General features: G+C 41.4%; 1 protein-coding gene across 6 annotated transcripts; it reads left to right on the top strand.

Moving 5' to 3' along the window:
• The first annotated feature begins 1,499 nt into the window (after window positions 1–1,499).
• On the top strand, window positions 1,500–23,770 carry MAP9 (microtubule associated protein 9). 6 transcript variants are annotated; one of them, XM_088660216.1, is made up of 15 exons: window positions 1,500–1,648; window positions 4,045–4,176; window positions 5,065–5,149; window positions 6,387–6,944; window positions 9,490–9,719; window positions 10,615–10,726; window positions 11,153–11,430; window positions 12,072–12,127; window positions 13,225–13,390; window positions 14,123–14,212; window positions 14,992–15,156; window positions 17,169–17,314; window positions 18,157–18,289; window positions 18,929–19,006; window positions 22,048–23,770. In XM_088660216.1, the coding sequence occupies exons 2-15, from the start codon at window positions 4,105–4,107 to the stop codon at window positions 22,168–22,170; spliced, it is 2,292 nt and encodes a 763-aa protein (XP_088516342.1). In that variant the 5' UTR covers window positions 1,500–1,648; window positions 4,045–4,104; the 3' UTR covers window positions 22,171–23,770. The 6 variants fall into 6 exon arrangements, with proteins under 6 accessions (XP_088516342.1, XP_060134653.1, XP_060134654.1 ...); XM_060278670.2 differs by lacking the exon at window positions 18,929–19,006 and having other exon boundaries at window positions 6,387–6,602; window positions 6,702–6,944; XM_060278671.2 differs by lacking the exon at window positions 18,929–19,006 and having other exon boundaries at window positions 6,387–6,602; window positions 6,705–6,944.
• The last annotated feature ends 48,319 nt before the right edge of the window (window positions 23,771–72,089 follow it).

Raw genomic sequence — 72,089 nt, forward strand, 5'->3', positions numbered from 1 at the left:
ACTCTGTAAATTGTCACAAGTCTCTTTATTGTTTTCCCCAGTGAAATGTGCATTAGAACTGCAGCCTTTAATCATAACTTGTTTCCAGACAATCATTTGATTTCAGTTCCCTGCTCCAAATTCATTTTTGCTGTGAATGCTTTGTTCTAATTTGTGGTAAAGTCATTAAAAATGCCTCTTTTCCTAAGCTTGACTATAAATGGTGACATACTAAATTAAACAGCAAAAATGTCTCGCTCCATTTGCAGCAAAATCTTTTGCTGCCATCCTCTGGAGATGACAAGCATTTCTCTTTCTCTCTCTCTTTATCTCTCTAAATGGAACTACTGGTACTTTGAAATGCATTGCATTGTCAGTGTAATAGGGTTTGCATGATTGGAAAATAAAATGATTACCAGATATTTGGATGGTCACATGTTCTGGCATTTTATAGGTCATTCATATTTTAGAAGCTATGACCATAGCAATTAGAAAACTTACTATGAGCATACGTTGTTTGTCTGAATGGAGGGTAAAGAGGGACGTGGGCATGTGTGTTGAAACTAGCTTACTGTTCAAGAGAGAAATGTGCATTCATTGCTCTGTCCCTGCCCAGCACTGACATGTGGCCCTTCCAAGGTTGCCCAGAAGCGAATGTGGCCCTCAGGCTGAGAATGGCTACTCACCCATGGGTGAAAATCACAGCAGCTTCACTGCTCTCCTGCTGGGAGGCAAGTCATGGTTTGACCTAGCATTCTGTCTCTCTTCAAATTAATAAACTATAGTTTATACCACCTGGTTTGTCTGTATGTTGTGGGGGAACCACAAATGAAATCAAATCATGTAATGCTAAGCCGGGTCATGGGTAAGCTGTCACCAGTGCCACAACAGAGTGAAATTGCCACCATTTAAACCCTTTGCACAGTATGTATTCACCTTTAAACTACAGTTAAGCTTTACCATGGTTCAACTGAAAAGTGATGTGTGAACCTATCCAGTGCTGGTGATGCTTTTGCTCACAATCCCAACTTCACCTTTTTCATTGCTGCTGAACATCAAAGGAGAAAATACGGATTGGCTCTATGGTTTGTACTGCTTAGAGAAGCACACACAGAAAACAAAATTAATATCATGGAATCACCAGGGCCATCCCCCTACAATGCAGGAATCTAAGATGAAAAGTCTCCTGCGGCTCTACCAACTGAGCTATCTTCTCTGCCTCTGAACTTAAGCTTTGGGACAAAGCGAAACATACACTAACTCACAACCTGCACTCTTAGTAAGCACAAGAACTATTCCCCCCCACCCATAGCTTGCCCCTTCGCAGAGCTGGCTAGTGAAAGGGGGCGGGACGAGAAGAAAGAGTCTTTATTTCGTCACGCCTCGGCCCCTCCTCCAGCCCCTCCCCTCCATCTGCCGCAGATAAACCAGGCCGCGGGGGGGGGAGGAGGCGTGGCTCGTTTCCCGTGGCAACGCTCCTCGGGGTCTGTGCTGTCAGCGCCCGCGTGGCGGGCGTTGCTAGGTAACGCGCGCGGCTGAAAGGCCTACGTTGCCCTGAGGCCGCGCTTGGCGTTCAATAGACCTGTAGCCGGGGCAGGGGCAAGATCGGAGTGGGCCCTGCTCAGCCCTCTCGCCCGAGTGCAAAGAAAGAACCTTCCCGCGATGCGAGGTACCGGGCGGGCAGGGAGGGAGGCAGGCGGAGCCCGAGGCCACCTGGGAGGAAAGAGGCGGGAGGGCGGAGCGCCGCGGGGTCTCTTCCCCCAGGGAAATCCTTGCCAGGCCCGGCTAGGACCTTGGAAGGAGCTGGCCGTAATGGGTTCGTTTTCAATGCTCACGGCAGCTGCCCGGTGTCTGTTTTCTGGGGGATAAAACCCTGCGGATCTCAGTGGAGCTTCTGAGCATAGTAAGGGGCGCTGCATTTGCTGCGCGCCTAGGCTGGATGATTTTATTTATTTATTTGCCACCCACCCTATACCCGGGGGTCTCAGGGCGGTTCACAGAATAAAATCGAGATATAAAACCACAAAATACATAATAAAAATAAAAACGGCAACCCAATAACCCCACCCCAACCACCATCACCACCAAATACCCACATTTTTAAAGGGCACAGGATAATCCCCGCAAGATCACCCATTTATCAGGGTCAATCTATGGATGTGGCTTGAAGTTCCCCTTTTGTACAGCGTGCGGGGAAAAAAACGTGGTTCCACCGTTCAGAAATGTTCTAAAGACGCCAGTATCTCAGTTTGTTGAGAAATGGAGAGAGTGCTATTTTTTTTCTTCCCCTTTTTTCATTCCCCCAACCTCTACCCTAGTCCTTGATAAAACTGGAGAGTGTGCTTGAATATGCTTTTATTATTATTATTATTATTTAAAAATGAGTTTCTAGAGCTTTGAGGGGGGAAGCATCTACAGTTTTAAATGAGTGCTGTTTTTTAAAGAAGGGAGTAGCTTTTTAATATTTTGCCTCTCCTCAGTCTGCATGGAATATTCTTGGTCACACTTTACTCTATGAAACTTTTTTACACTTGAGTTCCAATCCCTGGTCCATATATTGTCTGCACTGACTGGCAGCAGCTGTCCAAAATTTCAAACGGGTCTTTTCCATTATTACCTGGCGGTGTCAGAGACTTAACCTGAAACCTTCATGCAAAGCATGTTATCTGCCAGGGATTGTGATCCCATCCCCACTGCCACCAACTCAATTGGCAATTCTTAGCTAGGCATGGGTATCTGGACTGAATGAGGAGGGGCAGGACCAAAAATAACCCATATTAGATACCTCTATAAAGTCCCTGTTCCTTATTTGTTAACTGGGACAATTGCGTCATTTCAAACACAGGTGCACAATTTATTCTCTAGTGTAAATAGATCCATTTTTCCTTTTATGCGACTCCTGAATGATGACTGCAACTCAGTTACTCTTTGGTTTCTACTCACCTGGTAATTTTGATGGAAACAAATTAGGTGCAGAGGATATAGTTTAGGAAGCTGTAAACACCAAAGTTCAAAGGTATAAATATTGAGCATTGAGCAAGTCACCTCAGCCTAATGTATCTTTACTTCATACTTCAGTTTTCTACACAAACAACTTGCAAGATACATTATGTGAAGCCCTAGAGCAGCCGTCACCAACCTGATGCCCTGTAGACATTTTGGACTCCGACTCCCATCAGCTGGCTGGGCTGATGGGAGTTGCAGTCCAAAATATCTGATTGGCACCAGGTAGCTTTCTAGGGCTTATTTTTAAAGGCATGCTTTACACTTGCATTGTTCACTCACATAGTTCATGCCCAGGAGTGTGTTCTCCATTATTATTCTCACTTGCATCTTGTTTAGTGAAATAATGTGAAGGTGTTTCAGACCTTTCCTCTGTCCTGCTTTCCAGAAAGGGAACAGTTTTTTTTTCTGTGGTGGACAGAGGCACACCTGGGAAGGTGACCTTAACATGAACAAACTCTGCAAGAATAGGACCTGTTTTTCTTTACTTTAACTCATCTCCCATCAGGAGTGCCAGCTTGGCTCCACGACTGTGGGTGCCTGGGGCCGTGGGTGCTGAAATTTGTGAGTGCCTAGCACCTTCATGGGGACTTTTGTGGGTGCTTGGGCACCCAGGGCCCCAGGGAGTTGGCACCTATGTCTCCCATCAAGAATAGAATTGGAATTGCTAAGCATTGAGGATTTGTTAAAATAGAGTCACTGTGTTTGAACATATTACTGTATCTGCTAGTGACTCTGCAAGTGTCATGTAGCAATTAAGAGTTTTTGATGGGTAATAAAATGTTGTCTTCCCATAGACACTTGGTTGGCCGCTGTGAAAACAGGATTCTGGACTAGATGGGCCTTTGATTTGATCCAACAAGGCTATGCTTACATTTCTGATGTATTTTCTATATACTGTAGCTGTAAGGAATATAAATACATTTATATGTGATCCATTCTATATTCAAGATTCAAAGTCTAAGGGGAGAGGGGAACTTCCCTTCAAGAGAATGTCAGTGTTGCCAAAAAGGGGTCACTTTTTCTCTCTCTCTCTCTTTCTTATTTAAATCCATAATGAAGATTTGCCTTCACTGGATCACAAGTTGAGCATATAAGATTAATTTCCTCAGATCAAGAAACATGTCTGATGAAGATATCAATACTTTAGCCTATACCAAAAGCCCAAAGTTCTCCAAAAGAACCACTTTTCAGGTAAAAGGTTTTGATCTGTAAATCATAACATTTTATTGCTGTACATTCTGTTACTTGCAAACTTAAAGTTGATGGTTGTGTCTTGGTGCTGCATTATGTTAATGAGTGTAATTGCCCAGAGCTTGCGCATATTTCATGTTCAGGAACTGGAAACAGTGAACATATAAATGAAAAAACTGGATATACCACATACATGCCTAAGGATGTATGGGTCTTTCAGAAATATAGGAGCTTTTCATTGTCGGTGAGCTGATCACAGAAGGGGAATCAGATTTAAAATTAATGAAAAAGATACCACACTCATTTGTATATCTTCAGTGTTGATGGTTTTATTTATGTAAACATTTGATACACTGCTTTATTCATTTAGGTTCAAAGCAGCTTACTTAAGCAATTTATAAAACAACTCACAATATCCCTAATAAAACCAGTTACTTTTTTTTTAAAAAAACCCACAACCCTACAACAAGCAGCCATGCAAAACCTATATTCAAGCCAATAGTTTCAGCTTCTTGAGAGAGCTCTTTCATATCCTCAGGCAAGCTATTGAAAAGATCTTGGAGATTCCAAACAGATCAAAAACATATATTTTTTTAACCACTTCAAGGCAGAACTCCTAAGGAACCCATGGAAAAATACATGAACCTGTTACTTAGACAAAACAAACAAATCCAGGTTTTATCACTTTATGGTAAAAAGATTAGGGATCATTAAATTGCCACATTTTTAGTTTGTTCTAGGTATATATATATATATATATATATATATATATATATATATAAGCAAAACAATTTGCAGTAAAATTGGAACTACTCTCTCTTTCCTTTGAAATAGTAATGCATTATCTTCCCACTCTCCTCCTGAGCAAGTATGTTTACAATTTTTTAGGATGAACTACAAGAAGCACTTCTTGCTCGCGCAGCAAAACAGCAATCTTCTGAATATTCGGAAGATTTTGAAAGTGATGAAGAAGGTAAGTTAAATAACATGACACCTTAAAATATTTACGTGTGCCCTTTCAATGGTTTTGTCGTATAAATAATTGATCAGTAACTACATGCAGAATGATCCTAGGCATGTTTAATTAGAAGTAAAGCAGCCATCCTAACCTTGATTTCTGTGCTGGTGGATTGGTTTAAGACTGGATGTCCCAGTCTTCTGGCTTCTATTGTAATGACTGCTCATATGCACCTTCTGCCCTGACCAGCTGGAGGCAGCAAGGCTAAAGATGCAGCAAAGAATGAATCACTTCACACCTCAGCCCCTTAGGATTGTTCTGTAAGTTTCAATGAGTTTCATGGGATATGTTCCTTAGAGTTCTTTTAGTAGCCAAAACACAGTGGCCCTGAAGCTTATTGCAGAGCTTTCTTTGAATCTAGGCTGATGTGGATCAAATCTTTTGCTTTACGCTAGCTCAGAAGCTATTATAATTTCATCCTCCCCCCCCCCCCGCTACACGGAGATATAATGGCCTATCTCTTTCTCTATAGGGATTTGACTCTTATGGAAAACAAATCAGACTGTAACAAAATGTTGCAATTGATATTTTCCTGTTTAGGTTTCTAGTCACACCACTCCCCCCACCCTGCCCAGGTTTTAAATTTGAGTCAACAGAGCACATTCACTCTTAAATGGGCTGGTTTTGGTGTTTCTATTTCCACCTGACCTTAAAAATGTATAATTATGCAAGACTTGGGGTTGCATGGTTAAAAATGTATAATTATGCAAGACTTGGGGTTGCATGGTTACTGCTTGCATGGTTACTGCTGTGTTGGCTACACAACCCACACTCAGAGAATTAAGCCCCCCCCCTCTCTCTATATATATGATGCTTGTTCTAAATGTACATTACAGTACACTGCAAATCTCTTTGGGAGGTTTTTCTCTGTGGATTTGGATGGCTGAAAACATCTGTTTTACTGTATTATTAATGTTCTTCATGTTCTGAATACTGAAGTGGGACAAGGTCTATAAAGGATATTCATTCATTCTCACTGATCAAACTATTTCAAATTCCATATTTGAAACCTGTTTCACTCTAACATGACATATGACTTTAGGGATTAGAAGGCGAAACATACAGTTTTGGGGTGGCACCATAAATTGATAAATATGTCAGGATCAAAATGCATGGCAGAATTATGCTTTTAACCAAAGCCAGCTTGATTCCCTTTTTTTATCCATGAAATGCCAATTGACTCTGTTTTCAGGTTCAGAGGAGGAGTTTCCTGAAACACTGGAAAACACCCCAAAGAAATCAATTTCCTTTGCAACATCCAAGTATAATCTTCGCAATATGAGCACTTTGAAAAGAGAAAGTGTAGATGACTTGTCTTCGTCAGATGAAGATGAGAGACCTCAATATGTGTCCAGGTTTGAGAGAGAGATTTTGAGTGACGAGAGGCAAGCTGAACATTCTGGGTCAGGTGAAGGGAGTGCAGCAAAAACATCCATTTCATTTAAAGTATCTCTGCCAGATCACTACTCTTTTGGAAAAAAACATGCTGATGACTTGATTTTGACAGAAGCTGAAGAGAAGAGACCTCAAGAAACAGCCATGCTGGAGAGTAAACATCGGATTGAAGAGAGGCAAGAAGATGACTCAGTTTCTGAAGAAGCGTCAGGTTTTGAAGAAGAAGGTGATCAGCAGGAAGAGGAACCAATATTTGATTTGCAGATAGAGAGGGAGGATACAGTTCAGTGCAAAACTGAAATCAAGCCAGTGCCAAGGCCAAGGGAATTTAAGACCAAGGCAGCATCAGCATCAGGTAAAGCAAGCATAATAAAATTCTGCTGCATGCATTATGATGCGCTTTTCGGGTTTTAAACAATATTATTAAGAAAAGTCCTTGTATAGATTATCCTTCTAGTGGAAGATTTTTTTTCCTTTTAATGTGTGCATTTTAAAGGGAAAAAATCTGCAGCATCAAGTTAATTTTTTCCTGTTGGCAGATTGTTTGTTGTTGTATTTCTTTATATTCCAAGATAATCTATATTTTATTACATTTTATACATAACAAAAAGTAGTCGTTCTGCTGTCTGTTACAACAAAGCTTATAATAGCTTAGAGCAATGCCCTGGTGACTCATCAATTTCAGGCTATTACACCTGTTGGATAAGAGAGTTACTGCCAGTTCCCATATGACGTATCATAACTAGTTCTGGATTTGTCAAAAGAGTGATCAGGATCTACAGAGCTAGTTAGATGTGTCCAAAACCTTGGATATTCACCAGGGACAGAAAAGAAAGATGACTCAGTTCACTTTTAAGGCAAACCGACCTAATTTGTACTTACTGGAACACAGCCATCCTTTGAATTTTACAATGTAGTTTTCAAGGCAAGTAATGTGTACAGAAATGCATATATCAAGGTAAAGTGTGCATTAAAATGTATATTGGGGAAAGTAGCATACAAAAATATATTGGGGGGATTGCTTTGAAAAATTGCATGTAGATGTGTGGATTGAGAGAAATTCACATTAAAATGTTGTTGGATTTTCATGAGGACTTTTTTAAATTAAAAAAAAATGCAAACTGATGTTGAAACGTGGAGAACTAAAAATATGAGAAACTGAAATTGAGATTCACTCATTCCTAAATGTGCCTAGTGCAAGGTTAAATTTTAAACTCATGACAAGTTTCTAGGTAGGTTTGGCTGCTGACATGAAAAACTGCTCGTTGAGAGGCACAACCCCAAGGCTACCTTAGGTGCTCAGAAGTCCAGCTGTTCTTTGGATTGCAGGCAATAGCAGAAAGGGAGCCCCAAGAGGCTATTGGTTTATGAGAATCTTGCCTTTAGCTCTGTTGTATCCCATGAGTTCTTAAAAGAGTTTCTGTTTATGGTCAAGTGTGTCTGGCAGTCAGGGAGCTGTGCTATTTGTATTTCTATCATTGATGGTGTGGTGAAGTACGAAGGTTACCACATTGTTTAACTTCTAAACCAAGATGATTTAGCACCAGTGCTAAAGTCTGAAGTCACACACTGTGCACCTTCATGATTACTATATTATTGTAAGTGGATACACACACTTTCAAGTGCTGACAGCAGCAGTGGCATAATGATGGTAATGTTAGGTTTGTGCTTGGCAGTAGTTATTACTACGTTGTGCTTGGTGATGTGGACATTCCAATTTGGATTGTGGCTGCTGTCTTAAATCGCCCTGGGTATGAGACCAGATTCTTAGGATTGAACCACATGTGACCCTTTAAGGACAGTCAGCACTTCCTGGCAATTTAAGATACTGAGAGAAGTCATGCCTTAAGCCACCAGTGTTTTACTCTTTAGAATTCTATGATCCATTTTTCATTTGGGAAATAATTGCACATTAAACATTTCAGGTTGCAATCTGACTAAATAGTTGGGGGGTTATTGTTTTGTTTGTTACTGTGTTGTGTATTGTTGTGTTTTTATATTGTAAACTGCCCTATGATCCTTTAATAAATAAATAAATAAATTCTCTCCACTTGGTGGCAGCATAGTCCATGTTTGGCTATGTCCAAATTCAAGTCTGGTTTGCATGCCATATTTAATCCGGGGTAGTGAATCAAGTGCCACAGAATCATAGAATTGTAAAGGACCACAAAGATCATCTAGTCCAATGCAGGAATATTTTGCCCCTCCAGGTATTTTGAACTACAACTCCCATTATCCCTGGATGTTGGCAATACTGACTGAAGCTGATAGGAGTCATGGTCCACAGCATCTCGAGGGCCCTTATTGGCTCACTCTGCATTAAACCACTCTGCATTAAACCAAAGTGGAACTTTTGAACATTATGCACCAGGGCAGTGCTCACTTGCATTAAACAAATAAAGCCAGTGCGAACGGAAAGTGCTTTGCTGTTTTTATGGAAGTCATAATCATACAGTAGCTCTATCAAGGCTTTACGAGAATTCCTGTAGGCTGGTTTTTAATGGCACAGGGAACTGCATTCCTTGTGCAAGTCCAGGGGCACAGCTCAGGAAAGCTCTTGAGCTTTTGGAGCAAGGCAGTTGTTTAATCCCTGAGCTCGCTTGTCTGATCAAATTAGGGGAAGCTCCCTGACCTGACTAAAATGAAGCTTAGATAGAGTCCCTTTATAGATATACCTGTAAGCTCATCGTGCCAGAGTTTGTCGCTGGTAAAAGCCTACCCCTTGCTTTGTCTGTACTTGCATGAGCTACAGGGACGACTTAAGAGAATGAGGGATTCTGGGGGTAACCTTAGTTGACTCAGTGGAAACTACAGTTCAGGGACTTCCATAGTTTGAATTTATCCTCCCCCCCCCCAGTTAAAATGCCAATTTACAATTTCTTTCTTTGTATTTTTCTCAGCTGAGAATATTAGCATTCCCGCGCGATATGATTATGCAAAGCCATCTTCTCAACCTAGGAGTGTTTTGAGAAAAAGCAGCCATGTGGAGGATTACGAAGGAACTAAGGCGGAGGATAGGACATCTCACAGCCACAGATTTTCACTGTCTGCACCATCTTCTGAAACAAGGCTAAATGATCAATTGAAGAAATCTGAAAATAGAGCACTTTCTGAAAGTCCTGGTCCTGAGGTCAGAAAATAAATCTGATCTGTTGTATATGAATAAAGGGTGGAAGGCATTCTGAGTGAAACTCTCACAAGTTGCATTGCTATCCATGGAGAGCTAAACACATATTTATTTAACTCTCTTCTTCTGAAATCACTGAGATAGATGGTTGGATCATGCCTAAAGTTACCAAGTTTATATTTTGTTCCAACATATGCGGATGCTTTTACCCTTCGTCTTCTACAATCATTCCATAGCTTTTCACCAGAGAGAAAATGTTAGCTTTGACAAAAAACAAGCTGGGAAAGGTTACATATATATTTTCAGGGTGGAAATGTGCTCCAGTGTGCAACAAAATGATGTTCTAATGTATATGATACTTCAGCACCCAAGAGGTTGGAATTCAGGATCTGAACACAGGGAAGTATTGTTAAAACCAGCTCTGAGAAAAGGCTCAGTTTACACATAGAGGCTGCATATACACCATACACTTAAAGCATATCCCCCGCTCCCAAATAATCCTGGGAACTGTAGTTTGTTAGGTGTGCTGGGAACTGTAGCTCTATGGGGGTAAATTACAGTTTGAAGAAGTTTTTGGCATGGGAGTGCTTTAAATGTATGGTGTGTGCAGGCAGTAACTCCACTTTCCCAACTCCCATTGAATTCAGTAGGAGAGCAGACATGGTTAGGATGGCAACCTAAGAAACAGATTGGGGGGGGGGGCGGATAAAGAAGCTTGTTTTTCAATTCTAGGAGCTGAATTTCTGTAGACCTGAGGTAGGCTAAACCTTAAATTGTTTTTAGTCTTTAATTTGGGAGATACATTTGGGGGATTTTCTTTTTTAGAAGTCTGTTTCATCTTATGTGGATTAATCACAAGTAATGATAGGATGGCCTCTACTTTCATTTTGCATCTTAGGGCCCCTGGATTGCAAGCTCCTCATCCCCATTCCCTATTCATTTTTCATCAGTGGATGAGAGAACTGGAGATTCCAATTTGGCAATATCTGCAGAAGAATCTTCTTCAAAAGGTAAATAATACGACTACACAATAATTTAAAAAAACAATTACAATTCAGAGAGTGTTATTTTGTAATGCTGAGCTCCTTATAACTTAAGTCACCTTCAAGAACTTAAATACAAGTTGCCCTGCAGTAATTTCTGGTTGTTAATGGACAAAGTTTGAAATACACAGTTAATAATGATCTACTTTTGTTGTCCCTTGATCTTCCATCACCATAAAAGGATTTTTTTTGGGGGGGAAATTGCTAACATGCTAAAATAGAGAAAGAACACTTTCTTTCAAGTTATTCTTTAAAATACATTTGTCTCATATAACATTAATTATGAAAAAAGCTTGCAAAACAGACACATTCTTTTATCTCCTTCCTTCCCTGGCCCTGTCCAGTGTCTGATCATTAACCCCTGTGAGGCTTCTTTTCTTTCCATGTTTGAAGATGAACAGAAAGAAACTGATAACTGCAATGATCTGAAATTGCTGGAAAGTGGCAGAGAATCCCCTTCTGTGATAGAACTAATGATGACAACAGTTTATGAGAAAAATAAAAAACTTCACAAGTCAACTGAGGATTATCTGGAAGGAAAGCTGCAGACATTAGAACACAGTGCCGTTGAGGATGGATCAAATGAGACAACAAAGGAGAATAAATTTGAACAAAAGGCAGCACTAAGTACTTCAAAGGCTGTGCTGGGTACTTCAAAGGATTCGTTAAAGGTGTGCTTGATGGACTATTGTCATATAGCCTTAAATTGATACGCATATGCACACTTATTCACGTTTAAAAAAACTCGTTTGGCTGCTACCCACTTATGACTAAAGAACGATGTTCTTCTACCAGTGGTAAACTAAACTGTGCTCTACTAGTATTAGACATTTGGTGTCTATTTCAGTCGTGGTTGACTTTTGTTTCCTCTTGCTCCATTCAAAAAAGACATTTGATAGAACAAAATCAATGCTCGTGGATAAAGACCCCATGGTAATATTGCCAGCAGACATAGCTTGGATTCAAAGATCCCACTGCACAAGTAGAAGACATTTTTGCTTGTTCAGAGGGTGGTCACTGATTGGCTGACACACAAACGTGGTTAGTAGTCCCTGAACCCTCTTCCCTCAAGTGCAAAAGATGCTCTGGAAGCTATAAATAGGAGGAAAATGTGGATCATGCAGGAATTCTTAGTCCTTGCTATTTGGTTTATATTTCATGAAGGCAGGATTCTGCAATTTTATATTGTGACCCTTCTGAGTATTCAGAGGCTTTTGATTTGGCACACCAAATATCTCAAAATAGGTGCTGCATAAGTAGTACTGTTACTTTCCAGGCTGTACAACCAGTTTTCTTTTTCTGGTTTTATTAGGAGGAAGGTGAAGAAAAAGAGACAGGTCCACAAAAAGCAAAATCTCCAATAAGCAGGTAGGAAATTTGGTGCATCGTTCAGAAGCCTGGTTGTTTTCTTCATTACTGGAAATATTGGACACAATCACTGTGGAAGGTGACATAAATGTTTCCAATTTTCTAAGTCACAAATGGCAGATTTCACCGGCTTAATTCTCTGTATGAGGTAGTATCAGTTCTCTGAGCCCACATTCTGAAATATTATTATTATTACTATAATTATTTTCCCGCCCTTCTCCCTAAGTTTCCAGGACAGGTTACAACAATTAAGACCCAATGGTAAAAACAATTTAAAACAATGTACCATTACAGAAATAGTGATGTTAAATATAGTGCATTTGCCCCAAACCACATTGTTCTTCTTACTTTATATATATATTTTAAAAAGGTCATGTGAATGGCTACAGTTTTTAATACGTTTCTCTGGCATGAATGTTTAAGTGCTGATTATTTTCCATTTAAATTCCTCCAGATTGATTTTTTTTTGGCCCTGAAGCATCATTCCAAATATCAGAGTCAATTTTTTCAAACTTCTGATTCTTTGTATAGCAAGCATAGTTTTCCTTAAAATGATTTAAAGCATCTAATGAAATTTTATATTTCACCTTTTCTGAAATTCTTGACTCATTAACAAATACGAAAGATCCAAACATCAAGAGTGGGTTTAAAGAACACCTACACTAATACTCATAAAAGACAAGGAGGAAACTTTGGGGATGACATTCCTGTAGATCAGCCCCAGACCAAAACCTTATTGGCTAAAAGACAACAAACATCATCATCTGTATAGACCAAGGGATTAAATAAAATAATGTATAGACCAGCTCACAGAGTTACAGTAACTCACAGTTCTTTGTACCTACAAACTTGAGGGCCATTTCTGTTATTCCAAATAATTTCATGAGCAAGTTTCTCTCTACAAGGTACAATTGGCTCTGCACATAAGGCTTTGAATATCTGAGTATTGCACTCAGACTTGACCCAGTCACTTGGAAGTGCTTTTTGAGACTATTACACACCTGAGAGAGAATGTGTATGGTTTCTCAGTAAGTGGGGACACCTATGTGCTTTTACATGTCGTATACAAAATTTGGTATGTCATTTTTATTTTACAGATCTTTCAGCTCTACCTACTTGAAGAAAACTGGGAAGCACTCCCCCATCCCAATAAGTACATCATCTCAGTATTTGGGAACATTAAAGGTCTTGGACAATAAGCATTTGCAAAAATTCAGTGCTGAACTTGACAAAGCAGATAGTTTAAGGGCAGCTGTCTACCAGGTAAGCCTTTAGAGTGTTTTAATGCTGTGTGAGGGTCTTCTGCCATTAAGAATATTTTTCAATTTGCTTTAAGGGAGGCATGAACCTTTGTAGATTTATGTGTCATTCAGCAAAGATGTGAATATAATAGTCTGCATTTCACCTTGCTGAAAATCAGTTATAGACATTTGTAGTTTTTAAAAAGGTTTTGCCCTTTTAAAAGTTGTTTGAAGAATAATTTCATACTGTATTTCAGATGGTCTAAGTTACAGAGGAGGGCTGCCTGCTAAGTTTTCTTGAAGCAGCCAGTTCAGATGATATATTATCCCTGGTATTCTACCTAGGATTGGGAGTGGCTCTGGAGCTTGTTCTCCTTTCCCCACCTCTCATTATAGATAAAAAGAGGCAAGATTAACATTTATTTGTATGTCAAAACTCAGACACCCCACTTCCTAACTTAAGCAGTCATTCCTGAAAGTTGGTGAAGCTTAAAGGAGCAGCCTTTAACACTGCATGAGAAGTTATGATTTGGAAAGGTAGGGGATTGCCTGATAAGAAAGACTTGTGCATGCTTAGGACATTCTTTTTAATCTCAGCACAAAAGTCCCGCTCTTGCATATATCAAATTATGAGAGCAGCTGGGATATCCTGTGTAAGAAAAGCAGATTATCCCTTCTGTTAAAAGGTAATTTCATCATGTTAGGTCTGAAAATTGCCTAATACAGCTTTCTGCTTTTTTCATTCCTTCCATAGGACTGGTTGGAAAAGAAAAGAATCTTTCTGTTGGAACTACAAAGAATAAAAAGAAACAAAGCTGAGAACTTGAGGGAAAAGAATGAGAAGGTTTGTTCTGAAAATAGTTCGTCTTAAAGGGACTTGCTATAGCATATAGTTTTCCGCATGCTAAATGCTAACATTGAGATTCAACATCGTGTGACCACGCATCCACTGATGCAATAGAGACTCTACTTTCTCTGTTCCTATCCACAGCCCCTCACACTCCCCTGTTGTTTCTAGCAGCAGCACTAATGTCTTTGTAGGATATGTTTAGTGAGCACCTCACTTACAGGGCTTTGAGAAGACTCCCTCCTCGGCTTAGTGCCCAGTGCATGCACCCTGCTCCCGCAGCCCTAAATCCACCCCTCTTGTAATCCAAAACATCTGCATCAGCATAGGCTGATCTGAAAGGACAATGAGATTGAACAAAGGTAGCATAACAGTGGTTGCTGCTTGCGAGAAACTAGAAGAACATTCCCTGGACACAGGACACATTCCCTGGACAGTTTTCTTCAAGGTGGACAGAAGCAAATTAAGAGGGACACAACAGCAACACATCTATGTAAACGCCTGCATATTTGAGGCAGATAGTTTTGAAATAACTTTAATTAACCTCAAGGTAGTTTTCTGTTTAAACAAAATCAAGGCATATCTAGTAGATATGATGCTAAGTAGTTAATTTCCAGCATTACGAGGCAGATGTAGTCTTATTCGAAGAGTAACTAGCAGGGGACACAAATTACTGCAGTACACATGTTTGCTTGACCTTTTCCCAATTAAGTCCAGACATCATAATACTGAGCTCTCTCTTTTTTTTAACAATGCCAATGTTGCCTCCCACATAGGAAGCAGCTGCTAAGAAAGAAGAAGCACTTGCATCCTTTGAAGCCTGGAAGGCCATGAAAGAAAAAGAAGCAAAAAAACTGGCGGAGAAGAAAAGGCTAGAAGAGGCCAAGAAAAAGATGGAAGCAGAACTGAATGAGAAGAAGAAGGAAGAGGCCCAAAAGGCAGTGAGACAATTTCATATTGCAAATATTAAATTGGGGAGAGAGGACTATGCAGACAAATGGACTCTGCAGCTAATGCTCATGATATTTCCACACATTTACAATTCATCTTAATAAGTGTTGAATTTTGTAAATGAATTGCATACATAAACCAATTACCCACAGTAGGATATCTTCCTTTTCTTTACTCTTGACAGCAACATGTTGTTGTTGTTGTTGTTGCTGCTGTTTAGTCATTTAGTCATGTCCAACTCTTCGTGACCCCATGGACCAGAGCACGCCAGGCACTCCTGTCTTCCACTGCCTCCCGCAGTTTGGTCAGACTCATGTTGGTAGCTTCGAGAACACTGTCCAACCATCTTGTCCTCTGTTGTCCCCTTCTCCTTGTGCCCTCAATCTTCCCCAACATCAGGGTCTTTTCCAGGGAGTCTTCTCTTCTCATGAGGTGGCCAAAGTATTGGAGCCTCAGCTTCAATACCTGGAGCAGGAACTGGCAAGCCACTCCAGTATCCCTGCCAAGAAAACTCTATGGACAACGACAGCAACGTATGCATGAACAAAACAATTTTGCAAGTGGATCTTGTAATCTGTGAGGCCTAGTAATGGGCAAAATCTATAAAACACGGCTGCAAGCTTTAATCAGTACACTAATCGATAAAGCTTCAGTGAGTTAATTGGCAAGGGCCAATTCTCATTGGTGATGCTGAGAGTTAAGGACTTGCTCGTTTCTAACCTGGTTTGATTCTGGTGCGTTACCATAATACAGAATAAAAGAAAACATTGAGGACATGGGATATAGCCTGAAAATTGTATGGGAGCAAGTTAATGCAGAATACAGCAGCCTGATCAATGGACAAATATATTTTGTGCCATTTTGGGACTACTACACTGGCTGTCAATATATTTCCAGGCATACTTAAAGTGCTTGTTTCAACCTATAAAACTCTAAACAAGGATGATGTGCCCCATGCACCCTTTTCTCAGATTCAGCCTCTCTTCAGCAACTGTCCAGCAGCGGGTCATTTTTTCTTTTCCCCACTGCATTCCTCCAACAACACCCCCATCCAGAAGTAGTCGTAAATAAAATCCATTCACCTTTGGTTGGGTGGCGGGGAGCATAGCAAAACCACTCTGGGTGGCTCCCAACAGAATATTAAAAACAAGAGAAAACATCAAACATTAAAAACTTCCCTAAACAGGGTTGCCTTCAGATGTCTTTTAAAAGTCAGATAGTTCTTTATCTCCCTGACATCTAATTGGAGGGTGTTTGACAAGGTGGGTGCCACTACCGAGAAGGCCCTGTCCTCCCCCTTTCCTTCACAGATGTTGTAGGGATTCTCAAGCTTCAGAAAACCTTTTTAATACTTTCTAAAACCCAGTCCCAGTTCTTTCGGCAGCTGATTCATTGCAGCCCATTTGCATATGATGATTCGGGAGCGCCTCTTGATTAATGCCAATTATCCAGATTGAGGAGGAACCTTCCACAAATCATGCCAGTAACAGAGGCTCGTCCGTGGCAGGGGCACACTCCCAGATCACTCCCGTTCTGCCTTCAAAATTGGCAGACCCGGGATTGTGTGGCACTGCGGGATTCAGTGAACTTCCGAGACCCCACTGGAAAGCATTGGGAGGCTTTATGCCTTGTTCTCTCCCTTTCCCCTTGCCTGAACTTTGCAGCCCCCGGAAGGCTATGAAGAACCACAGCCATTGACTCGTAGGCATGGCCAGAAACCGGTTTGGTGCAATTTGTTTAATTGTATTTTAATAATTTTATCTTGCAAACTGCTCTGGGAGCCATGCTGAAAAGCAGCTAATAAACTGTTCGGATTAAATACATAAAGCGCAGGTGCCTTTTCCTTCCTTTAATGTTAGGTTTGTTTGTTAACTAATTTTGCACTGTGCACATTTAAGCAATCAATTGACTGGTTTAGAGCAGATGAACTTATTAAATTGCTTGACAACCCTGATAAGATCTCCTCGGTGCACATCCCTGATGGACTTGTTGCTTTCTTTAGGCTTTTGAGAAATGGAAAGAAAAGAAAGCTGAATATTTAAAACAACAAATAGAAAGGAAGAAAAGAGTTGAAAGATTAAAGAAGAAGAAAGAAGAGGAGGTTGTTGCAGAGAAGAAGAAAGACAGCACATCCGCTGTTGAAAAATGGTACAGTTGTTATAATCATTGTTGGTAGCAGCAGCAGCAGCAGCAGCAGCAGTATTAAATACTTTAAAACAGGCATGTCAAACCTGCGGCCCTCCAGATGTTTTGGCCTACAACTCCCATGATCCCTAGCTAGCAGGACCAGTGGTTGGGGAAGATGGGAATTGTAGTCCAAAACATCTGGAGGGCCGCAGGTTTGACATGCCTGCTTTAAAAGTACCTGACATTTTCTAAACACTGCATATATTAAAAGATAAAACAGTCCTTTCCCACAGGCTCACAATCTAATAGACACGATACAAAAGGAAAAAGGAATGTGGAGGTAGAAAACAAGCATTGGAGTCATTTCTCCTTCTCTGACCAGTGGATGTATGGAGCCAGGTCACAGAATTGTAGAGTTGGAAGGGACCCTGAGGGTCATCTAGTCCAACCACCTGCAATGCAGGAATCTCAGCTAAAACATCCATGGTCTCCCTGGAAGGCATGAGGTGCAGCTTCCCCATGGCCCTTGATGCCTGGCTGGTGGCAGAGGCCTGCATATGCCTCCATTTGGTTTTCATACAACATTATAATGATGCAGACAAGCACCTGAATCTAACAATGCTAAGTATATGTCTCTGTGTTACAGTGCTGTTTTGTGTTATTTGAGTAGGACGCATACATTTCCTTTATGTATTAAAACAGGCATCCCCAAACTGCGGCCCTCCAGATGTTTGGGCCTACAACTCCCATGATCCTTAGCTAACAGGACCAGTGGTCGGGGAAGATGGGAATTGTAGTCCAAAACATCTGGAGGGCCGAAGTTTGGGGATGCCTGTATTAAAACATTTTCTCCTTATCTTTAGGAACGAGAAAAAAGAGGAATTCCTGAAGCAAAAGAAAAAAGAAAAAACCCAAGAAAGAAGAAAACAAATAGAACAAGAAGTTGAGAAGGAAGAAAAGGATAAAAGAGCAATAGAAGAATATGAAAAATGGCTGGTAAGTGTTTGCACTTTTGATAATATCCAAGATTTGACATACTGTATAGAAATTTTGGGGAGTGAACTTTCATTGTTTTAAAATTGCCAGATGGTGGCAGTATAATCTCTCTTCCTACGATTGTTGGATCTAGAACTTAGAAAACAACCCTCAGATGTATGTGCAATACCTAGCATTCTGCAGACATGTATTAAATTTCTGCCTTTAAAGTAAGATGCTGCATAGATGATGTAGAGGAAAAGTGTTATTTTGCACGCTTTGTGGGATTTCCTGGAAGTGTGTTTGAATTTCCCAGTAGACATGCTTTTGTTTGAGGGACTTGGAGAGTGGAGTGCAGAGAGCAGCTACTAAATTTAAGAGGGCACCTGCTAACCACTGTAGGGTCCGGTGACTCTTGACATTAAGAATCTGTAACAAGGTTTATTTTAGATATCTATGTATAAGCTAGATATGAATAATAATCACCCAAGGATGGCTGGGATGGCTAATTTGTGGCCCTCCAGATGTTTCTGTTTCTGTAGAACATGACGGCCGCCTCACAAAGATTTTGGTATGTATACCACTGCCTCACTAGCAGTTTCTTGTCCCAATGCTATAGTCAGTGACAGTAGAGTCTTTTCTTCTCCTGTTCACTGTCAGGAAGAGCCGCTGCTTCTGCAAAGCCATGTCAGCCCAGCAAAGATCCAGCAAAGTGTAGCAGCAGTAGCAGCTGCCCAAGTGAGTGAATGTAGATGCAAGGAAATGGTTTCATAGATGAGGATTTTCTTTATTCAGAGTTGATAGAATAGTGATGACTTATGCTTTATACTTATAAATAAATGTTGCAGCATAAAATGTATGTGGAAATGGGGGGGGTAGCTATTAGCTATTAGAAGTCGCTTCACTCTGAGCCAGCCTTCACCACCCTGGTGCCTCCAGTTGCTGGCTGGGCCTGAACATCTGGAGGGCACCAGATGCACAAAAACCACTCTAAGAAGTTTCACGGTGGACAAGAGCCAACACGTCCAATACTGGCATGCAAAGAGTAGCAGTGGCATATATACAGTGGTACCTCGCAAGACGAATGCCTTGCACAACAAGAAACTCGCTAGACGAAAGCGATTCTTTGTTGTCTTGCAAGACGAAGCCTTCTATGGCCACGTCTCGCAAGATGATTTTTTTTGGCCGTCTGCCGTTTGTTTCCGCAAGACGAAAATTTCGTAAGACGGCACGACCCGCGGAACAAATTATTTTCATCTTGCGAGGTACCACTGTAATGTGAGCCGCATTCTTGGAACAGGAAAAGAAAAGTATGGTTTATGTTACGCAGTGTGGTCGCATCACACGTGCGTTAACTTGTGTGAATTCAATTACATGTGCTTGGCTCTGGCAGTGGTCTTTCCAACGGCTGTTGCAGCAGAGAAGGGGTTGAGACTAAGGGAAGAGGCAGGCAGGCAGAGGAAGGAGACATCCCAGCTCCCTTGACTTCAGAAGGAAGGAAAGAGGCAGACAAAGATGCAGGCAGAAAAAGGCTGGAATGGAGCAGCAGCATCTGCCTAAATCTAAATCTAAACAAGCCTAGTTCTGCCTCTGCCAGATACAAGTTAGCCGAGTGACTAGCATGAGTAATCTGGATCGCGCAGTCAAGGGGAGTAACAGCTAGAATGTTAGGGTACAACTGCAAGTGCAACTCCCCATTCGGCCATGGTGCTCTCTGTGTTACCTTGTGCCAATCTCTCTCTCTGTGTGTGTGTGTGTCTAAACTTAAGAGTCTGCCTGGGCTTTGAGGTCTGCAGGGAAAGCCCTTTGTGTTCTCCCAATTGATGTAGCCCACAGGACAGGGCCTCCTCTGTCGTGGCACCTTGTTTGTGGAATTCTGAAGCAATGTCACTATCAGGCTTCCAACACCACTTAACAAAACATCTTCCCACCCAATGCCTGCTCTAAATGATGTAATCTCTTTGCTGTACTGTTACTGCTTGGGATTTCAATACGAGACACTGTATTTTATTGTTTTAATGTAATTGTAGTGAACCACTCTGGGATTATAATTGATGAAGGGTGGCTTGTAAATTGACAAATAAAACCAAATAAAATAAAATTCATTGGGTTGGCTGTGAGAATAAGAAGGAGGAGGGAACGACATATGCTGCCCTGATCTCATTTTAGGAGGGGTAGGATGATGGTGATGATACATACGAAGATCTCCTTTTCCCTCTTATGGCCTGTTTTGCCTGTTCATAGAAACCGAAAGAGAGAGATTAAAGAAACATAAAAGGACTTCCGGTTCTCCATCCTGCAGCTAAATATATTATTCACACATTAAAATCCAGCCATTCTGTAAACCAGAATTTTTCAATCTTCAAATCTCAATATTACAAGTTCATTTTTCTCTTTCATGCAAAAAGTCCATAAGAAGTTTCCAGTCCTGAATAAATGTCGATAATGAATTTTTTCCCTAATTAAGCACATTAACTTTGCCATCTCAGCCAAGTCCAATAGTTTTATCAGCCATTCCTCTATAGTGGGTAGGGCTTTATCTTTCCATCTTTGTGCAAACAGCAGTCTCGCCGCTGTAATAATATATTGACATAATCTTCCTTAATCCCTTTCCAGTTGTATGCCCATTAAGCCTAAAACAAAGACTTCCCTGGCTTCAATTGAATATTAACCTTTAGAATCTGTTGTATCAATATGCCGTACTTGTAGCCAATATTTTTTAGCCTTTTTACATGTCCACCAAGCATGATAAAATGTCCCTTCGTGTTCTTGGCATTTCCAGCAAACATTTGAGACTCCTTTATACATTCTCAGGAGAGAAGTACCAATGATACATCATTTTTAAAAAACATCTATTTAGTTTGTTCCATGCTATTTAAAGCTTGGTTTGTTAGTGCTGATCTTGTCCTACGCACAAACATCAGCTTGGTGATCTGAAAATACATGTATTAAGATTAACATATCTAGGGTCAGTAGGTCAACAGTACATCTGCTAAGTGTTATTTCAGCGTTCAGCATGGTTTAAATCTGTACATCATAGCTTTATATATAACTTTAAAGTTTAAGAAGGGCTCCTTGAGTCCTCTCAAGAGACTGATCATGCTCCTATTGTACAGGTATAAGAAAGTTGTGATTATGTACAACTAGCATATACCCAAAGAGTGAAATCGAAGAATAAGCTAAAATTGCCCTCCAAATTATATGCTTTGTGAGCATCTGTCATGCCACATTGAATAGATTATTGTGCTGGTTTTAAATGGATGTATTTGAAATATTTGTGATTGTGTTGTAAGGGTAGCTATCTTTATAAAGAGTGTCATAGCAACTGCTGGTGTTCATTAAGTTACAGAAATTTATAAATGTACTTTTTACTCCACAAACAGTACATTTGAAAATATTTATAACCAGAACAGACTAGATACTTTGTTTAAACTGTTGGGAAAAAGGTTAATTGTTTTAGCTGCCTGGTGCTATATTGGAAGCTAAAACAAAGCCACTAAGACTTTATGGAACTGTTAGCATGAAATAGAGATGACTGATTTATTTTAACTAAATTATTGAAGTCCACTTTCATAACAATATATGCCACTGTAAATAAACATACAGCTCTGCTAAGCTAAATAATAATTAAGAAATAAGTACATAAAATTGGCATCTGATGCATCTGTAATTTTGTAAAGGAAGCTAACATTGTCTTGTGGAGAACAAATTGCAAACTAATCTAGCATTTATCCAGGCAGCTTGCTACTAACTATCTCAATGCACTTGATTGTAAACAGGAGAAGAAAGAAATTAACCAGATGATACAGACAAAGCAAAAGAAACTCCAGGTTATCCTTGAAGATGAAACTCCACCTCCATGGAGCCCACCTGGCAAAGTTGTTTCTTCAAGAAGCTACTGAGATGCCCAGCACCATGAGGAAAAGTTCCAACCTTCTGCCATCGTCTAATCACCGTTATTGCACAACATCTGATTTTAACATGAATTGAAATTGGCTCTTTCATTCTTTCAGTGTAGGTGGTGATTTGGCTCTTTGGTATGGGAATGCCATCTGTCCTAAAGACGTGGTGCTCAGTGTGTAGCACACCATTCCCCAGAATGCAAGCTGCACGTTTTATAGCACTACGCTAAGTAGGTCAGGGTGGGTTTTTTCATCAACGTGATCAGCAGATTAAAAAATACTGAGTGCAGTAGTAAACAGAAGCGGCTGTAGCACACCGTTGTTGATGGAAAGATATTTGGAATACCGAAAGGGCAATAATTTTCAATTAGAGAGGAGCAGTTTAAGGAGCTGTGATTTGTCCCAAAAGTGCTTCTTAAAGCCTTAGAAAATCCTCTTAAATTACAGTGAGCTAACATTTTGTGATGTAAGGTTTTATTTTATTATATACCACCATAAGGGCTCTTGAGGTGGGTCCCGGCAATAAAAACATAATCCTGATAGAATAAATATTAGAGAACAGCAGAACCACTATAAAAATATGCAAAAGAAAAGCAGTAGCCAGAAAAGTTAACATACGGCTAAAACTCATAAAACCTAACAAAAGAAAGACATCTTGACTGCCTGCCTAGAAAGCATCAACAAATGGGTTAGTCCAAATGAATGAAGAGAACTTCTTTAGGGGAGGGTTGGCAGTGACAGGGGCCCAATGTGTGGCTGCTGTGAGAAAGCTGAGCTACGTGTCGCAGATCAGAAAAGGAGTTGAAAACGAAGCAGCCAATATAATGTTTGAATACAAACCTGTATGCAACTGCACTTGGAATACTGTGTAGACTTGTTGTCAGTGCACCTCAAAATTCACAGTGTAGACCAGGATAAGGGTGTAGAAAGGGCAACCCAAATGATCAGTGGGCTGGAGCAAGCAACTCCCTCAATAGGAAAGGTGACAACATTTGGGCTTTTTGAGTTTAGAAGAAAGGTGAGGAGGGGGAAGGACATGATAGAGGTGTGCCAGATTGCACAGTGTGGAGAAGATGGTTTGACTGGGACTAGGAACCCAGGTCATCCAATGAAGCTGAATGGTGGGAGAGACAGCGAACTCCTCTTGCAGACAGCCCATAGGTATACTGTGGAATTTGGTACCACAAGATACAGTATCATGATCACCACCAACTTGGACGGTTTTAAAGGGATTGGACAAATGCAGGGAGGATCAGTGGCTGCTAGTCATGATTCCTATTTTACTTCCAGTATCAGAGGCAGTATACTTCTGAATACTAGCTTCTGGGGAAATACTGTTGCACAAAAGGATTCTTCACACTGCTGGCTGTATTTCCCTATACACGATGCTATAAAATTAAAAATAGATGCTTGCATGTGTGAACAGACCTTCAGCTGCAATCTGTAGCAAATGGCTCCCAGGGTTTATCCACCGTAAGCGGCTAGATGAACCAGGCATGCACATTTACTATAATACATATTAAAAATATATTTTTTACATGAAATCCATAATTTAATATGTTCTTTTCAGGCCTGTGTGGATCTAAAAGCTTGATCTAAAGAGAGAGAGAGAGAGAGAGAGAGAGAGAGAGAGAGAGAGAGAGAGAGAGAGATTTCATTTTAGGCACAGGCTATTTCTAACAGACCTACATCCTGCTTTCAGATGCTTTCACACAAACAGTCCCTTTACCAACATTGTTTTCTAAAAGAATAAACATTCATACTTAACGTAGATTTCATGAATTTACTGAATCATGACTAAAGCAGTTCAAGAGCCATAGCCTTGCCTTCCTTTTGGTTTTAATCCCAAAACCTATTTAATTCGCAGCTTGGCAATAGAGTTGTGGCACCTGCACCATTAGCCATGTCGTTCTGTCTGCAATTATTTCAGAATTTGTGCCAGGGTACGGAAGCAACTACAGCTTCTGCTGACCTCCAGAGGGAATGGTGAAATATTTGTGAGCCCTGACTCACAGATGGAAGCTGTCTCTCCAGCTCTGGTTGTCTGGATTAAAATTTATCTCGTTCATTCTCTCTGGTGGAGAAAATATTGTTGAACCAGCACTGCTAGTTCGTTTAGCTGTGTTGGGGTGTGGATGTCCAAGTTATAGCAAAGCATAGTCCTCGGGGGTTGCCTCTTGGGCAGGGCTTGGGAAACTCAGGTCCAGGGTCCAAATACAGCCCCACCCCCGCCTGCCTCACTCCTCAGTGGCCCTGCTTTGCATCCTCCTTGAGGAAGGATGATAGAGAGGTGTGTGAGAGGATGTAGAAATAAGCCCACTGCACAAGGATAGTGCTTCCATTCATTGCCCCTCTCGCTTTTGGATCTGGCCGCACCCACCACTGGCAGGTGGCCCTCAGAATGTTACCCAGAAGCGAATGCAGCCTTCAGACTGATCAAGGCATTGGGAGCGGATTTTAGGCCACCTGCACCCTTCACAGTGCAACCCAAGATATCTCTGCACGCCCCTCTCATTGTAGGGGCAAAGCACAGGGAACAGTTGCCGCCTTGCTCTTTAGTCTGTCAGCCTAAAGAGGTCTGAAATCAACTGGATTGGCAGGTGACAGCTTCTCTGGGTCCTTTTTGTCAGGTGAGAGGAAAGGAAGTGGAAAGAACAGTTTCCTTCCTGCAAAAAAAAAAATTCAAAGGTCTCCACTTGTTCTCCTACGTGTGAATCAGTTACAAAGACCAGCAGTGCTTTTATTTCATTGATCTTGGCACACAGGAATATGACTGTCTATAAAAATGAAAAGGAACCAGTAAAAATCGATAGGGCAAATCATCTCTACTAAACTGTTTGTGGGTTGTTTTCTGTCTTTTAGCAGAGGCAGGCACCTCAGAAGCTTGCTTTGTTATGCCAGACTTTGCAATAAGTCTTATGCCAGACTTTGCAATAGTCTTGTTTCAAGACCCTGGCAGACAATGGCATGTGGTTTTAACATTCTGTAAAGAGCTAAATTCTCTTTGGACTTCAGAAAGTATTTGAGGGGCTTTACAAAAAAAAATCGTTTGTTTTTTAGGTTGTTTTGCCAGAATCAAAATAGATAATTGTGTGAAACTCATTTCATCATAACACTTCTGACAGTTAGTTACAATAGTAAGCTATTAAAATCACTCCTGCTTTTCTTTTGGCTTACTTTTCTCAGCTTTTAAAACAATTCTGAGGTAAAACAGCAGTGTTTTGAAGGGACTACCATGGCTCCTGCCTTCTACTTTTTAGATTCCTGCTGCTAGTTTTAAAAAAAAAGATGGCAAACCTCTTTGCAGAGATAATATACTTTAAACACCCTACTTAACACAATTAGATGTGCTACCCTTTTTCTTTTTCTTCTTTTTTAGATCTTTAAGAAACTTTTCCATCACATTAATGCTACAATCATTTGTATGCATCCTGTTAGGCTGTCAGTCTGTGCTGCCGAGCATGGGATAAACAGATTAGCTATGCAAAGTGTTATTTAGCTCAAATGAAAGGCTCCTTCAAATGAGACAAATTCTCTACCTGGAAAGCACATAGTGATGGGGTAGTCTGTCCCATAACCCCACATAAACCTTTCAAATTTGGACACCGTGAAATTAAACATAAAAGTTTCCATCACCTTCTGCATGCAATCTGCGTTCTCTTCCATACACCAGAGTTACTTCCGTGTGTGACATACTGCATTTAAAAGTGGTTCTAGATGGGACTGGTTTTGCCCAGATAGAGGCTGTAACTTAGGAAAAGTTACAATTGCTGCTGTTACTTTACTTTCCATCTGGAGGAAATGCTAAGCAATGAATGTGCCGCCATTATAGTTAGAAACAATCTGTCAGTGCTCAACTTGTAATATGCTATGTAGAACAGAAGAAAAATGATGTGCTTCTTTGCCCAGAGGGTTTTCTGTTTAAGAAAAGTTGGTCAAAGATGAGGGGAAAGATGCAACTGTCAACTTTAATGTCAATTTTGATACACAGCGGTGGGTGAACGGATTAAATGGTACAAGGAGTACACAATATAAAAACGACAGAAAAAGGTAGGTCTGTGTTGGTTCAGAAAAATTATCTTTCTGTTGTTTTTTCAAGTTTACTTATCCGTTATATTGTGTGTTAAAATGTTCCAGTGTGCAAAAAGATATTTGTTCTCCGGATAGGCTCTTTTTCTCTGGCACTCTGAAATCATACAATTAATTGCTTGGCCTCAACCAGAGGTTTCCAACCTTTTTGAGCCCACAGCTCCCTTAACCAGCTACATTCTTTCTGCGGCACCCATTTTGGGGCTTAGGAGTCCAGTTATGTCACCCCTTGCCTGCAGAGCTGGCAGCCTCTCCCCTTTTTCAAACACCCTCCTTTGTGGAGTGTTCCCTCAACAACCTCTCCTCTCCCCTCTCCTTGGGAGCTTGTAGCTGCAACAAACAGCTGTGCAAGCCTTTGGGAGCCAGAGAGACGAGAGCATTAGAGGAGAGAGGAAAGGAAAGAGGGACAGAGGCCAATGTTGCCAATCAGACCCCTGATCATCATTCAAGCACCCCAGGGTGCCACACCACCCTGGTTGCAAACCACTGGCCTATGCCTGGTCATAGTCACTCTTTAGTACTCTGCACATCCACAAGTCACTGGTAAGTGTGTCCTGCCACTGCCTCCACTCCTCTTGATAGGTGCAAGCCACTGAGGTAGACAGCCAGCTCAGCTCAGCTGGGGAAGCAACGCTTCCTCATGACTTGCCTCTTGCCCAGGCGACCACCTGCCAACTCCAGACCATGGTGGCAGCGATCATCCTTGAGACTGTTTCCTCCTATAAAATGGGTAGGAAGTTTCTACATTCTAAATCCCTTGATACATGCATGTGATTTGGCAGGACAACGTGTTTAAATCCACTTTCTTGCTCTGCAAGTAGTTATCTACTTTTGGGTACACGCCTGTATCCTACCCAGGTACCAGAATTCATTATTCTAATGCAATTTTTCTCCGCTCAAGGAATATAAGTCACAGTATCATAGAATTTTAGAGTTGGAAGGGACCCCGAAGGCCATCTGGTTCAACCCCTTGCAACACAGGAATGTTTTGCCCAATGAGGGGCGGCTCAAACCCACAACCCAGAGATTAAAAGTCTTGTGCTCTACCAACTAAGCTACCCCCATCTTTCACCTTTATCATCTGTCTCTTCCCCCCACCCCACCCACCCTGTACATTAGATTTGTTTCTTCCTTCCCTTCCTCTAATTCCCCCCCCCTTCTTTCTTTCTTTTCTCCGCTTCTTTCATGGTTATTCTCTCAGCAACTGTCTGCAGTTTTGCATGGAGGCTTCACTTGCATTTTGGGGAACTATAGTTACAATACTAACCTGCACACAAGGCAAGTCCTTTTTCTGAAGTACCAATCTGCCTCTTTTGGCTACCCCGTAGCTATTTGGTCTAAAGTATTTCTCAGCTTCTCATTTTGATTAGGATCTGGATAATTAGAAAGGCATTTTTAAAGATTGTATTTATTCAGGAAATTATTGTAGCTGGTGACTCAGAAGAGATAACAATGGGTGCCCGAATGTGGCATATTAAACAACAGCAAAAAAAAAAAAAAGCCAGTTTTCAGCAGCTAGAAGATAATGGTTTGAGAAAAAGGATGGCGGAGATGACACAGTGCCTCTGTGGCATGTTTTCTTATTTTTTAAGATGCGAGGCAAAATTACAGACAAGTTAAAATATATGTTATTTTGTGAAACTGGCTGTGTATGATTACTGTGCACTGATTTATTTGTTTTTTAAAGAAACCTGTGTGGTATATTTTATTTATTTCTACAAAACAAGTTGTTGTTTTTCCATAAGCAGATGCTATGGTTATATTTATTGCACATTTTGAAGATAATATTTATTTATATATAATAAACTCTATTCTCCTATTTGGATTATTGTTTTATTTGGCCCTTGGAAGAATGAAGCATAATGAAGATATTGCTATTCAACCAGAAGCCCTGCAGATACCACCCAATTCCCATAATCCCTGACCATTCCTAATTCCTCCAACAATCTTTGTCCACTGACCCTTAGGGTGATGATTCAGCTTGGTATTACTCACTGTGGACCAACTGAAATTAACTTAGTCATGTTAATTGATTTCAGTAGGTCTCCTCTCAATAAAACTTAGTTGAATACCACTACATATTACAACCCTATTCCAGATGGCACCAACCCTCAGATTTCTTTTAAGCAGAGTTCACATTAAGCAAAACCCAGAATGCATGTCTACACTGCCGATCTAAACCGGTTTACCTGTCATTCCTACTCCCACTGGGAAAATGTCATTCTTGGAGGCTGAAGGTAAGGGTAGAACCCCCAGCTCATCAAACACCAATGGACAGGATTCTTTGGGAAAAACCTCAGGTAGTGAAACTAGCAAAAGTCCAACAAATGCTTACATCCTGGATATGACATTAGACTCCCTTTAAACTACATAACCAATTCTGGCCATATGGATCATATGCAAAAATGAATTATTTCACGGTTGATATTCCACCAATTGGCGTTGAAGTGGTTCAGGGTGTGAATCTGACCAGTTCATAATGCTCGGTCAAATCCTTAACCAGGCACCATCACTGCAGGTTCATTTTGGATTGTAATAAGAGGTGTAGAATAATTCCCTGGGCGTCCTTTGCCACACTCTTATCAATAGCCCCTCGACTGGCAGGTGGTTTTTTGTTTTTGTTTTTTGCAGAAGGAGATCTAGAGGCCCAAACAGCTCCCTTATTCCCTGCTGCGTGGAACATTGTGAGTTCCAGCAGTCCTGGGGGATACATCTTCCATATGCTTTGATGGTGTTTCCTGCTCGGCAGGGGGTTGGACTGGATGGCCCTTGTGGTCTCTTCCAACTCTATGATTCTATGTGCTCAAGGAGCCTGTGTTGTGAATGTTTCCAGCACACAGTATTCTTGGTGCCAGACAAGGTGTTCTCATGCAGGTTCCTCCAGTGAGACTTCCCAACCTAGGATGAATAGCTTGCTGTTTTGTGCCCAAGTAAGTAAGCCTAAGACTACAGCCTTATGGGCTACTGGGAAAGGAAAGGTAAGGTAACCTCCCCTGTGACTAATGTTTTGCATCTCCCATGAACCAAACTGATCAAAGCTCTTATGCAAAGAGGTGTTCTTTGCAAATGGCTGGGTATTAAACATAACCTGCTGGGCAGAGCAGCAGAGTGTGATGCCTCGTGTTCAGTATCTGCCTCCAGTGATGAAAATGTGGATAATGGAAATCAAACAAGCCTTAAGTCAGATACCAGGCTTGGGAGGATCACTGTGCTAAAAATATTTCCATCTGGTTGCAGCTATTGAAAATCTGTGTGGCACCTAACATTTCAAAGAATGAAGCTATGTGCAAATACCACCAAGCAAACAGCAGTTGGTAACTTTGCAACGGATAGGAGCCAAGCCCATGCCACACAAGGTTGGGTGGGTTTAGCGCTTTGCAGAGAATCGAAAAGGGACAGTCCTGTGTTTTAGATCTCTAATGTCAAAACCAAATAGCTTTTGAGGCATCGGTTCAACTTTTATTTCTCTTCAGATGCCAGCACCAATTACTGCATGTGCTGGTTCCTGTTCTCACATTCTTGGAGCATTTTAAAGGTTTCTGGATGGGGGGGGGCACAGGGAACAGACACACATTACTGCCCACCAACAGCAATATCTTAGGGAATTTTCTGTACTGGATCAGCTTCTGTGAACGTTTATAATGTCAATAAGCTATAAAGTATGTCGTAAAAGTCTGCAGAGAAACGATACCCCCTTGGCGAATGAGAATTCCAAGGGGCTGGAAATCAACTGTAGACCCCTCTTCCTGGAAGAAAGAATGGACCTGTAGCTCTTAATGAATTACACACTCAATGAATTACACACCAGTCCCATTAGCCAAACACAATGTGTTCTCAGGTAATCATTTGTTAGGTGAGTGTTCACATAACAAGTTGATGATTTCCATTACCTTTGAAGGTGACCCAGAAACTACTATTAATCCAAAATACGGCAGCTAGACTGGTGACTGGGAGTGGCCACCGAGGCCATATAACACTGGTCCTGAAAGACCTACATTGGCTCCCAGTATGTTTCCAAGCACAATTCAAAGTGTTGGTGCTGACCTTTAAAGCCCTAAACAACCTTGGCCCAGTATACCTGAAGGAGCATCTCCACCCCCATCGGTCTGCCCGGACACTGGGATCCAGTGCCAAGGACCTTCTGGCGGTTCCCCTACTGCAAGAAGTGAGGTTACAGGGCCAGGCAGAGGGCCTTCTCGGTAGTGGCGCCTGCCCTGTGGAACACCCTCCCATCAGATGTCAAGGAAATCTGACTTTTAAAAGACATCTGAAGGGAGCCCTGTTTAGGGAAGCTTTCAATGTTTGATGTTTTATCATGTTTTTAATCTTCTGTTGGGAGCTGCCCAGAGTGGTTGGGGGAACCCAGCCAGATGGGCAGGGTCTAAGGTCTAAGTAATATATTATTATTATTATTATTATTATTATTATTATTATTATTATTATTATTATTATTGCATTGTTTCCTATGGGGAATTTCTAAAGCATTCCCAACCATGGAATTTTGGTCCCCAAATTATGGCGGAACTGGGAGAAACCCCCTGAACCTTGCAAAAGGCAAGCAAAGGAGGAAAAAAATGTTATCTGTCCAATCTCTCCTCACTTTCCCCCCAGCTGGAACTCACTGGAACTCAGTTCCGGCACCTTTCAGCTGGGTGCCATTGCCATTCTAAGAGAACAATGGAGGAGTTTGTAGGCACATCTTTTTATAGAAAAATAGCACTGCTTTTTAATATGTTTTTATTGTTTTATCACTTTGTAGTTTGCCACCCTGGGCTCCTTTGGGAGAAAGGGCAGGATTTAAATCACATAAATGAAAAAAATTGCAAAGTCAATCCTATTTAATTTTTCAAAAAGTAGGGCCTACTTTAACTGTTGGGTCTCCATTTCAGTTCTTTTGTGTAATGGCAGCCTTGCCCCCAAAATATGAAGTGTAATCCCTTAGGAATGCAAAGGAAAATGAATGTGTTGTGTTCAGGATGCCCTATTATCATTTGCCTAATTCAGGGATAATTCAGGTTCTCAACAGTTGCTGTTGGACTCTCAACATCCCCAACCATTGAGCTGGCCGACGGGGGGGGGGGGTATTTCATGTCCCAGAGCCAAACATTTACAGTACATGCTTTTTAAAAAAAGCTGAAGGAAAATAATATATAGATCACTAGATTTTCTCACGATTTCCTTTCAACATTAAGCTTGCAATCCTATACACACTTACCTGGGAGCAACCCCATTTGGACTCAGTGAGACTTGCCTTTGAGTAGACATGCACAGGTTTCCTTTGAATCTTAAAGATGATGGTACTCATACCTGCTTATTTTCTTCCTAGTCTAGAGGAAGCTGTTCTGAGAAGTTTTTTTAAAAAAAGAAAAAAGCAGCGCTGTCAAGTAAAATCACATTTTTGGAAAGCCATTAAATGTGCTTCAGCTTGGTGATGCATACTTTATACTTGGCAGAGGAGACTACATGCTAAAAATACACAGTATTCCCTCATAATTAACAATATCTCTCCATATGCTTTTCCAGCCACTGTTCAATGTGCCATTTTCTTGACAGTGAGATCTTCAGAAAGCATCCAGTGGAGTCTTGTGGAGCAGAGTTGATGAAGAGGTAGCATTTCTGAATTGAGAAAGGTCCGGAGATAATTTCTTTGAACTATGAGAAAGTCATGCATATAGCAACTCGTTAACATGCATAACATTCCTGTCAGATATACTTTCCTTCCATGCTGTTGATCTGGCACAGCTGCCAAGAGGGTTTGTGTTTTTTTAGTCAAGATGAGAAGAAGGAAGAGATGGTTAAGAACCCATAAAAGGGATGGTGAGGAAAGAACCAAATGTATGTAGAAAAGCAGGGTAGAGATTAAGGGTGTGTGTGTGTGTGTGTGTGTGTGTGTGTGTGTGTGTGTGGTGTACATGCCACTATTTAAACCAGGCAAGGTGGACAGAAGCAAATTAAGAGGGACGCAGACACTTCTCACAATAACAACACATCTATGTAAACGCCTGCATATTTGAGGCAGATAGTTTTGAAATAACTTTAATTAACCTCAAGGTAGTTTTCTGTTTAAACAAAATCAAGGCATAGTTAGTAGATATGATGCTAAGTAGTAAATTTCCAGCATTACGAGGCAGATGTAGTCTTATTAGAAGAGTAACTAGCAGGGCACACAAATTACCGCAGTACACCAGGCATCCCCAAACTGCGGCCCTCCAGATGTTTTGGCCTACAACTCCATGATCCCTAGCTAAGAGGACCAGTGGTCAGGGATGATGGGAATTGTAGTCCAAAACATCTGGAGGGCCGAAGTTTGGGGATGCCTGATTAAACCATGTCTCTTGGCCCTACATACACCTTGAGACAGCATTTCGGGCCTTAGCCTCAAAACACCCTCACAAATGCCCTTGGTCACAAGCTCCCCAGAGCAGCAATCATCTAAACAGAAGTCCTTCTGGCTGTGAACTCCTCTGCTGCTCACTTCCTTGTTCAGCCTCCAATGAAGCTTTCACACAAAGCAGCTGTTGTAGTTCATATGGAGGGCACTGCAAAGTTCATAAAAGCAACGAGGCAACTCATCTTCGGAAGTTGTGACAATCAGATGGTCTACCTGCCATTATATACATTGGGAAACCCATTCCATTTGGGGAAGGAAAAGAGGAAAATAATTTTAGTTCATACCAGCTTGCACTCAGAGAGGGGGAAAAGTCCAAGTTAGTTAAAATCACATTTAGTGGTTTTTTTAATGAACCAATTGTGTTATACGCTATTAAGGGTATTTTTCTAATCACTGTTTTAATTTTAATACAATGTTCAGTGTCTCTCTTCATATTAAACATCTGTTGCAGACTGAAAATTGAATCCTAACTTTCCAAGCTTCAGCATACAGAGTCGCTTGTGTTCTTTAAAAGTTGCTCTTTCCTGGTGGTATCGCATCACTCAGCTGTGCGACCACAAAATGAGTGAAATTAAATAGAATTTATTCTATGGGGAAATGACTCCTCCGAGACAGCTTTTGCAGTGCAGAGAGCAGAGAACAATATTTCCATCTGTCCTGAAAACAATTGCAAATCTGACTGTGTGCTGGCAATTCCTTCCCCCACCCTCTTTTAAAAATCACATCGAACTCTTGGAGTGCTTGAAACATCAAATCAAAATTTAAATTATGCAGAGCCTCGCAATGCACAGTTTGGATAAAGATAGTTTCCTGTTGGACGCATGAGATGATGAATCAAAGGATACCCAAAGTCCCTACAATCTATAACAGATTCTTTCAGATGGGGTGAGCAAAAATAAGATTTTTTTTTATCCAGAGCAGCTGTTGAAAACCATAAGAAGTGAGAAAATGTCCCTGCTTTACTCAAACCTCTGCTGTTGTTTCAAATTGCCATTTTCCTCCATGTCTGTCCATTCTTGCTTTATTCAAACTTCTGTGATTTTATACCACCTCTTTCCACATGTCATTGTCCTGTCCTCCTAGTTCTCATGCCACGGCCACCAGTGTTGTGCAATCTGCCTTGTCTTTTGCTCCCCTGACCCCACCATGATTTCATGCAAATCCAGGATTGTAATGAGACACTACAAATCCTCCGATGGAGGCCATGAAATTACAGTCTTACATTTTTATGTATATAGGAAGGCATTGTTATATTTGCTGAATGTGGTGACTATTTCTGACTGGCTTTGTACTACACCTATAGCCCACAGTTACCACTAGGATTATTGGTAGGTAAAAAGTGCAAAGGGTATAAATTATATTAAATGGTGGCAGTAGTTGTTGTTGGCATCCGTCTGTATTGAGAGACAGTGGAGTGTATCTCTGGCGGTAAAGGCAGACTGCTTGAGAATCACAGCGCCTGCTGTGGCTGCAGAGACCAGTTACTTGTAACTACTGCCTCCTGCATTGTTTTGCTATGTTGGCAGCACTGAAGTGACCTCCCTGGGGTACAAGCCTGGGCAGTGTGCCTGGGCTGCCCAGATAAAAAGCACACACACACACCCCCTCTGCCTCACTGATGTGGTCCAAAGGAAAGCAGAGTAATAGGTTCGACACCAGCTTGGCTGCAAGAGTTGCCAAAAGAAGATGCACAAGACCATATCCAACTGTCTTAGAGACTCGACTCCTTTATTATTATTATTATTATTATTATTATTATTATTATTATTAGGTCTAATAAATCAACTTTATTGAGAAAAAAAGATCAAAGATACATCCAATTTTCAGAAAAAAAGGAATATATATATATATATAAAATATAGAGTCTAAAATGTAAATTACACAACACAACAGAAATATCTTGCGATTCACACATGATTTTACAAGTGTATAAACTCAGAGTACATCTAAAATTACAATGTACCGAATGTGATCTAAAATAAATTCTAGATTCAACATTTGTCAACGCTTCCAATCCTTTCCATTATACCTAGTTTCCAAGCTGATCTTTCTCACAGGTTTGATGTTATTTGGTTTTCCTCATCTATCTTCTCTCTTTTTTCTCTCTCTGTTACAAATACCGTTCTATGTCTGGAGACTGGAGACTCGACTCCTGAGAGTTGTGTAGGGTTTACTCCTTAGCCTTTTCTTCTCCCAAAGATGTCCTGCAAGGCAGCAGAGGTTTAGGTTCAAAGTTTTCCTTCTCCTAGATGGGCTACCTTCCCAGGTTGATGAACCCCATTTGCTCTGGTAGCAGCATTACAGGTCTGGAAACCATTTGAGTGGAAGTTGGGCTTTGATAAGGTAAATAAATAAATAAATATCCCCCTCCCCTCCAGATACTCCAACTCCCATTAGCCCCGGCCAGTGTAGGCAATGGTCAGGGATGATGGGAGCTGTAGTCCAGCAGCTGACCATAAGTTCCCCATCCTTGGTCTAAAATACCATTTCTAAAGAACCTTCCCACTTCTCAAGGTTATCATTGGAGGCCCTGCATAAAGTGCAGCCATTAGAATCCAGAGTGTTTTCAGCAGCGGCACTCCAATTTTAGAATGACCTTCCTAGAGATGCTCCCAGGCACCATCATCAATGAGGTAGTTATAACTATTATTACAATTATTTAAGAGAGTTATACTCTACCTTTCAGTGAAGCTTCCAGAGTGATTTGCAGAAACCAGTTGGCATGTAGGTTCAGAGTTTATATATATATAAATGGCCGGGCTTTTAATGAATCGAGTTTTTAGTTCCTTTGTGTTTTAGAACGTTGGGCTTTGTCATGCTTCTGCTTTATTGATTCATAAAACAATAAAATGCAATCTTTTCTTTTAAGCTCCCATGGACATTTTTAATTGAAAGGCAGGACGTGAGGGCTTATAACAAACGCTGAAATGTTTTGCTTGGTTATTTTATATGTAGCTACAGCTGCAAAAACAGCCAATATTCATTTGGAGAAGAAGGGTTTATCTAGCTATTTGTTCTTGTACACATAATTCACGTCATTGTATATTTATTCTCTGTTGAATCCAAAGCAATCGAAGAGGGGATGTGAAATTTACACCCACAAGGATGCACACGTATCTTTTGATTATTAAAAAATATGTTTACCAAGGCTCTTCAGCTGTTTTCGATATCTTATTATGCCCAAGGCAAAGGGTTAGCTGGAAACATAAATTGGATGTTGCAGATTGTATCATGACTTTTACTTTAGCCTTTAGCAGAGCAGCATAAAAGAAGAAAAAGCTGGAATCAGTGAACTGGAAAGAAGACACGAAATTTGAGCCACCATAAAGTCAAAACATGGTATATTTAATTAACAGGAGCTCTTGGTCATTAACCAAAGCTGGATGGAGCTTCTGTTGTTCTTTCATACAATCTCACATCTGTACCTAGGAAGAAGCTATTATAAATATCTTCCCAGCAGAGCTGAAAACAAAGATAAGGCGATAGCAGAAAAACTATTTGAAGCAAGAAACACCACAGTGATTTACATTATCTGATGCCTGGAGCTGGTATGTTACTATTCTAAAAACTCCCTGGAATTCTAATTTCACTGATATAGCAATGCCTTGAAAATATTGGAGATTTTACAGATTACGCTGGTGGTATTCTGATGCATTCAAGTATGTTGTGTCATGGGCACCATTTTGAAACAAGATAGCTGATCGAACCATACCAAACTGCACTGATTTGGAAGCCTCTGAAGATATGGCTGCCCGATATGATGTGACGGTTCCCGAAAGCGAGGAGAGCATTTTGGTTTATGTTTGGATACTGTTGGGTGCCATTTTGAATCAAGATGGAGCACTGATCTGTTTAAAACTGGACTGATTTGCACACCTCTGAAGAGAACATTGTCCAATTTTGTACAGTGGTCTCTGAAATGGAGGACTGGGCTTTGCTCTATATTCGGATACTATCAGATGCCATTCTGAATCAAGAATGTGAGCAGAGCTTTTCCAAACTGCAGCGCTTTTTACCAAATTTGGCATGAAAGTAATAGTGCCAGAGCCCAAACCAAATCAAGCCAATCTGAGTCAAGACAAGACAACCCCAGCTCACTCTGGTTTGGGCCACCTGGAGCATCTCCAGGGCTGTCAGAGGGTGTGCAGGATGAAGGAGAGGCAATCAATCAGGCTCTGCAAAGAGCAGCCCAGGACTGTTTGCAAGAGGGCTTTTAAACCGCACCCACTGCACTTCATATGTGCCTGTTCCCAGCAAGGGACTGCAAATGTGCACAGCCAAACTGAGTGGAGCTGAACTCTCTACTCACCAGCTGGATAGCAGAGGGCATCCTACTATGGTAGCTGCACACGGGGAATGTGTTGGTGAAGCAGATTCAAGCAGTATTGGAAAGGAAGCAGCTGAGATGGCAGTGGTCCCGAGGTAAGTAGAAGAGACCTAACCCCTTCATTTTGTTTTGTTTTGTTTTGTTTTGTGGGCAGTGCCAGGCAGAAGACTAATTCTTGGTTTATATCTGGTCATTAATTACTTCCCCACTTAGAGATTTCTAAATAAATAACATTGTCTTCTTCAGAACCTTCAGAGAGATTTCTAATGTCATGTGTTAGTAACTTGAATTTATATATATATATATATATATATATATATATATATATATATATATATATATTCTTCTGGCCATACATATTCCTTTTAATGACACAAACCCAATCTGAGCTGGCCAAGTAATAAATCCAGTTCTAGTGAATCAAGCTTGTTACTGTCTATATTTAATGATAGCCAATGACTAATGGAGCCAGTGTTCAAAATCAAACAGGTCTTCGTGCTTCACTTCATACCTTTGATTGGCAGTTTGTGTTCTCTTAGTCATGTTAGAAATATGACTGTTACCTTAGTTGTGTTAGAAATATGACTAAAGGAATCGGGAGATGTAAGAGGAGCACGACACAGAGAAATAATATTTAAATAAAAAGATTGTGACATTGTCCTGCAGGATATATATATATATATATATATATATATATATATATATATATATGATTACCTATTTGGGGCTTCAGATTTATACAGTGTTTTATACAGTGTCTATCAGGCCAAATCAGAAAAATATGTGTGCATCTGGGTTTTATCAAAAACTTTTTACCCAATTCTTTTTGCTAGTTCTTGTGGCCATGGTCACAGATGCCACTGTGCCAAACTACATAGACAGAGCTCTGCTAGGACATGCCCTCCCCCCTCGCAGCCAAAGCCACCTTAGCAAGCTCCCCGAGTCCTGTGGAGGCCCAGGCCTTCATTACCACATTTCTTCCTCACATTACACAAGTTGAAAGAGGCACTGGGGAAACTTCAAGTACAAGAGAGGAGACTGAGAGTAAATGTAATTTAGCCAACTCCGAAATAAAATACTGATAAATACATGCAGCATTACAAAAGAAACAAGAAACAAGACCTTTGGGAGCATTCTGAGGAATGACTTGCGACTATTTTTTTAATGGGCAATTTTGTTTTTACAGCTATTGGCCTGAAGCTTGGAGCCCCTTGTGTAGTTGTGAATATTCTGAGTTATCGTCACTTAGCTGCTGTTGCTTTACATGTTCAGCAGAGTCTTCAAAAAGAAAGTTGAGATGCAACCTATTGAAGAGTGTAAAAGAGGGCGGCATAACAAAGGCATTGCTGCTACAAAGACGTGTGCATGTTTACAAAATGGAAAAGAAGGCAAGAACTCTTCGATTGTTCTGCAGATCCATTATTTATTGAACTATAAATTGTGTGTTCTTTGTTCGGTGTTTCTGCCTGCAGGAATTTTGATTTGATTTGACAATTGTGTAGAACAGTGAGAACAGCTGGCTGAAACCCCATTTGACTGGATTTTGTCTGAGCTGCTGCTTGTATGGCATTCTTTTTATTTTAGAAGTGCAGGATTTCTGAGTCTCTAAGGAGTCTCCGTGTTCAGTTAAATGCTTTAGGAATGAATTTGGGGAGAGTAAATTAACATTTGCTTATAATGCTGCCAAGTCATGATGGGGCAGTCTTGCTTGTATTATTGGGTAAGCCTGCACAACTTACAACCCAACAAGCCAAACCACCCATGTACTTTTGCATGCTGAATAGTTGACAACCCTGATTTTTTTGCAGCAATACCAAAACATGTGTTGAAAACCAGTCTGATGAACTGGTTCAGTACACTGGGTCAGTCAGGACATCCATGAAGCAGCTGTGAACTGCCCCGAGATCTTCAGATAAAGGACAGTATAGTAGCTTAATAAATAGTAACAACAACAACAACAACAACAACAACAACAACAACAACAACAACAACAACAACAACAACGGAATACCTTTTAAACAAACACCACAAAAGCCATTTGATAAAAACATAGTAAAATAATATATAACAGTTCCATATTAACAGCAAAACAATCACATTAGTAACCATTTCATAAGAACACAATGGCAAATATAACATGCAATCCAGTTTCCATGCTATAAATATAACAAGACTACTTAAATAACATGCAGCATCCAATAGCAAAAATAATGAGGGTGCTTCACGGTTACACCTAAGTCCTAGAAATGCCCCTGCCATGCTGTTGTTCACATCCCTCTCCTGCGGCAGTTTTTTATTGTTGCTATTTTGTTGGCTAAGAGTACCGGTATATCCCACCTTTGCTCTCAAAGGAGCCCAGGGCAGCAAACACACAAATGAAAAAACAACAACAACTGAAACCTCTAAAAACAATTCCAGTGCAGATGGAGACTCTGCATAAAAGGCTGGCTAGAAGAAGACAGTCTTCGGTAGGTGCCAAAAAGACAGCAAAGACAGTGCCTGTCAAATATTTAATGGGAGGGAATTCTGTATAGGTTTGGCTCACATATGGCAAGTGTGAACAATCAGTTGGCTCCGACAGTGAGGAGAAGGAATGGGAGGAGTAGCTGTCTAAAGGTGTTCCTGGCAAATAGATTTCTGTCTCTCCAAACCTCGCAACCTGCTGCCCCAATATGGTTTCTTAGCTAGTTGCAAATGCAAATGAGAACCACAAGCCAAAAGCTTTGCTTTATTTCCTCCTGTGCTCCTTTCTAGAAATGTCAGGTTGTTACTTCAGAATGAGCTGCCCCCCTGCACCTGAAGCACACCGGCCTGCATCACCTCAGCAGGGGCGGTTATTTATTGGCCTGTGCCCACTGCTTCTCCAAACCCAGCCTGTTCTGAAATCCAAACATGTATTTTCCACACAAGGAAATCAAACATAATTCCCATTTACAATGGCCGAGTACTTAAAAAGTAAAGAAGAAACAGATACCAGCATAGAAGAAGTTGCTAAATCCCCTGCAAAATTCAAGTCCATTGTCATCTGCACATCATTTTTCTAGCAATAATGAAGCTTTTCCTTCTGTCCCTTTTGTCCAGCACTCAGAAAATACAAAGTCAATTGCATTCTCTCTTGAGCTAAACAATTCCTCCCAGCATGGTTCTGATAAATTCAAAGAATGTGTTTAAATTTTCTGCTGGAACCAAAAATCACTGGGTGAGATTAGTGCTGTTTTTCTAGAAAAAGAGGTGCCAGAGGTGACCACAAACTTCTCCCTTGTTCTCTTAGAATGGCAGTGGCTGTGAGCATTTTCACCCCTCCCATTCTGAAAATCTGGTGATATCTGCTGTTGGGAGGGAACAGTTAGGAATTGTTACTTTGTTGTTTTTCATTCCTGACTCTGCTCTCTGCTGTGTGCTGTGTGCAGTTTAATATCTTCTGTAGACAAGATGGCTAAGTGAGAGGCTGTAACACTCACAAAGCCAGATCTGTAAATATGCAGTAGTTAATAGAAATAAATGAGGAATGTTTTGAAACCTCTACAAATGCTTCTGCTGTTCACTGCTGATTTGGTGCTCATAAAGCCCAGTTATGAGTCCATGATTCCCGGGTGTATGCTGAAGGTGTTCCAGACGTCCTGCCCAGGCATAGGGGCCTAAGAAGACCTGGACAGATCCTGGCATTTACCCACATATGGTAGCAGGCGGATGGTTGCTGGTAGCAGACTGGTGGTTGCAGATGGCTATTGATGGTTGGATAATTGGATGTTTCTGATCCATTTCCATCTGATGCTGCACATCGGAGTTGAGCTGTGAGCTGAAGCTGTTTTTCAAGCTGCTGTTTGATTTACAGAAAGGTATGTTGCTGGCTGCCAGGAAGACAGCAGAGACGCTTTTCCAGTTTGCCTGTTAATTGTGCTGAGTGGGGAGAGAAGTTGCTGAGAGAGTCAAGAGTATTTGGGGTGCATGAAGGGAAGTGTCTTGCTGTTAACTAAACACAGGCATGGCTTCTGCACATTCTGGCCAGATGTCTCTATCTTTTCCTCTCCTTACACCAGAGACCTATCCTACATGGCAGGTCAAAATGAAAGCACTTTTACAAAGGGAAAAGCTTTACCATATTATAGAAGATGACCCCCCTAATGAGGATGATGATGGATGGCCAGCGTGGCATGAGGCAGACATGAGAGCCAGGGGGACAATTATTCTGAGTGTCCAGGACCAGTTGTTGGTCAACTTGGAGAACCAGCAGACTGCACGGGCTGTTTGGAATAAACTTCGAGATATGCATCTAAGACAAAATGCAGGATCCAGTGTGCTTTTCTTTAAAAAGCTGTGTAGGCTGGAATTGCAGAAAGATGGTGATTTGCCCAGCCATCTAGCCCAATTAAAACGTCTCAGACAGGATCTTGTCCAGCGAGACTTAAATATTTCAGAAGCTGTTTTTGCAATGCTTATCATAAACAGTTTGGATGAATCTTATGATGCTGTAGCTGCTCAATTGTCGTCTTTGCCCAATGACCGTCTAACAGAAGATTATGTGTCTAGCGTGCTCTTGAATGAGTGGGATCGCAGACAGACTGCTAGAGAAAGCAGGGACAAGGCTGTTGGAAATGCCTACAAGCCTTCAACAGGGGAAAGTGAAAGTGTTGCAAAAGCTCTTAAAATGCGCCGCTGTTTTTCTTGCGGAGAGGTCGGCCATTTTAAAAATCAGTGTAAAAACTCTTCAAAGAAGAAGGGCAACTTCAAAGGCAAAGGGGGAGGAGGCCGAAAACCCCAAGGGCCAGCTGCATCAAAGGCTTTGATTTCACGCAGTTCTAATCAACTCACACGTTCTGTTTTTGTTGTCGACTCAGGAGCCACAAGGCACGTGGCCAATGATAAAAATCTCTTTCTTCATCTTGAGAAACAGGGAGGAGCAATTCATCAAGCGGATGGAACGACTATTAAAAGTTTGGCTCAGGGAACGGTTTCTTTGCAGAGCCTTAATGCAACAGTTAAAAATGTTATGTATGCTCCTCATTTGCAGGATAATCTCTTGAGTGTTTCTCAGCTAGACGCTCAAGGATTTAAAGTGGTGTTTGCAAACTCTCGGTGTGAAATTCTTCGAGACAACAAACTCATTCTTTATGCTAAGTGTGTTGATGGTTTATATGTATTGCCTTTTGTTACAGGTACAGCTGCTGGAGCAACTAAAGAAACTGAAAAGGCGTGCTGTAATATATCAGTAGATAAGAATGAGAAATTGCATAACCATTGTATTCATGATTATCATCGTTTGTTTGGTCATTTGCATTTCCAGGCAGTAGGTAAAATGCAAAATATGGTTGAGGGCATGAAAGTTCAAAAGTGTCCTTATCATATGAAATGTGTCTCATGTGCAGAGAACAAAATTAAGCAAGCTCCCAAAGGTACAAAATCTGGGAGGGAGGTTAAGAAACCTTATGAGATTGTGCATGCAGACTTGGTTGGACCTCTAGCGCTCTCTAGAGGAAACTCATGTTATTTTTTGGTTCTGATAGATGCCTATTCTAGATATGTTTGGGTCTATATGTTACAAAAGAAGTCTGAAGCCTTCTCTAAGTTTCAAAAATTTTGTGCATGGCTCAGGAATGTTCACGATGAGCATGTACGTTGTCTTTTTACTGACAGGGGTGGAGAATTTTGTTCAGAACAGTTTGAAAACTTTACTGCTGAACAGGGCATAGAGCACATGACTGCCACGCCCAGATCTCCATGGCAGAATGGTTTATGTGAAAGAGTAAACCAGACCTTGCAACAAGGAATTAAAACTCTGTTGCATGATTCAGGCCTACCCAACCCCTTTTGGGCTGAAGCTCTATCGTGTTTCACCTATATTTACAACCGCAGATATCAATCAGCCATTGATTGCACCCCATACGAAATGCTGTTCAAAAGGAAACCGTTTGTAAAACATTTAAAAATTTTCGGTTCTGAAGTTTGGGTGCACACTCTGCAAGGTGACAAACTGAGCAAATCTGGTCAACATGGCATTTTTCTAGGTTATGAAAAAGGTTCTTATCGTGTGCTGATGACAGACACAAACACAATTAGGCTGACCAGAAGCATGGATTGTAATCCAAAATGGGACAAAGTTGGCATTTTTCAATGTCATCCCATTTCAGATGATGAGGTGGTGAAACCAATTAACAAAGAGGCAAAACCTGTAATTGATGCTGATGGTAGCACAGATTCTGACACTGATACAGATGATCAGAATGAAAAGACCTCTTTTAAGAAATCAGATGGGTCTGACACTGATCTAGAGGTAGAATCTTTGCCAGATACAGGTCACCATTCTCCCAAGGAGGAGGAACCAGACCCAGAGGATCCCAGAGTATTGCGTAGATCTGAGAGAACTACCAAGGGACAAGCACCTAAACGATTTTCTAAAGAATTTGCTAAAGCTGCTATTTCAGATATGGCTGCCACTAGCAATCCAAACTCAGTTTTTGAACCAACTAACTACAAAGAGGTTCAAAATTTACCTGAAAAAGATGCCGAACCTTGGCTTAATGCCATGAAAGCTGAATTGAATTCCCTAAAGCAAAATGACACGTGGGAATTGGTTCCAGTAGAACCAGGCATGAAACTTGTAGACAGCAGGTGGATTTACAAAACCAAGACTGATCAGACTGGTAAAGTGGTCAGATATAAAGCCAGATTAGTTGCACGTGGTTTTTCTCAAGTTCCTGATCAGGACTATCATGAGACATATTCACCGACAGTCAAATTTGAGACAGTTAGGCTGTTGATGAAAATTGCTGCAGAAGAGGGCATGACCATATCTCATCACGACGTAAATACTGCGTTTTTGTACGGAATTCTCAATGAGAGTATTTACATGTCACCGCCAGACGGAGTGCAGATAAAAAAGGGAATGGTGTGTAAATTAAAAAAATCCCTGTATGGTCTAAAACAAAGTGCTCGATGCTGGCACACTAAGCTGACAGAAGTGCTGTTTTCCTTAGGTTTCCAGCAAGGAAAGGCTGATTCTTGTGTTTTTGTTAAAGAATCTAACCAGCACAAATTGTACTGCATTTGTTTTGTGGATGATATTTTGTTTTTCTGGAAGGATGCAAATATTTACAAAACCACTCTTGCAAAACTGCAAAAGCATTTTGATATGAAAGACCTAGGGGAAGTCAGCAATTATCTCTCACTGGAAGTAGAGAGAAATAAGCAAGGTGATGTTTTGCTGCATCAATCACGTAAGATCAATGATGTGATTGAAAAATTAAATCTGACAGATGCCAATTCTGTAGACACCCCCATGGTCACAGGGTACCAACATGATACTAATGCTAATGTTTTTCCTGACACTACATTGTTCAGAAGTGTTTTGGGTAAACTTAGTTTTATAGCAAGGTGCACAAGACCAGACATTGCTGTTAGCGTAAATTTGCTCAGCAGATATGTAAATCAACCTACAGTGCAAGACTGGAAGGCACTGAAACGCATAGTTAGGTATTTAAAAGGCACTATGCATTACAGGTTGAAGCTTACTAGCCAAAAATCTGGAGGTCTTGAGATCTATGCCGATGCCAGTTTTGGCAGTGATACAACTGATGGCAAGAGCACCTCAGGTGTGTGTTATTTGTACAATCAGTGCCTATTTGATTGGTCTTGTAAGAAACAGGCAACAATAAGCATGAGTTCATGTGAAGCAGAACTCAACGCTTTAAATTTTTCCCTCATGAATGTAGAGTGGTTGTTGCAACTATGTGAGGATATGAGAGTAAAAATTTGTTGTCCAGTTCAAGTTTATCAGGACAACAAAGCCTGCATAGAACTAATCCATTCAGAAGGGTGCAAGCAAAGAACAAAACATTTGCTAATCAAATTGCACCGTGCCAGAGAATGCATTCAGAAGGGAGTTGTAAAAGTCTCATATATGCCAGGGAAAGAAATACCTGCTGATGCTTTGACTAAAGCTGTTAATAAGGAACAACTTGGTATATATGTAAAGAAATTGCTTTTGTGCTAGATTTTCATAATGGTCAGAATGAAAAGGGGGAGGTTGTGAGCATTTTCACCCCTCCCATTCTGAAAATCTGGTGATATCTGCTGTTGGGAGGGAACAGTTAGGAATTGTTACTTTGTTGTTTTTCATTCCTGACTCTGCTCTCTGCTGTGTGCTGTGTGCAGTTTAATATCTTCTGTAGACAAGATGGCTAAGTGAGAGGCTGTAACACTCACAAAGCCAGATCTGTAAATATGCAGTAGTTAATAGAAATAAATGAGGAATGTTTTGAAACCTCTACAAATGCTTCTGCTGTTCACTGCTGATTTGGTGCTCATAAAGCCCAGTTATGAGTCCATGATTCCCGGGTGTATGCTGAAGGTGTTCCAGACGTCCTGCCCAGGCATAGGGGCCTAAGAAGACCTGGACAGATCCTGGCATTTACCCACAGTGGCGCCCACCTGAGAGGTACCGGAACTGAGCTCCTGTGAGCTCCAGCTGAAAAAAAAGTCCTGGGTGAGATGCAGAGTAGCATATGCAGGCATCCACTTCCACAACAGGACTTCTTCCTCTCCTTCCCTTTGCACATTTCCAGCATTTGCTTGGGTAGTCTCCATTTATTTATTTGGCGAGTGTGGAGCAGAACAGTAGATAATGTGACATCTGAAACCACCCTGAGCTCCCCATTGGACCATATGATGAAGTATTAAACCTAGAACATTCTGTGGATTAATAAAAGAAAAAAAGGAGTCTAAGTGGGATTACTACTTCATTTACTCGAGGGCCAAATGGACTGCTTGGTCTCTAATATAATACATTCCATCCTGTGTTGTCAAGGCTTCCTAAGAACCATTTCAGGCAGGCTCGTTTTCATGACAAAGGAAACATTTGAGTCAAATGACTGAACCGAGTGTATGATTGTTCCTTGTCAATAAGTCAGATCAAGGAAGGTGGAACATCTGTGACTGGAGGAGACAACAAGGAACGAAGCACAGGCTTATTCTTAAATTGGTACAGTGCATCTAAGGACACAGACTGTACTCTAGAAAGTCCAAAACATGTTATTCTTTCTCATCACATCTCTTATGAAAAATCCATTGAATTGTTCTAATACAGTACTTTTTTCCGCTGGTGAGTATGGTAACAGCCAAGATGAGGAAGGTTACAGTTTGCTTCTTGTCATAGACTAATGTGACATTTGAGAAGGCTGAAGAGGAAAAGTGCTTCTATTAACTCACAATTTAGTCCTAAATGCATTGCAATACTTAGCAAGAGTGAGACATCCGTAAGCACAGTTATTAGAGAGCAACAGTCTTTGTCAACATGGTCCTGGGGGGGGAAATGCATTTTTTCTAATAAGCTGTCTATTACGGGGGAAACAGAGATGGAGGAGAACTTTCATATTGCAGAAATTTGTCTACTCCTTGGTATACAACAAAGGACTGGGAAGATCATTAAACGCTGTTTGCTCTGTGAGAAGTTCTAATGGGAAAGATGCTCCAGAGCATTGCAGAGTTCTGAACAATGTTTGTCTATCTTCAGGCCCCATCCCCAGCTTAAGTGGGTCCTCAGGCAAGGTGGGTCCTATGGACCCTAAGTGGGTCCTTGACACTCCCCACATTTATTCCTCTCATGAATACTGGGTCATGTCTAGCACTTGTAAACAACTGAAGCACAATTTGTGTGCCTAGCTTATCCTTACCGTGCTGCAATGCATATGCACACTTCAATATGCAAACTTGCATTTATTCATGTAGCATGGCCATGTGTCCTGCTTTAAAAACGATGGTCTTCTGTTTGAAAGAATCTTCTCTTTGAAAGGTTGTCCAGGTCCAAGCCCAGTTTAAAGATTCAAGAAGGGAAAGCAAGCATCTTGAAGTTGCCCAGCAAGATATCAGCCGTAGAGCAGACTCGGCAGAGACACACAGGCCACTGGGTCACAGTCTTCCTCACTAAGGTGAGATGTACTGTGTTTCTATTTGAATTATAGCAATCATTTCCAATTCAATACATAGAAATTACTGTACGCAAGCCTGTGGCCTCTTGTTTTGTGTGTGTGTGTGTGACATACAGGTGGCAACCCTGCATCCATGCCATATGACTTGCCTGTACCATTTGCTTCAGCTATTGAATGGAGAAAAGTTCATACAAGTGCAGGTGGTCCTTCAAATAACCTGGTCCTGAGCTGTTCAGAACTTTGGAGGTAACCAGCAGCACTTTAAACTGGGCCTGGAGATCCCCTGGCAACCCATGCAGCTTGTACAGGGGTGTTATATGTTCTGATCCACTAGCCACCAGCTGCAACTTCTGAAAGGCAGCTCCACACAACACACATTACAGCTGAGCCAAGGGGATGCTGTCTTAAAGGCCAGTAAACGAGGTGCTTGGCTTTGGGAAGGAGGTGTGAGGCTCTGACAGGGTACTAGAGTCCTCTTGTCTCCTTCCCAAAGCCTAGTTAGCACTTTCCCATATTTGGGAAGGCAGTGGGAGGGGACTCTAGGACCCTACCAGAGCCTCACATCTCCTTTCCCAAACTGACTGCCTCCTTACCTGCCTTTGGAAAGGCTGACCAAGGGCTGGGGGGCACCAAAGTTTGGCTTCACACAGCGTGCCATAGTACCCAAGTCTGCCGTTGATTACAGTTGTTGATGTTGTTGTTGTTTAGTCGTTTAGTCGTGTCCGACTCATCGTGACCCCATGGACCAGAGCACGCCAGGCACTCCTGTCTTCCACTGCCTCCCACAGTTTGGTCAGACTCATGTTCGTAGCTTCGAGAACACTGTCCAACCACCTTGTCCTCTGTCGTCCCCTTCTCCTTGTGCCCTCCATCTTTCCCAACATCAGGGTCTTTTCCAGGGAGTCTTCTCTTCTCATGAGGTGGCCAAAGTATTGGAGCCTCAGCTTCAGGATCTGTCCTTCCAGTGAGCACTCGGGGCTGATTTCCTTCAGAATTGATAGGTCTGATCTTCTTGCCGTCCATGGGACTCTCAAGAGTCTCCTCCAGCACCATAAATCAAAAGCATCAATTCTTTGGCGATCAGCCTTCTTTATGGTCCAGCTCTCACTTCCATACATCACTACTGGGAAAACCATAGCTTTAACTATACGGACCTTTGTCGGCAAGGTGATGTCTCTGCTTTTTAAGATGCTGTCTAGGTTTGTCATTGCTTTTCTCTCAAGAAGCAGGCGTCTAATTTCGTGACTGCTGTCACCATCTGCAGTGATCATGGAACCCAAGAAAGTAAAATCTCTCACTGCCTCCATTTCTTCCCCTTCTATTTGCCAGGAGGTGATGGGACCAGTGGCCATGATCTTAGTTTTTTTGATGTTGAGCTTCAGACCACATTTTGCGCTCTCCTCTTTCACCCTCATTAAAATGTTCTTTGATTCCTCCTCGCTTTCTGCCATCAAGGTTGTGTCATCAGCATATCTGAGGTTGTTGATATTTCTTCCGGCAATCTTAATTCCCGTTTGGGATTCATTCAGTCCAGCCTTTCGCATGATGAATTTTGCATATAAGTTAAATAAGCAGGGAGACAATATACAGCCTTGTCGTACTCCTTTCCCAATTTTGAACCAATCAGTTATTCTGTATCCAGTTCTAACTGTAGCTTCTTGTCCCACATAGAGATTTCTCAGGAGGCAGATGAGGTGATCAGGCACTCCCAATTCTTTAAGAACTTGCCATAGTTTGCTGTGGTCGACACAGTCAAATGCTTTTGCATAGTCAATGAAGCAGAAGTAGATGTTTTTCTGGAACTCTCTAGCTTTCTCCATAATCCAGCACATGTTTGCAATTTGGTTTCTGGTTCCTCTGCCCCTTCAAAATCCAGGTTGCACTTCTGGGAGTTCTCGATCCACATACTGCCTAAGCCTGCCTTGTAGAATTTTAAGCATAACCTTGCTAGCGTGTGAAATGAGCGCAATTGTGCGGTAGTTGGAGCATTCTTTGGCACTGCCCTTCTTTGGAATTGGGATGTAGACTGATCTTCTCCAATCCTCTGGCCATTGCTGAGTTTTCCAAACTTGCTGGCATATTGAGTGTAGCACCTTAACAGCACCATCTTTTAAAATTTTAAATAGTTCAGCTGGAATATCATCACTTCCACTGGCCTTGTTATTAGCAGTGCTTTCTAAGGCCCATTTGACTTCACTCTCCAAGATGTCTGGCTCAAGGTCAGCAACCACACTACCTGGGGTGTACGAGACCTCCATATCTTTCTGGTATAATTCCTCTGTGTATTCTTGCCACCTCTTCTTGATGTCTTCTGCTTCTGTTATGCTGTTATGAGTACAGGGGGATAAACTTTGGTAGAAAGCCTCTTTCTTCTTTGCAGTGGTGTAGGTAGTTTTTTGCAATGGTAGGTAGTTTTAGATGTGGGACATAACGGTCTCCCCTTCCCCTTTTCAGATGGAAATGTGCATTATGTAACTTACTTCAAAATCCTGTAAGCGGACACTTTTAGAGGCCCTCCTGCTTATTTTGTTGCATAGAACACTGGACAGCTCCCACCAAGTCCTGCCCTGATGGCATCACTGCTTTGAAGTTAAATATACGGTACACTTTGACCAGGGTATATATTATATTTAAGCAGGCATCCACAAATCCACTTGCTCGCTTGCCAGGAGTGAGTTTCCGAGCAGTATATCCCCACTCTGCAGGTCTTAGTTCCACTGCACTTTTCAGACAGGTAAAAAACCAGAAGATACCTTACCATATCCTGCACGAATAAGAGACCATCCTGCTTTCCCCCCAAGCCTTCTGTACATGCACAGAGGATGCAGTGGAGGCGTCTACCAAAAATAGGGGCTGCCTAGCAAGCCAAGCCAATCCCCACATTTGAGTGAAATGTGGGAATTGCAAAAACAATTGTTGTGAAAGCTGCCCTCATAGGCTACAGTTTATTTCGCTTCACCATCAACATTCCTTCAGGAATCTCCAGCTCTTTTTTGTTATGCTCTGTCTGTGGGACTCGGAGAAACCTGAACAGACTTTCAAAAGGGGATTTTGTGGCATGAATGCTAGTGATTAGCTGAAGTTGAATGAGCTTGACATAAATCTCAATGGAGACACCTGGTCTGAAATACTCATTTGGGCAAAAAGCTGCTCCAAATCGGATTGTGTGATACCTGCATAAATCATATACTAATCTCTCTTTATGCAGATGTTGCCATATACTATTCATGTTCAAGCATCAAAAATCATAGGCAACTGGGGAGAAGGAGAGGAGGCTAAGGAGCTTCAGGGTTTGTTTTTTTAACCCATGGTGAGATTTCAAAAATTAACCATTTAGGTGAAAGGGAGCAGAAAGCTATATGCACACAGTATAGGTAGTCAAGTACGGTACATCATCATCATCAACAACTTTATTGCACTAGCCAAAGGCCATGGCATCATTCACAAAGGGAACAAAAAGAAAAGCAACAATAGCCATAAAAACCATAAAAATATAAGGCACTGCAGATAAAATAAACCACGGTCGCATCTCCTAAGAGTTATTTGTTGCATACAATAGAATAGTAAGGGGTTATCAGGTAGAATGTGCCAGGTTAAATGTCTGAATCACCTTTGCAGTTGACCGCTATTTTATCTAGTTTTTTTCTCCTGATCTTCTTAGCTGCCAACGCGTATAGTGCTATTTTATAAGTTACGAAGTCATCAGTATTACTCAGCAGCCATTTCACCCTTTCCACCCTGTTCGAATGTCTTCCATTCATGAGCAGGGGTTTTATAAATCAGTCTCTTGGTTCTATATATAGCGGGCATTGCAATAAATAGAGGAATAGGTACGCAAGGTTGCCCACACAGGCAAAGTCTCTCCTTGTACTGTACATTGCCGTACCGACCATCCACCACCGCCAAGGGCATCAATTGGAATCGTAGTTCTGTAAAAGCGATTCTTAGTACAGCAAGTGGGAGCGTTGTCAAATAACTAGCTCGGATGTGCCCCGTTTTGATAAGTGGGAACCATGGTGAACTTTTGGTAGAGGCAATCGTGGTTAAATCCCTTTCTGCATCGGACCTGAAGAGACAATCTCTTAAGTGCCTCTTATCCATCTTCATGATCACCTGAAGATTTTGTAATTGATATTGGGTCAAGAGGCGTTGAATGCCACCCTTCCAACATCTGGTCTGCTCCTGTTCTGTGTGGGACATAGAGGGGAATCTCTCCTCCGAGAGAGACTGAAGTCTTTTCACATAGTTTATACCAGGCATCCCCAAACTGCAGCCCTCCAGATGTTTTGGCCTACAACTCCCATGATCCCTAGCTAACAGGACCAGTGGTCAGGGAAGATGGGAATTGTAGTCCAAAACATCTGAAGGGCTGAAGTTTGGGGATGCGTGGTTTAGACACAGATAATCAGTTCTAGCCCTTATTGTTGTCACGTCCACTTCCACGCAGAGAAGAGCAGCTAGGGTCCCATTGGGGAGTGAGAGCACTTTCCTGAGGAATTTGTTCTGCACTATTTCTAAGGCTTTGTTAGCATTTGGATCCATGCCCCATATCGCTACTCCGTGAAACATCTGGGAAACCACTTTACTGGCAAAGATTTTCAACACAGGTTCTAGTAATTGGCCACTCACCATAAAATAGAATTCCATTAAGGCCCCATTCTAGACTTTCCTGAAAGACAGCTTTCCCTCCACCTTACTGACATCCCTGGAAAATAGGGGCACTTAGACAGTCTGTCTGTATGAACTAGAGATGAGCCAAAAATTCTCTTATTCTCACCCTGCTTTGAAAAAGAAGGCCACTTGACATAATTTTATCTTACTATTCACTACAATTTGTCTAGGAATGACCCTAGATCCAAAGCAAAATGGTGGCCAGGCTGCCAACTTGCAATTACAGAAGGGGGAAAAATCCTTTGGCTGGGGGAGAAAGTAGCTCTCTGGGGTCACTGGCAAAGGTCTTTTCATCACCTGCAACCTAAAACTTCTCACTGGATATGCCACAGATTGAACCTGGGACCTTTTATGTGTAAAGTCATGTGCTCTACCATTTGGTTTCCTCAAAATGGTAAAAAATAATAATATTCAGTTCCTTGCCCAATACAGTATTTGCTTGATTAATTGTTAACAGGAACCAGTTTGGCTTCTGATTTCCAAGTGTCTAAAATGGGTCATTATCTCTCCCTCATTGAGCATCCAATTAAAAGTGAAATGAAAACTGAAGGCGGTTGGCATTTTGCCCCTAGATGAATATCCAAATCAAAAACAGATATTTCAAGCTTGAGATTTTAACAGTAAATTAGCTTAGACTGTGTCTAGCACATTGGGGAGGGGATAAGACTTGACATAATAAAGAGGGCTGCGTTCTCTTTTGATCACAGGAGGGAGCATGTATTTAAAATTTTAATCAATATGTTCCTGACTCACTCCTTATGTTTTCATTTCCCTTTTTCTTTCAGTTAAGATCCTACTGTGGGAGGTAGGAACAAAGCACTACTACAAAGCCATTTTACTAATATGGTAATAAAAACTGTGACATGGAGCTAAAATTTCAGGCACCCCGAGGATAAGCAATACAGTACTGATGCCTATGAGACCCAACTCCTTTGTAATAAGCTCATTGCTATAGATCCTTGGGGAGTGGGCCAGTCATGGCTTCATCCTGAGGTGGCAGCAGTTAATCAATTGGGCTGCAATCCTACGCTCATGACCTCAGTGGAATGTTGTTCTAAACAGATAGGATAGGATAGGATTGTGCTGGCAGTCTGCTGAGTGGTTCCCTACTCCTGCTATATACAAAGAATTTAGTGACCAGCATATCATTTCATTCTTAGCAACTGAAGAGATATCTGAGCAGCTGAACTTATTTATTCCATGCCACATTTCTGTTCATACTAAATTTCAGTGCCTTGGTCCTACTCTTCTATCATCTTCTCAGGATGTTTTTGGGTCTGGACATCTGCCTCCTTGGTCCTTGCTCCCAGGTTTCAAAATTCTTAGACTCTAGTTGATGCAAGTTTGGGCCCTACTGCCAAAGGGTAGAGAGAGATTTTGAGGGGTGGTGTTTTTAATTTGACTTGAAATTCAATGAATCGAGCAATTAATATTAATCATAGCCAACTGCCTCTAGATGGGAATCTTCTGCATCCACCTACATGCTAAAATGTTTTGCTGTGCTACTTTTTTAATAGAGTTTGGATCAGGGGACTGCTGTGGATGTAATGTATCTTGATTTCAGTATGGCTTTTGACAAAGTCCTGCAAGATATTGTTGCAGAGAAGTTGGTAAAATGTGGACTGGATGAGATAATTGCTAAGTGGATTTGTAGCTGGTTGGCTGATGGAACCCAATGAGTGCTCAGAAATGGTTCCTTGTCATCCTAGAAAAACGTGACGAGCGGGGTGCCACAGGGCTCTGTCCTGGACCCATTGTTGTTCAACAGCTTTATAAACAGCTTGGATGAAGGTATTGAGGGGATACTTATCAAATTTGCAGATGACACCAAACTAGAAGGGGTAGCTAATACTGCAGGAGGCAGAATGGGGATTCGATATGACCTAAACAGATCGGAGAACTGGGCCAAAACTAACAAAATGAATTTCAGTAGGGACAAATGTAAGGTTCCACACTAAGGCAGGAAGAACCAGCTGCACAAATATAAGATGGGGGACACCTGGCTTGCCAGCAATACATGTGAAAAGGATCTTGGGATCTTTGTGGATCACAAGCTTAACATGAGTCAACAGTATGATGCAGCAGGGCGGGGGAGTGAATGCTGTTCTAGGTTGCATCAACAGAAGTATAGTGTTGAGATCAAAGAAATTCATAGTACTTCTCTATTCTGCCTTGGTCAGACCACACCTGGAGTACTGTGTTCAGTTCATTCATCCTGTTCGTTTCTAAAACTGGTTTTAAAATGCAAAACTGCACTAGGGATCTTGGGGAGGTTTCCTGGTGGCATCTCAGGGCCAGCAAATCAATACTGAGTGCAGTCAACTTCTGCTTGTATATTGCAGAACCAGGTGTTGGGGTGTGTGTGTTAAGAGCTCAATACTGGAGAGCCATAGGTAGGCTTGAACCTTCAGCCCATACATGTGTTTACATTTGTACCAATTGTAGGTTTTACTTCTTTTTGTTGTTGCAGTCTTTGGTGGAATATTCCATTTAACTGCATCCACAAAATTCATTCTGTCTTTTGTGTGCCTAGGAGATGCTTTGCAACTTGTTTACAAAGAGTCAGTTTTGCCCTTTGCATATAAAACCAATAATGATGCTATAATGTTCACTAAGTTGGAAATATTCCATTTGGCTAATGGCTGCTTTTGAAACAAATAGAGTACATTCTCTGTGACTCAGCCAAGAGGGTGGGGTGCTTTCTAGATGATTGCCATGCATTTATACTACTATGGCAACTGTAAAATAAATAGATTTGGCTGCCTCAAAATGAATGATGAATGTCAACATATAATCAGCAAAATAAAAGTCTACCACATTACATAGAAGAACCACCACATGATTTTATTTGGCCTGCCCCTAGACTTGTAGTTTGACCATATTTGAAAACATGCTGAACCATCTACTATAGAACAAGGAACCAAAAGCGCACATCCTATTCTCTGCCATCTCAAATGTTTACCTATGTGATGAAAGAAAAATGAGGAAAATGAGATACATGGGAAAACAACAACATCATCATCATCGTTCTGGCTTTGGAATTCTTTGTGTATAATACAGCCATACCTCAGCTATGTGTGGCTCGTTAAAGGCAAGTAAATGAAAATAACCTTTTTCTAGATCAACCTTTGCCAACCTGGTGCTTTCTATGTGTTTTGGACTACATCTCCCATCAGCCTCAGCCAGAACCTGGTGGCTGGGGCTGATGAGAGTTGTAGCCTAGATTTTTTAAAACATCTTGAGGCCACCTGGTTGGTGAAGACTGGCTCAGATTGTACAACTTTAGCAGATGGCCCCTCTCTGTTCTAAATCACTAAGCGCATCAACATGGCTGCCGTGTGCTTCTTTGCCAATAAGGGGAGATTTAGTATTCCCCCCCCCCAGAATCCCCCCAGAATCCTATACCTTGTGTTAAAGTTCTAAATAAGGTAATCAATAATAACTTTGTCTACATCTATATATGTGTTATAGCCTGTATCATGTATGCATTGCTGACTTGCATCTTCCAAATGTATTGTATTGTATTGTTGCGGAAATATTGGGGTTCGGTACCCAATACCCTGTGGGTTCAGCCTTGATGGTCAATAAGATTCAGACTCCAATTGTCACTCAAACAGGACATTTAATTAGGTGTTGCAAGTCTGGTGTGACACAACCTTAACCAATAAGTAGTTGAGGGGGTGGTAGTTGATGAGGAGGAGAGAAAACCTACCATACAGCAAGGATCTTTGAACTGGGACCAAGAATTTAGCAAGCACAGCAAAGCTGGGGATTAAAAGAAAGAAAGTTTGCATAACGCATACATCTTTTCAGACATGGGATCCATCTTTCACCGCAGTATTCAAGATGAATGTTATTAATGTATACAGTAGACCCACAACTTGTGTGTATTCAGCTTTACACACATGGCAAAAGATAAAAAATAAAAAGGAGGATGGTGTCTGGTGGGGAACTTTCAAAATCCCACCCACCATACCAACCAATGTGTTGAAACTATACAAGTTTTTGGTTTTATGTGCTATCCCCAGAACGTGACCTTCACATAGGTTGTGGGTCTACTGTATTTGAAGATGACCACCTCCTCATTATCTCTTTTTCTGACCCTTGCCTCTCCTGCTTCTGTCATTCCACCTCCTTCTGCCTCTTTCTCCCACTTTAAATACTCTGAAAAAAGAACAATGGGTGAAGTTCCACTGGTATGATCCATTTTAGGTTGAAGTCTCAACTCAGTTGTAGGTTACCATGACCCATTGAAACCATGGTGGAAAGTCTCAGATCATACGAAAACATCTGACACTGTATTTATTACATGACTATCTGTTGAACTTAGCATTTGTGGGTCACCTACTGAGAACTACAATAGTAGCGTTTATTCCATTTGACTGGTTTCAAATTATCTTTACAATAAACACTGCATCGTGTCAACCTGACATTTTCCTTAGCACGTGGGGCTTTTTAGTGCATTTCTACAACACATTTAACTAATTTTTTGGTTAATTTCACTCTGCTCATTGGTAGATAATGCCACAGGCAATGCTATCAATAATAATAATAATAATGTCTGGGTGTTTATTCAGAAGCAAGTCCCACTAATTTCCATGGGACTTACTCCTATATAAGCATGTAGAAGATTGCAGTCTTTGTTTCCAGAACAAAATCCCAGAGCCATCTTCAAATTCCTTCCTTCATAGAAAAGTCTTAACTAGCCAGCATGATTTACCCTGTTCCAAATACAATTAAAGAGAAATTTGAATTGCACCCTGCTTTTTGTTGACTAAGTTCCACCATGCCAGGTTGTGTGGCTGAGCTGAAAGAGACATGGAATAGGTGGAAGTCTCTCCTTGTCTTGTCCTGTTCTGCCCTGACCATACCCCCCAGAATGCCCCTTTTAGGGGAGGGATGTTTGCTAGTATAAGTTATACCAACTTAAGTTCTGCTAGCTGAACCCCAGCTGAACTGCGTTGAGAAAGTTATGCCACCATATCTCCAGCGAGCCAGGGTGACGGACTTACATTGGAATAGCCCCAGCTGAGAAAGGTCAAGATCTGCCAAATACAACCTCTCTCATTCCAGTGAAACTTGAGTTTGGATTATACTGTTAGTCTTGTCGATAAATAATGTATTCTGCATCTATAGCTTTCTGGCTTGGTTTCCCTCAATTCCTATATAAAGAGATATATTAGTGCTGCTCAGCTGGCAGCAGCAATGGGGAAGAAATTCAGTACACATTTAAAGATGTATCTAGAAAATTCACACTTCCTGAAACTATATTTGAACCAAAACATGGCCATTCTTCAAAATACCCACTTATCCATAGTTTTGCTGTGCAGTTCTCCAGCCAAGTAGTATGTACAAAAGTGAATCAACACATATGCTAGGGGGGGGGAATACCAGAATGCATTTTATTAGCTTGCAAATGTGTATATAAGGAGAAATTTGCACTAGTTTACTTGATAAATTTCCAAGAGGAGTCCTTGTTTTCAAAAAAATTGCAAACTGAGAAAATGAGAAACAGAAGGAAACCAAGAGTGACAGATTTCCCCACTCCCGCATATGCTGCAAGGAGGAGTAATGTAAAACGAATTTAAAGCCTTCTTTGTTAGAAAACTCCTTTACTTGCAGTGCATATTTGCATGAGGTACAGTGACCACATCTAAAAAAAACCCACGTGGAGGATTAGATAGAGTCTGTTGTGTAGGTGTCGGTTTTAAATCCGTGTGAACCAACATGTCCCTCAATGATCTAGTGCGATGTTTGGCAAAACGGGGGATCATATCGCACCCCGGAATGTCCTTAAGAATGTGCCAATGTCGCCTGACAATTTTTTCTATTTCAAAAGTCATGTGGTTGTATTCAAGGGAGGCATAAATACACGTAGGTCTTTTTTCAACCTCTGAACAAGATGCAAGAAGGGTCGATCTCTCTGTCAAATATGTTTTTTGAATGGCGGTAGATATAACAGTGTGTGGGTAGCTTGTCTTATTAGCGATGTAGACAGTTTTTCTGAATGGACTTTAAAGTCCTGGGGATCAGATGAATTTCATTTTAATCTTAAAAATTGACCAAGGGGAAGATTTTTACGAAGGTGTCTAGGATGGTTTAAACTGTAATGTAACAATGAATTTCTATCAGTGCTCCTTTTGTATGGAAGTTTCTTTATTTTTGATTGGTCTATATAAATCTCTACGTCCTAGACTTCCACTTGGGCGCGACGGATGGCGGCCGGACATTCCATCGCTCCGACCGTCCAGGGCTCAGAGGCTGTTGTGGGAGTAAAGCAGCCTCCCCAACTCTTCCCGGGTGAGGGAAGATGCAGTCTCACCCGCGGCTGCCCATTACCCGGTCCCAAATTTGGAAGGAAGGAGGGGCTGGGGGTCAAGGAAATATTGCATTAAAGATATGGTATGTCGGACAGAACCGAAAGGGGAATGAGACTCTTTTATTTTCATGCTTCAAGATTACACTTAACACCTTCCCTGGAAGAACCATCTAAAATACTTAGAACAAGCGAGAAATTATAAAATATAAACTGTGTGGATATTGAAATATATATAACAGACGCTGTATTTGTATTTGCTTCGATATGCTTGTAAGATCAAAGCTTCCCCAATGTGGTTACATCAACAGCTGGAGTTTGTTAAAATTCTTTGTGAACGGTTTTAAGAAGACTTGTGGCTTGTGACGTAGTTATAATTGAGCCCACCAAAATGGAGGCCGGGTAGCGGAAGAGCCGTCAAAGGATGGGGGAGCCATTGGTTTGTTATTAGCTGTGTTTAATATCTGGACTTGGCTGAACCTTGCCTGGAAAGACTGTAAATCTGCAACCAGAGAAATTAATGAGCAGAAGGAGAAGCTCGGACATGATTCATTGGATTTTCAAGATGGCGACTGCTCGTGATAAACTGTTGGTGGGACTTGATAAACATTCCAGTCTAGAAAGAGAATCTGAAAGGATTTATGGGGAAGCTGGACATAAAATTCACACAGAAAGAGAGACTCTTTGTTAAATCTCGCATGAAAACATCTCAGAGGCTGTGAGAAGATCGAAGGAGAATAATAATAGAACTGTTGGGAAAGATCTGGAATTTTAATTAGAAAGGCAGTAATTATCGATGTATAGAATCCTCAGAATCTGAAGCATGGGACATCAAGAAATTATATAATTTGGCATAATATTGGGATTAATGGATATGCATTTGTATAATTTGGAATACTTGGTATGATATGATTGATTTGTAAGTGAAAAATTTAATTAAAATTGATACATCCAAAAAAGGTAGGGAGTGTGGTCTTGATGTTCCTTTGAAAGTCAGGTGTGGGCTTTAAAACTGACACTTACACAACAGACTCTATCTAATTCTCCACGTGATTGTTTTTTAAAGGAGGAGTGATGTGGCTTGCCTTAAGATTCAACACTCTCCCTAGTGGGAAAGGCAGCAGTTCAAGATAAACCAGCTGGAAGGACAACAGACTTCCTTTACTCCTGCTCCAATGTGCTCCCACTGCTGCTCTTTGAAGTGCAGCGCACCCAATGTTAGCCACAATTTATCAGTATCCTGTAGTTTTTTTGAGAAACACTGCAGTTTCGTATGCTTCCCCCCCCCAAAAAAAAAACCAGCTTCCAAATGATTTGTAAACATAAGCAGCAGTTAAGCAGAGATGTGTACAGCTTCACTGAACAAGAGAAAGAAATGGAATAATGGGCATCTTGTGGGGACATCCCTGCCAGTGCCTTCTCTCTGGTTTGTGGAGCAACATAAAAAAAGGCATGAAACACAGTGAGAGGGAAATGACCCCACTGCATTTTAAGCATAGCCATGGCTTCTGCAACTATGATATTATAGCAGCTGTTGCCTCTCTGAAATAATGAATTAGAGGCTTCAAAATATTACTGGCCACAGGCAAAACACCCCCTGCCACACACACACACAGACACACACACACACACAAGCACAAAAATAAATAGCAATTTTACCCCCTTGGTCTCAATACACAATATAAAGAGCAATTATGAAAAACAAGACACTTAAATATACTTCTACATAACTGGGTATAGTTTGCTGGCATTGGGTGACAGCAGTGTCCTCCTAAAATTACAAAGTGTTGCCTCTGAAATATATGAATACTTGCCTTTCCTTCCATGCTTATTTCTATGAGGTCTTTCTGTCTATTAAATTAAGGTTCAAGTAGGTAGCCATGTTGGTCTGACACAGTTGAAATCTATATATATATAAAAATGTAAAAACCGTGAAATTCCGTTTGACACTTTTCTCCGTAACCGCTTGACCGATCGTCCTGAAATTTTGACACAACGATCCAGGCCACTCCTAGAGCGTTGTTGGGGGCAAAAATCCCTCAAATCGCACACCTGCCTAGGTACAGACCTGCTTTTCCACCAAGTCAAACAGCGCCCTCAAGTGGAATTCCTCCCACGGTACACCCCCTCCCTTCCTGAGAAATCTAAGCCACACCCACAAACCGAATGACATCATCATCAACCAAGCAACTGAAATACACCAAGGCAGCCATTTTATCTAGACCTTTGTTTTAGGCCCCTGACAGGCTGACAGGCCTCCACTAGGCCCGGGGAGGGGGATAACCCACAGCAACACACTTGGGGGCACGGCAAGGGGTTTTACTTTACCATTTAGCAACACTACCCCCACCCAAAAAAAAAACCCCACCAAAGAACCAACATTGCCAAGTGGAGGTCGGGGCCTGCCTGGGGGGGGGGGGTTTGCCACAGACCGCAGCACGGCCTTCGATTTATGTAGGCCCCTACACTGCAAGGGGTTTTTACTTTACAATTTAGCACCACTACCCCCCAAAAATCCACAAGACAAAAATAAATATGACTTATTTTATGGGTATGTCTTATTTTAGGAGAAACAACTGCTTGTAAGCCTCTGTGTCTTTTTTTTTTTTAAAAAAAACAACCATTCACTTTCTCTCCCCAGTTTAAGTCCTCAGATATTTGCAGTGCACACCCCCCACCCCATTTACAATTCCCTACCTTCCCCTTGCCACTTCCTGGGTTTTTTTATGGAACTGAACAACTCTGGTACTTCAGAACGCACCTTCTGTTGCCAGGCCCTTACAGGGCCAGACAGAGGCCCGGCCCAGGTAGATAAGATAATGTGTCCCTGTTTTTAACCCTTTTGTTACTTTTTTCATTTTACTGATTGTGAATATGCTGACCGAGGCCCGCTTTGGATTCGGAGGCCCGCACCAAGTGGCCCATATGATCCCCCTCCTTCTGTCTGAGCCTGTCTGTTGCTACAGGGCTGTGGGGCTTCGCTATTTGCCTCCCCTCCCCGGGTTGGGATTCTTTAAGTAGTTCTCTGGGTCCCAGGGCACATCATCACCCCCGATCCTTAATCTAAACATATAGAAATGTTCACGATGCGTGCACAGGGGCCAATGTATGGAGATACAGGGGGGAGGGGACAACAGAGGGCTCAGACAAAAGTAAATACTGGGAAATGGAACCCAGAAACTGACAGCTCCTTCTCCAAGGATGGGGGGCAATGTAGGAAGATACCAGGGGTAGGGGCCAACACTCCCCAGGAACAACAGAGGGTTCAGACAAAAGTGCATGCTGGGAAATAGAACCCAGAACCTAACAGTTCCTTTTCGAGGGTGGGGGCCAAGGTATGGAGATACAGGGGGAGGGGCCAACACTCCCCAGGGACAACAGAGGGAAGGGTATCCTACCGAAACACAGGGATGAGCCGGGGTGGAGGGAGGAGGGGCAGGATACATCATGGATCGTGACAGGGTGGGGGGGGATCACAGGAAAGAACCACAGCAACGCGTGGCCAGGTCAGCTAGTAAATAAATAAAATTAAACTGGCACCTTAGAGACCAAACAAGTTTGTTCTGGGTATAAGCTTTCGTGTGCATGCACACCTCTTCAGATACACTTTAGAAATTAAGGTTATTCATGGTGGAAGATTGGGAAAGGCTATGGAAGCATAATATGAGATTTGCCACGTGTACAGTGTTAAAAGAAAATTTGATGAAAATGATGTATAGATGGTATCTGACTCCGGTAAAGCTAGCAAAGATTTATCATAAACAAGATAATAATTGTTGGAAATGTAAGAAGCAAGAAGGAACCTTTTTCCACATGTGGTGGACGTGTCCCCAAGTGAGAGACTTCTGGGAAAAGATTTATAATGAACTGAAAAAAGTGTTGAAAAACACCTTTCCCAAAAAACCAGAAGCCTTCTTACTTGGGATAATGGGGGATGAAATGTTACTTTCTTTTTGTATGCCACAACAGCTGCAAGAATTCTACTTACAAAGAATTGGAAGAATGAAGAATTACCAACAGTGGATGAATGGCAGAAGAAGCTGATAGAATTCATGGAACTGTCTGAGTTGACCGGGAGACTCCGGGATCGGCGTGAAGCAGCAGTGGAAGAAGATTGGAAGCAATTTAAAACTTATTTAAAGAATAAGCGTATAATAGATTAGAACTAGTGGAAGTGAGGGAGATAAAATAGAGGTTGTAGATAATACAATGGTGTGAAATAAGTATTGTTAGAAGTTAATGATAATTTAATTAAGAAGTAAGATTTAGATAGAATATAAAAGGATAAGATGTAAAAGATAGAGAAATAAGGTAACATTAAAGTAATAATTAGAAATTATATAAGATTTAGAGTTTACTACGGATGATATGTAAAGAATCGCAGAAGGAGGAGGAATGAGGAAGTCAATAGATTGGAAATAAGGGTTATAAGTTAGAATTTTTTTGTATTATTTTGTATTTTCTTTTTGTGTTTTGTATTTTTGTATGTTTTGTTATTTGAAAAAAAAATCTATAAATACATTATTTAAAAAAAATAGAAATTAAGGTTATTCTCATGGAAAGTATTCCTACAGGTTAGACAGCTGGACGTGTCAAATTTTATTTTCATTAGCTTTGTGTATACAGATTTTCTTTTGTGCTCTCACATAAGGCAAACATGATGACTTTCCCATGAAAGAACACACAGCTGCCATTATTCTTAAAGAAATTGTTCCGAAATTGACTCCCCAAGTATGTTACATGGAGTGAAAATGGAGCACGCTTACAGCAATGAGGTTGTCTGAGTGGGTGCCCTAGCAATTGTCTCCCAAGAGTGTGATGTCTGATTGTTGCATAGTTTTTGATAGCGGTCTAAATGGAGAGAAAGAAAAGGTGTATCACGCACAGTTGAAAAACCAAGCCCTGGAGCTCCAGGAGCAATTTTGTCCTTAAGTGAAAGCGGGGGGGGGGGAGACGGACAAAATCTACTGCATGCCTGTAATAATGTGTTTTGCACTGTTAATTGTGCATTTTTATTTACATCTTACAAATTACTTCCAGTCATTTTGAACTCAATTTGAACAAAAATGGTTAAAGTTACAGCCTCAGATTATTACACCAACTGAGGGCAGATATATATATACGGCATGATTTTATTTCTTATCTGAATATTAAGGCACATGGTCACTCAATGCTACCAGTATATCCAAATGCCTGGCTTATTTAGGACTATATAGAACCTTTATTCTCAATAATGATGGAACTCACAGGTAGAGAATACTTTTATTTTTGTATATCTTTATTATTTGTGATTGGAATCTTTGTATGAGTTAAAACTTTATTATGCCTTTCGACCTGCTCTGAATCTTTGTTTATATACTTTTTTATGCTCGCACTTTTTTGTTCACAAATCATACCCCCTTCTCTATCTATATATATATAAATGTAAACTGGGTATGTTCCTTCGTCTCCAATGTTCCACAAAATCGCTTGACCGATTGAGGTGAAATTTTGACACAACATCACATGCAAATGTCCGAAGGCTATAGGAAAGTTTGCCAAGACAGATGGCACACCTGTGCCAGGTAAAAACCCCAAAACCCTGTGTTTCAAAAAACACCACTCAGATGAAAATGCATGCTGGGAAAAGAACCAGGTTGCAAACCAGTACCCTCTAGTGATGGCTACACTGCTACTGCACCTATAAAACATTCCCTCTCAACAGCACCTCAGCTTCCATTTACATACTAGGCAGAAGCCTTTACAGACTAGGCCGAATGGAGGTACTGACTCGCTTGGGTGGGGGGTGGGATAGGTTAGGAAACGGTGGGAACAGTCACAGGGATGAGCTGGGGTGGGGGGGACAAGGGGCCATGATACGTCATGGGTCGGGATAGGGTGGGGAAATCACATGGATGAGCCACAGCAATGTGTGGCAGGGCCAGCTAGTAGATATATGGACTGTTCATTTAAATGTGTCTTGACCAAATACTGATGGAAATTTTTGCAGAGGTCCTTCAGACCAAGGAATTGAGGTTCTTATTGTTTTGCTTACAAATAAAAAGAAGCAAAGATTATGTATACAGTATCGTTAAGATTGCCACAAAATGACACAATAATGGTCCTTGCATTATGGTTTCACCCCATTCACTTCACTGGTAAGGGCATCTCTATATGTGATCACTTTTCTTGTGCACAGGGAAGTCTATGCATAACAGAATGCCTTTACCTCCATGGGATTGCTGTTATCAGGACTTCACACTAGGCAAAAATACCAAAAACAAGTTCAGGAACACCCTGTAAGCCACACAGAAATTAATGAGCACTGTCAGAAAAATGATTGATGGGTGGTTGCTCTTGAAACTCCAGTTGTTGCTAAGAGATCACCAAACATCATTTCACCTTCTTTATTTACACACAGTCTCCTCTTTTATCTTGTGGTACTACATTTGCAAGGGAGCAGTCAGATTTCATTAATCATACAGACCACTGGAAACGTCTTATGGAAATATCTTGTTTCTGTCCTACTTACTGAAATGGTTTGTGTGCCTTTTCTTTCTTAATACTTTAAAATACTAGTTTACGGTACATCTGACAGCTCCCTCCATGCTCCAGTCACTAAGACTACAGTACAAGAATGTTAATATTTTGGTGCTCTCGTGTTGATGTTATACTGGGAAGCAGCAAAAAATATGCCACAAATGTTTTATTTGGCAAACTTGAACTTATTTCTCATCACAGAATATCTAGGAGCAGGCTGTGGTTCCCCTCCCAGTTGAATTATTTAGGATGTTTTCTAGTAGCAGCCATTGCATCAAGGCTGCAAAGCAGAGGGAAAGAAGGGAAGCAGGGCTATTTCTTCATCTCTGCTGATGGACCAGCTGCCTTTGGCCTGCCCTCAACTGTCACCTAGCACCAGACATCACCTAGCATCAGGCTGCCTGAACTGTGTGCACCCCAGCTTCTCATTTTAAGAACTGGTGCCTAAGTTTGCTGTTTTCCTCTTTCCTCCCCATCACTTTATTTCCTTTTGTGTTATGTCTTTTAGACTGTAAAGCTGAGGGCAGGAACTGACTTTTTGTAACCGATCTTTTATTGATTTAAAAAAACAAAAGCAAATTGTATTACTAAGAGCTTTCATGAATGAAGAGAGGGGTAAAAATGCTTTAAATAAAGAGTAAATGCCTTCTATGTTTTTACTTCTACAAGGTGTCTAGAATAGTGCTTTAAATATTTTCTTAGGGTTTAGGCACGCTTGTCTAATTTGGGTTTCTGGAAAGAGTGACAGTCACAAGCATATCTGTGCCTCTGGTGCTACAAAATTTAATTTATGTGGTGGCAGATGGTAATATGTATCTTCTTAATTGGATGTATCCATTCCACAGGCATGTGTGTTGCTCAAATTTAACTAAAGAAATACAGAATTTTCCTTTCTTTCAATTGTCTTTGAATTATCTTTGACATCTGGATGTCTGCAGTCAATTTATTAAAACTACTTAATGACTGATAAATTATAGCCATGCTGCAATCCTTCTAGGTCTGGTAAACTTTATCTATCAGGAGGGGAATAAATTTTAATAATAAGAAAAACTGCATTCATAACCTCCATTTACATTCTCGGCCTATTCTTTTATGTCTGCCTTCTCTCCCCCCCCCTCCCATTCTCTCCCCTCAAACTTTTTCACACATAAACTCATACTTAACAGGATACAACACTAGGGCAGTAGAAAAGAGCAATTAGAGGGGAGCTTGTGCAAGTTAAACAAGCTGGGTGGTATTCAACTAAGCTTTACTCAGAGTAGATCCACTGAAATTAATTAACATGACTAATTTCAATGGATCTACTCCAAGTAAAACTTACTTCAGTGTCACCCTTTGTTTTCTGTTTCATTAATGTTATAACCAGGGCCATCCCAATACATTATGGTGTCAGAAACAATGGGGGAGGAAATATTGACTTTGGGATCCGGTGCCCTGATGGATCCTGCCACCTGAAGCAGTTGCCTCACCTTGCCTCATGGGTGGGCCACCCCTGGATATCACTCATGAACAATGCCAAAAATAATTGTTGGGGAGAAGTGGTGGGCTTCCGAAAGGTTTCAAGCACATGTAATGGCAGCTTGGTGATTTCTGGTCACCCCAAAGAGAATGTGTATGGCCTGGCTGTAGTTTCTTTTTGGCGAGTCAAGAAGTTGGAGATCCAGTAATGGAAGACACCTTCACCTTTATGTCTGAAGCCAGGCCTAGTTCCTTCAATGCAGGAAAATAAAACAAGAATTCTGGTATGTCTTCAAATGTAGCAGCTCCATGCAGCAGTCAGGGAGAATGGTTGCCCTTCTGTTTTTTCTAAACAATAGGTAGTCCTTCATGCATGTTTTAGATCTTCAGTTGTGTGTGATTTAGCTTCCCTGTACAAGGGAAGATTTTTCTGCCTTTGATCTTGGAGGCTTTTAAAGAAAACCTGGTGTCACCTGGAACAACCCGCTTCCAATCTTGTTGGCAGCAGTGATGTTTTCTGCTTGTTTGTCTGAAGAATTCATGATACAGAAGACAGATACTCTCAGGAGAGTACCCTTTTCACTTCTCACTGGAGGTGACAGCTTGGACCCATGACAATTGAAATGCCGTCTCTTTTCAGGTGCATTAAAGAGGAACCTCCCTCACTTTTTCTCACATGCAACAAAGAGAGAAAAAGTCTGGTAGCACCTTCAAAGAATGGTGGCAGGAGTTTTCTTGGGCTGGATTTCACTTCACTCCTTCATAAAGGGCTTATTGTTTGGATGTTGACTATACAGTTGAATGCAGGCCGCATCTTTTCACATGCTCAGTTGCTATATGTGGTAACTGAGGGGTGGAATTGAATCCCTGTATGATAAAAGTGCTCGTTGCTGTGAATCCAGCTGTTCTTCTTTAATGCACAGGCTATAATTGCCACTGCAGTTGAAGCCAGAGCAAACTTGTGTGTGTGTGTGTGTGACCTTTTAGTTGCTCACTATTGGGATGCTGTAGTTTGCACAATTCATCAAGTCACCCTAAAGGTAAAGGGACCCCTGACCATTAGGTCCAGTCGTGACCGACTCTGGGGTTGTGGCGCTCATCTCGCGTTATTGACCAAGGGAGCCGGCATACAGGTTCCAGGTCATGTGGCCAGCATGACAAAGCCACTTCTGGCAAACCAGAGCAGCACACGGAAATGCCGTTTATCTTCCCACTGTAGCGGTTCCTATTTATCTACTTGCACTTTGACGTGCTTTCGAACTGCTAGGTTGGCAGGAGCTGGGACTGAGCAACGGGAGCTCACCCTGTCGCGGGGATTCAAACCGCCAACCTTCTGATCAGCAAGCCCTAGGCTCTGTGCAGTGCCGTCTTAAGCGCCCCCGGAGCCGTGGTGTGGCGGATCCCTCCGGCGCCCGCCGGATCCCTCCAGCGCCCTCCCGCCCCGTTCCGGCGCCCTCCCACCCTATTTCCCAGCGCAGTGGGCGGGTACAACAGGCGCTTCTGCACGGCAGGCAGGCGGGCAGGCGCAGCTGCACGGCGGACCGGTCGGCCAGCGGGTGGGCGCAGCTCGCGGTGCCCTCCTGGCGGGCCGGCGCCATGGTGCCCTGCGCCACCCAGCCTGCACGTAGGGCCGGCTCTGGCTCTGTGGTTTAACCCACAGTGCCACCCACGTCCCTCAAGTCGCCCTAATCAAGTGCAAATCAAGTAGCGAAAAGCTACTCTGAGCTTCTGAACATAAAGATTGGGTTACAGGTAGGTAGCCGTGTTGGTCTGAGTCGAAGCAAAATACAAAAATTCCTTCAGTAGCACCTTAAAGACCAACTAAATTTTTATATTGGTATGAGCTTTCATGTGCATGCACACTGAAGAAGTATCTGAAGAAGTATCTGAAGAAGTGCGCATGCACACGAAAGCTCATACCAATATAAAAACTTAGTTGGTCTTTAAGGTGCTACTGAAGGAATTTTTTTATAAAGATTGGGTGCAGATATAGTAAACATCACAGTTGTTTCCACCAAATATGCCCAGACCTGGATGCAGGCCATGGACTGTGGCTTAGCTATCCCTGGCTTGGCATTTCCTTATTCATTTGCATACAAACAATTATATTCTGTCTTCCTGCACCTTACAAATGTCTATATCATTCTTGTTGTTTTCAAGCAATACTCCTTGCCAAGCCTCCTTGCAAAAGAAGCTTTTAAAATGAATATTTCAGCAACTTTGCCGGCTTCATTATTTAATTTTGTATAATTTGACATTCTTTGTTTCACTCTTATCTCCTAGAAACAATATGTAATTGTGGGGAATCGTAAGCGCCTTTCTTCTTGCAGGCAACACCTTTACTAGACACATTCTACTCTAATTGTCTCATTTAATCCACCACCAGTGCTGGAATTTCCTAATTCCTCTGCCATTTCTTTTCCTTCTGGGATCTTCCCAGGCATTTTAAATGCATCTTGACCTAGTTATTTTTGTGTGGCGGGCATTATTCTTCAATGAGTGTTGCTCTTGAGGCAGAAGAGTTCATATCTCTGCTTGGCAGTGGTGTACTTGGGTAATTTTAGACTCTTGACTGAATTGCCTTACTGAGTCAGGTGGGCTCTTTATTTGTTAATGGGGATTATTTCACATAAGCCAACCCTGTTGCTCAGGGAAACCTTCCTGCCCATTCTGCTGAGTGGAGGCGCTAGGCTTCAGCCCCAAAGTCCCGTCATGATCGCATCACTGATGCTTGGTTTCGCTGGGTAACCCTGGGAAACCAGATCTCTTGGGGCTTTAGTTGCTCCCTGTCATGTGGCCACTGACCAGAGATGGTTATAGCAGCCCACACACTTGTCTCTAATGCTTGTAGAACTACTAGGGCCTTCTTTGAACACCTGTGGGTGAGAATAGATAAGCATCTTGTATTTGGACTGGGCGCCAAGCTACAGGGGGTGCCACAACAATGCTGTAGAACATGAGAGGTGGTATGGCACTGAATTTTACTGTTGAACAGGGTGCCGCTGAAACTTGACAACCCAAAGTCTGCCACTGCCTGTGGCACTCCAGATGGTGATGGCGAACCCTTCAATTAATGCCCTGCCTTTCTTAAATCCTTCTTGGATGTGGATTGAGAAAATTCACAATCCTTTTTGTCAATTGACTTTTAGGGTATAGAAGATATGGTGTTCACATTTAGCTCCATCTACATTCCAAGAGAGTGGAATAATGACTCATGGCAACATGTTATGGGATTAAAATTGGCCACAACTTTATTAAAGATTCAGGTGTAGGGAGACCTTGGCTTGGGCATTGGGTGTTTATCCCTCCCAGTCCCTGCCCGGGGATCTGGGGAACATCAGGGTTATCCAAAATGTGTGGGGATTGGGCTGACTCTGGAAAACGTATGTTTAAGCAGAGAACCCACCCACCCCATTTCACTGCAACGCAGGGGAGACCACTGACAACCTATCAGCGTATGGCCAATGACTCCCCTCAAAACAACTCCTTTAACGGGGAACCCTGTGATCGCCGCCACGGGGGGGGGCGTGGGTCACCACTTGTATTTTGGGGGGCCACGTAGAATGGCAGGGCTGCGCACAACCATGCAAAAAATGCCCCCCATTTGATGTGGGGAGCAGTCATTATCTTCCATATCCCCAGCCTGCAAGGTCAGTTGTTTTGGACCAGGCATAGGCAAACTCGGCCCTCCAGATGTTTTGGGGCTACAACTCACATCACCCCTAGCTATCAGGACCAGTGGTCTGGGATGATGGGAATTATTGTCACAAAACACCTGGAGGGTCGAGTTCGCCTATGCCTGTTTTGGACAATGGGAATTGTCCAGCAACTTTTTAATTTCAGTAGACGTTTTAAGGCTGTGCATACACCATGCATTTAAAGCATCCCACAGAACTTCAATTCCAAGCACACTTAACAAGTGATCATTTCCAAGATTCTTTGAGCAAACAGGTGCTTTAAATGTATGATGTATAACTAGCCCAGAAAGGTTTTCCTGCTTTTCTTGTTACTTTTAATTGTTTTTATGCTGCGTTCCTACCGGTACTGCATTCCTCTTATCCACAGTGGAAGTTAGTGATATATAAGTGGTACATTTTATTTCATTACTCAACCCAGAGGTGGGCTTCTCAAGCTCCTGTTTTCTTATCGTCTGTAGTATATTAATATAATGTTCCAAACTGAAGTACAGAGCTTTGGCTATACAGAAAAGCATACATACACAGTTTTTCATTGATAGTCATACAGACATTTCTCCCCCACCCCACATCATTATTCCAGTCTAAATGTTATCATACATAGGATTGTATCCATATTCTTTTTTTGTGTGGTGTTTTACCAAAGTGCAATAAGGCATACACACATTATAACACAGCACACAAAGACTCTTGAGTCTTGACAGAGCCACATCAACATCAGAACTGGGTTTGTGTTTTTGTGGGGGGGGGATTTTTCAATGTTTAATCAGTTTGAAAATATTCAGTGATAATGTTAGATGGGACTCAGGGGGTACAAATAAATGAAAGTTGCAGCAAAATTTGCATTGTCAAATTTTAGAATTTTAGAAATGTTTCCAATTTCATAATTCAGGAGCGTTGAACTTGGAGCACAGTGAACTCATGTGCCAATAAAGAAATGGAAAATTGGAGACATCTGCTCATCCCTAACATCTTCTGATTGGTAATAGCTGGCATTTGCTTCCTTCACACTGCATTATCAAAAGGTTTTTCTATTTAGCTCAACAACACTCGAGATGTGCTTGCCAGCAGCTCTTTGGTACATTATACCTAAGTGAATTATGTTGCAGATGAGAAGTAATTGAGACCATCCATCATGGACTATGTTTGGTAACTCTACCCATTTATCATATTTTTATAACCACTCTGAAGTTACAACCACTCAGTTCTCTATCTTATCCCCTTCATGCATGGTTTCAAACTCACTGCACCAATGGCAGCTGTTATAAACTACAATGAAGTAATGAGAAGAAGGTGACAGTTTTAAGTCATTTTGAAGCTGTTGCATTGATGCATTCATTCCACACTCAACAAAAAATGCAGCAAATCATACTTTCTCCAATTTACATCAATAAATTGTTGTTTTTGGGAGGGATGCAATGACAACCAGTTGATCAATATTTTGCAGAACCAGATTGCCCTTCTGTGAGGTCCTTTGAAGGAAGGGTGGGATATAAATATGGCAGTGATAAAAAGTATGGGCTTTTTATTATTTAGTAAATAATGAATAAAGAATGTGTACATTGCGAAATATAGATTGCTTCCAGCTAGAGCTGTTGTCTTCTGTGAAGATCTACAAGTCATTTAAAATGAAATGAAAATAAAAAAGCTCTTTGTCTTGAGTAGACAACAAAGGATCTCTATTCTGACTCGTGGGAGTTGTAGTTCAGCAACATTTGGCAGTTTTCTAACTCTGTGGTAAGGGCCTCTTCTGCTTTTTGCTATAGCTCTTCCTCCTGAACCTATAGAGATTTTCACATGGCAAAGGGAACACGGAGCAGCACAAACGTTCTCTTGCAAATAGTAACTTCTCAAACAATTGATCAGTGACCACTATGATCATCCATCAAAGTGCAAGTTAAATTGGACAGCCGAAAAAAGAGTAAGACAGTGGCAATTTGGCTCTGAGTTTTCCCCCTGCTGGTCTATTTGCATGCTGCTTATTTAAAGTAGCACCATGTTGAGCAAAAAAACAGCTAGGGCAGGGCAATTTTAAGCAAGAAAACGTTGCAGTGAATTTCTTCCTCCTTGCACAATGTGGTTGCAAGCCAGGTAAAGGGGGGGGTGAGGCTGCTTGACTGTTTTTTTCATTGAGAAATAAAGGTATCTGTGTTGAGCACACACTTTTTAAAAGCATGCTTAATATAACATGGAGTTTAGCCCACAAAATAAATCAGACTAGAAGTAGAGTGAGAAATGGAGGAGAGAGGGTGAAGCTGGTAAGGGAGTTTCTTAAATATGTATGAAACATTTCAAATACCATGGACAGCAACAGAAGCTTCACAACCCTACAATTTGCAGTTGGGCATCTTTGCCAATGCTGACAATGAAGGAATTTGCATGCCTGGTGATGAATCACTGCCAACCTGCCCCATAAAACACTTCATATTCAGTTAAGTGTTTTTCAGTTTTATGTCTCTGCATTCTGCTTTCACCAAAGGATTTAGGTGGCAAATAATGAGACCTGTAAAATCTGCCCTGCAGTGAGTGT

This window comes from Zootoca vivipara, chromosome Z1, assembly GCF_965207765.1.
Source record: "Zootoca vivipara chromosome Z1, rZooViv2.hap1.1, whole genome shotgun sequence".
Classification (NCBI taxonomy): domain Eukaryota; kingdom Metazoa; phylum Chordata; class Lepidosauria; order Squamata; family Lacertidae; genus Zootoca; species Zootoca vivipara.

What these genes read in the sequence shown, in the direction of transcription:
- MAP9 (XM_088660216.1), top strand. Translation starts at nt 4,105, where the DNA reads ATGTCTGATGAAGATATCAATACTTTAGCCTATACCAAAAGCCCAAAG. An exon ending in TTTTGAAAGTGATGAAGAAG is followed by an intron (nt 5,150 to 6,386) that starts GTAAGTTAAATA and finishes CTCTGTTTTCAG; the next exon opens with GTTCAGAGGAGGAGTTTCCT. An exon ending in AAGAATATGAAAAATGGCTG is followed by an intron (nt 18,290 to 18,928) that starts GTAAGTGTTTGC and finishes GTTCACTGTCAG; the next exon opens with GAAGAGCCGCTGCTTCTGCA.